Here is a 72,089-nt window from a genome sequence, read left to right as displayed (position 1 = left end):
TATTTATCATGTGTAACTTGAGTCTCATAAAGGTTGAATAACTTGCCCAAAGTCATAAACCTGACATATGGAATCTAAAGAAGCGATGATCTCATTCCATCCTATAGCCTCTCAAATGTAAATCCTCAATAGTCAGGTCAAAGGAAGCCCTTCACCACTTTAGCTACAATTATTTGCCTGTTTTGCCCATACCTTGAGCTCTTCAGCAAAAGGACTGTGAGTATGTGCCTTATTGGTCTCCTTCACTTACACAGACATTCTTGTCATCTCCTGATATCATCCTCGTCATTCTCAAAGTATGAATGACCATCGGAAAAGCAAGGTTGAGTCGAAAACAGGAGATGAACAGAGGTGGTTGTGTTTCTGACAAGAGGCAAGAAAAAAAAAAAATTCCTGAATGTCCATTTGTCTCTGTGTGGTTATCAGGAATAACATTGTGCAAACTCCATACAAAGAAAATGTGTCATAACACGCTAAGGGGAAAAGTGAATTTAGAGGAAATGACAGCGCTTTCTTAGTAGGAAATCTGTCACTCCTAGTTCGTTAATTAAAAGATTTCATGAAAAAGGTGGAATTTCAGGAAGTGTATGCTAATTTCACGTTTCACTGTATGAATCACTGTCTGGCTCCCACAGGATCTGTATGCAAATAATATACTGGCTTTAAAAAGCAAAGTAAGACAAAACATGAAGGCCATCCAGGATTTCTTCAGGGTATTAAGACAACCACTCTGTGGTTTCAACAATGTTTGCCCAAATGAATTACCTGGATTATAATACTACAGAAATATATTAGATGAAATTAAATTTCTCTTGTCAAATATAAAGCATTTAAAGTTGCATATTTGCTAAGTTTTTATTGAACAGTGTGACAGTTTCCTTTGTACCTTATTTAGCAAAGAAAACAGTTTAGATGAAATATATTATCATGGGAAATATTATCCATTAAGATGATTAAAATAGTTAGCTTTTCTTGAAGCCAGTGCTTTTCCTCTAAATTGCTAAAGGAACTTTGCAGATGTTTACCATCTAAAGAACCACGTATGTCATATGTTTAGCTTTATTACTACAAATAAAATGAATTTAAATGTTCATACCAAGTCTAAACTAGCTGTTTCACTTTTCTACCACCATCAGCTTGACATTTTATTTTTAATCTTCAGCAACTTGCTTTGGAATTAATTTGACATAGCTTAGTGAATTTGCCTGAATTAGATTAGGGGGAGAAAACAAAACTGAAAATACAGCCCAAACCAACAAAACATTAAATATTTTGTTGGACTTACATTTAGTTGTTCTGCAACTATAAAATTGTTTCTAATATTATATATGTATATAAATGTAGTTATAGATATGACTATATAATATACTATTTTCACATGGCTCCATAAAAGTACTTTGAGAATTAAGTGATATAAAATGTTAAGCATAACAGTAATAACAGCAATTGTAATCATTATAATTATTTTTATCATCATGATTATGTTTTCTATCTGAAGACAGACTATCAGCAAATGCCTTTTACAGATGAGAAAATGGCAGATTCACTTCTCAAGATAATGTTTATGCGTCTTGGTTCATTGTAATCACCTGTTGGTTTTAACTGAAAGGTTAAATTCATTACCATCCTCAACAATGTGCTTCCATTTCACAAGTGTGAGTGAATTTCATTTGGTGGCAGCACCTAGCAGGAACTCATTCAACATGTTCATACTTAACCACTGTGATCATAGCAAAGGATTTATCTTAAAATTAAGAAATTATTGTCTTCCACAATATATCTACAGCAGGACCCTAATTATTAACAACTCTTTTTCTTTTATGGCATTCATCCTTGTTAGTCATTGCCTTCAAACCACAGATTCAAATATAATGAATAACAAATTTATTAGTCTGTACTAGGATTACTAATATGAAATCACTCACACATATAACTCTTTACAATTTTATTTCTGAATCTCTAAGACTGTTTTCCTATTTCAATTGATTATGCTATGTAATTTCTCAGCAAATTGGTGACAGAATTAGTACTTTGAACTGAATTAATTAACTAATAGATCTGAATTTCTTGGGCAAAATTTCTACTTAGCTATGTTGACTGAAACTTGAAGTGAGAATGGGCTGAATTTTCCAAGGAGTTAAAATTCAACAAGATATGGTCATCTAATAGTTCTTTGGACAACATTTCAAGGCAGAATCTATAGCAATATGTTTTCTCCAGAATGACAGAGGTGATTGCCAGGATATTGTTTTAGACTACAGTACACCAGGGCTTCCCTAGTAGCTGACTATAAAGAATCACCTGCAGTGCAGGAGACCTGGGTTCGATCTTCCCTGGATCAGGAAGAGTCCCTAGAGAAGGGAATGGCTACCCACTCCAGTATTCTTGCCTGGAGAATTCCATGGACAGAAGAAACTGGTGGTCTACAGTCCATGAGGTCACAAAGAGTCGGACACAACTGAGTGACTAACACACACACATGTGCAAAGCAGGGATAAGATCATTCCAATTTATCCAAAATATTTAACTGCAAAGGGCTATTCCGAAAAATTGCAATGACTGAATTCACTCAGCACAAAAGACAGGGAGTGGTACTCTGTCGATGGATCACAAGCCAGTTCTTCCTGGGAAAGTCATCCAGAATTAAAATCAAAGGAAGCAAACCATGTCACAACTTGCATGCACTGTCATCAGAGTTTCCAAGTAAGAATTACTTGTCTTCTTGACAACCGAGCAAGACTGAAGCTTTCAGCGGATGACCTGAATGGTTTCTCCGAAGGTCTACCCAATCACACTCTTTTCACTGCTTTATTAAAATAATTTAAAAAATTAGTGGCAACATGTTTTTGGAATTTAAATAACAGCAGCAACAAAAACCTCTCCACATTTGTTCCTATCAAGTTACATTTTAAGTCTTTGTTAAAAGACTGAATATCTCCATATTTGGTAACGGTAAATGATGGCAGAAATTACATTATTATTTATTGATAATTGATGTTATTCTGAACCAATTTTTGTAAACATGAGTAGTAATTTTTGCAAACATGAACAGTACAGAGAGAGCTATATAAGCATAAAGATTTTGAATTCATAAATTGTCACATTCGAACACTCTCTTGCTCTAACTTCTCTATTAAAATGGTAGAGCAAGACAAAAAAAATTCTTTTGTCCTAAAAAAAACAAGTAATGCAGGGTGTGTTCTCAAAAGAAAAAAGAGCAGGTAATTTAATAATACAAATACACAAAAGAGGAAAATATAATGGAAGTTCAAAATATTGCAGAAAGTTAAAAACCTACAGTCCCCAAAGGCTATCAGACAGATTTTGTAAATGGAGCTACTACTTCTTGAAGCTGAGTGTGCTGATGTTACCAATTCTGTCACTGGAATTTGATTCTATAAAAATATCCTATTACACCAGCTATTTAGCCACGTCCACAACCCACCCTGCCTCCACTAAATCCACCAATTTCTCATGTTTAACTTAAAAAGGCTCTGAAAAATGGTGAGGCTCATTGATATATTGACTTATTGCCCCCAAATCTGCAACTTAGAAAATTATTTACATTTGATGGAAATATATTTTAAATATATTTTTTTTTAAAATGTATTTTTAAGTGCAGAGCCTTTTTCACTCATCCTCTATGTCATACGTAAATTAATGGTTACATGGGTTTGCTTCAATCTTACCTATCTGCCTAATCCACAAGATTCAATATTCAACTTAGATATCAAATCTTTGGGTAATTCTTTTCTAATATCCCCAATTTGGTTAACTATGCCTTCTACTTACTACTTTAAAATAGCACTCTAGTTTGTCTGAGGACTTCCCTGGTTGCTCAGATGGTAAAGAATCTGCCTACAACGCAGGAGACCCAGGTTTGATTCCTGGATTGGGAAGATCCCCTGGAGGAGGAAATAGCAACCCACTCCAGTATTTTTGCCTGGAGAATTCCCCAGACAGAGGAGCCAGGCAGGCTGTAGTCCATGGGATCACAAGAGTTGGGCACGACTGAGTGACTAACACATACACACAGTTTATCTGTATTGCGATTGTAATTCATTGCCTACTTCTATATGTTTACTGGGCTTCCCTGATAGCTCAGTTGGTAAAGAATCCATCTGCAAGGCAGGAGACACCAGTTCGATTCCTGGGTCAGGAAGATCCACTGGAGAAGGGATAGGCTACCCACTCTAGTATTCTGGCCTAGAGAATTCCATGGACTGTACAGTCCGTGGGGTCACAAAGAGTCAGACACGACTGAGTGACTTTCATATGTTTACTGCCTTGGACAGAGAGGAAATCAAACCAGTCAATCCTAAAGGAAATCAACCCTGAATGTTCATTGGAAGGACTGATGCTGAACCTCCAATATTTTGGCCACCTGATGTGAAGAGTCAACTCATTGGAAAAGACTCTGATGCTGGGAAAGATTGAGGGCAGGAGGAGAAGAGGGTGACAGAGGATGAGATGGTTGGATAGCATCACCAACTCAATGGATGTGAGTTTGAGCAAACTCCGGGAAAGAGTGAAGGACAGGGAAGCCGGGCATGCTGCCATCCATAGGGTCACAAAGAGTTGGACATGACTTAATGACTAAACAACAACAACAAATACATTTACTCAGGACAGCAAATTCCACTGTTAATCACTTTCCCTTGCTCCCAAGAGCAAGCTTGGAACTTGGAGGGGGTCTCAAGATATTCAGATGGATGAATTCTGAAAACCATGAAGCTGGGTGTTATCATTTGTTATTAAGGATTTTTTTAAATTAATAACCTTAAACATGATTTTGAATACTGAAAAGTGAGAACAACAACAACACATGACATTATTTTTTAAAAAGCTTGGAAAACCTCAAGGAAAGCAAAGGTTTACCCATATATTTTGTAAGATTCTTTTTATGAAAAAAACAGTGTGAACTCATGTTCTTAGAAGAGATTTGCTCTCTCCATGAGTACACAGAAGGAAGATATGCTTTAAATGGCTGTTTTAGTCCATACAGTGAGCAGAATTTTGCCAAGAAAAGATGAAGTGCTCAATTAGAGGATAGTAAATCAGGGGAAAATCTTCCCTGGGATAGTGTTAAATCTGAATACTAAAAAATCTGCTATTTTCTCATAAACAAACCTTGTAGGAAATAATTCTAAAAGGAAAATGTGCTATGACATGATGTAGAATTACACTACTGGTGATTTGGAGAGGCAGTACTAGTCACTGAAAAAAGATCAGTCTTAGAGGCAAACCATTCTGAGTTCAAATCCTAGCTCCACCCTTTAGTTGCTTGAACTTATGAAAAGGTATTAAATTCTTTATTAAAAATCCCTTAATTTCTTCATCTGTAAAGTGGGGAAAATAATGCCCATCTTACAAAGCAAAAAAACCCCATAAAAACACTCCTGCCAAAATATGTACAGGGCTTGATATGTGGTATATCTTCAACAAGTATTATTTATTGTTATTTTACTTCAGCCTACTTATCCTATTGATTACTTTTAGGGATTCAGGGACATATTTTAAATCCTATTTTGAATCTCAGTATGATAAGTAAAGTTAAAATTACACACATCTAATTAGAAGGACTGTTATAAAACTTGAAGTGAAGAGGGTGTCATATCAGTATAGAGTAATATTAAGGATTAACATGAAAAATATTTTTCAAACTCAAAGAATAGAAGATGATAATTGGCAATGACAGAAGTACAGGGAAGGGACCAAGCTGTTATTATGGGTTTATTTACTATTCATTCTTTTTCTTGGGACATGGATAACTTATCATTACAAGTTAAAGGAAAGCTGCATTTAATAGTGCTTTTCAAAATAATTGAAAAGACAGACTTTAGTTTGCTTGCCACAAAATAATATATATCAGTAACTCCCTTGACATCAAAGTTATATTGTTTGTCCTGTTGGGAATACAACTTGCTTTACTTTAACCAATAATCCTAGGAATTTTTTTTTCTTATTTTAACTAATAAATAGAGGTCATATTGCTACCTCCTGTGTTTCTGGTGGTTCTGAATCTTGGCTCACAAAGGTGCTTAGGTTAAAAAAACAAAAACTTGGTCACTCTGTCTCAGACACATTAAAAGAAACACAAAGACCACATCCGAAGGTCACTTGAGATTCTCAGGAGTTTAAGCTCAAGTTTGTAAAATGTAAAGTCCGAAGACCCCACTCTGGGGTGCCAGATCAAGCACTGACTTGTTTGTGAACCCATTATGTTGTAACAAAAAAGTCACCTATTTTTCTCTTACTTTTTTCTAAAAAAAAAAAAAAAAAAATAACAAGTACTTCACATGCAAATTTACCACTGAAGACATGCTTTCATGCAGATAATTTGACTTCCTTCCCCATCTCCCTCTGAGATAGGGAGAACAAGGATTATTCCAGTCCCAAATGTTCTAGATGAGGTCTTATAATTTGTCCCAGTGAGAGCTGTAAGATTTAAGAGATAAAACTTTAGCTTGAACCCCATCTCAGTTAGAGTTTGAGTCCTTTCCTCTGATGAACAGTAGTTACTGAAGTATGTTCCACCAAGTATTATCTTCATGTGATGACACAGGTAAAGAATTTGCAGGGTCAAAGAAGATAGAAATTGTTGTATTAAAGAAAATTCAACTGTTTATTGCCTGTCAATAATAAAGCAGTGTGTGTTGTCAATAGGAAATATGAAGGTGAATGTACCACATCCCTGAAACATATTTAACCAGGATTGTCTACTAGTCAGACAAGATGAACACATTCATGGGAAAATGCCTTATATTATGCTTATTGGAAAACACAGATGTTTTGGTGGATATTTATTGGTTCAAAATTCTGATTTGGCCCCTGGCTTTCTTCTCTGAAGCCAGTTGCTATATTCTACCCCCAAATCTCCCTGATGGTGGAGAGGGATGGGGCACTGACCTTTTGGTCCAGGCATCCTGAAGGGTTCATACTTTCACAGTCATAGTCTTCCCAAAGTGAAGAAACTTGTTTTACCTTTAAAAATGTTATAATTTGGAGCAAATAAGCTAGAATTTTGAATATATGTATCATTTTGAAAGTTGTCTTGCTTTAGACTTTAGTATAGAAGTTAAAATAAGCCATCTCTTAAGTTTTTGAGTTGTATTGAGTCTGTTTAGGGAGGTTTTAGGGGCATTTTGGAAAAGAGGGATGGATGTCACCATGTGGAAATAATAGTGTTTTTGGAAAAAAAATTAAAGGAATATTATTTTGTGTTATGTGCACTCATCCCCAGGGGACCTATACAGGAAAATTAAAAAGAAAACCTTCCCACCATTGGTGAAACAAATGAAAGATTCTGTTTTCACTGGCTTACAAAATAATCCCCTAAATATTTAGCAACAGTATTTTTATTTCTCTCATTTCAGATGCTTCATGGGGATAAAAGACTTGATTTACAAGTGAGAAATAGCCATATATATAATTTCAATCATCCAAATTGAAAACTGGTAGCATCTCACATTTTTAATTAATAACAGGGCTGCCATTCACATCAACTCATATGGGATTGATGCTAGCCAATGTGTTATAATCTCATTCCAAATAGAGAAAAGGCTGCAGACACAGATGTGGTAGATACATTCCTGTGGTTATGGTGTTTACGTAAAATAACTGAAATCCCTAACTGGTGTAAAGGCACCATGAATATAAGGATACACTTGGATCCTAAAAATGGCTGAACCTAAAGGAATAAGAACCTCAGGAATAGAAATGTTATAGTTACACAACTGGGCACTTAGTCCCGGGTTGGAATCCTCGTCTTGCTAGGACTCACTAGCTATGTGACCTTCTGCAAGTTTTTTAACCTTTCTTGAAGCATCACTTGCTTATTTATAGGATGGAGATAATCATGCCTATTTCTCAGAGGTGTAGTAATGATGAAAAAGGACAATATATGTAAAGGGATAATGTTCTGACATGGTTATAACCAATCACTCAATAACTATTTTCTTTACCTGTAGCAAAAAGGGGATTAGTGTAGAGGGAGTGATAATTTGAGAAAATTTTTGTAAAACTGGTAAGTCTGGCCTGTGTGTTTCTGTCAAATAGCTGCGATCCCTGGAAATGTTCCTCAGAAGCAATGTAGCAATAAAATGTATATTTTATTTTTCTAGACTATGTTCTCCAGGTTCACCACAAGCATTACCTGTTAGGAAGTGAGCAAAGAAAAACCTGTGCCCTACTTCTGAGATTTTTATGTTTATAGTTACTTGATATTTCTAGTGAAATTGCTGAAAACCAAAACAAAATAAAAAATACTTTTTTAGTTTGAAAAAATGAGATCAAAAAGGGATCTATAAAACCTATAAAAAATCATCTAGACTATGGAGGAAAAAATACATATTTGTTTAAAAAATCTGGTTTAACAGAATGTGGAAAATAACCTCTAAAATTCAAGAGACAGAAACTTAGCATTAAACAAGAATGAACTGGTTAACATAGTGAATACTCTATATACTGTATATGATACTTATTACCCTCCAAAGATAGTTTAGACTGAATATAAATCACTTCCAAAATAATTAGCTGTAATTCATGAATGGCAGATCTACAACATACTTCTGAGAGAAATTAGAATGCTTGTGGTTTATCTAGAGTCTTCTGAGGTCACTATGATAGTGTAAACACACCTCCCAGAAAACATCCTGGTTCAGCCTGGTATTGATTTTATTTTAAAATTTTAATGTTTCTTACTTGGAGGAGAGTTTTTGGCTCATTTTCAGTTGTAGTTTTGCTTCTGTCTAGTTGGATATTCTTGTGTTTTGCTAAATTTCTGGGCTACCTAAGGCTTTTCTACATTTCATACACACACTGGATTATCGGAGACAGTTACCCAAGTTCCTGGAGACAGCTAATCTCAGCCAAGAAACCATAACTCAGCTTCTTACTCATCAAGTTAGGACTAAAGAGAACAACGCATGACAGATAGATAGGTTCTTCATTCCGGCTCATAAGTCATGATCAGAGCTTGAGGAATCAATCTGTTTGACATTAGCTGGTTTGTTTACTGACGTTAGCCTAATTTTCAAGACATTTTCTAGAGACTAGAAACACCTGAAGCTTGAAAGAGAGACAATGAACTTGTGTAACAGCAAAGAGGCATGATAATTTACTTTTGTCTTGAAGACATCTGAATTGCTTTAGAGTCTCTGTTTTCTCTGAAAAGCAGGTATTTGCCTTGGACTCACTTTATCTCAATGAATAACAATCCTTCTTTTTTCGGTTGTAATATACTCTTGACTGAACGGTAAATACCAGCTTTTAAGATGGAAACCACCATAGCAATACGCATGAGTGATATTTCTCATGCAATTGATTCTGGAGTCCCATGCCCTTGATGGCTGGCCTGGGAAAGCAGGAGGTCATTGTTAGCTCACTCTATTTGTATACAGCTATTAAAAGTTAGAGGCTTTCTCCTGGGCTTGACCTCTTAAATGCAGTGCAAAATACAATTCCCACTAACATGCCACTTGAAATAAGGAAACCGTATTCATATCCTGTGAGCCGATGTGGATTTTTCCACTTATGCCCATCTAAATGTCTCAGTTCCTGAACGCAAGAAAGGGGGTGTCAGAAGCTTAGCATTTCCAGGATTTGGGATGGGGGAATAATGTGAGTGCTGTCTCATGACTTGAGGAAATTTATCTATTCTGAGAAACTCATAGTTATTTATCCCTATAATAATTACTCATTTCTAATTTGAGAAAGAGTCGTTTGGAAGACAGGAGTCTTGCTGTAGTGATTCATTTCTTTCTTTCATGGGGATTAAGTGCACTACTGGACCAAGTACAATGTGAGTTGCATCATTTTACACTACAAATGAGAGCAATATGAGATATTAAGGGATGGACATTTTCCAAAGTCTAATTCTGCTTTGTGTCAACAGCAGGATTAGCTTTAAGGGTGATCTTTTTTTCTTTCTTTTTCTTAAGTATCTCCAATTCTAATGCCATGTGCGACTCGCTCTCAGAAATAGAACCAGTACAGAAAACATGTGGTAAAACCTCCTGTTTCTAATCCCACAGAGGACACATAAGTGGTGGTCCTTTGAGGTTGGCCTTTGTACGAATTGTGGGAACAAGGCTTAGGGACAGGGACTGTCCCTCAATGAAGAGGCTCAGGCCATCTGTGTGTATGAAAACATACACCACATGGTGACCAGGTAGACCCCAAAAGCTCAACCAGCAGAGGCAAGGACAGCTTTATGAAAAGGGGAGTAAGCTTCTATGACAAAGGATGCATTTCTATGTGGGTAAAATTAGGAAGGAGAACAATTGGAAACTAGATGATAGATGTAGAATAATAATACAGAGAGCAACCAAGAAAATAGAAACAGGAAAATATAAATAATATGAAAATACAAAAAAGTGTAGAATTAGTAGAAGACAAACGCCTTCAATGAATAGTTTATCTTTCTAGAGCTCAATGTACTTTGTAAACCTTTTTGGTTATTGGCAAGAAACCCTTGGGAGTTAAATGGACTGAATTATTATATTCCTTTGATAACCAATAGCTACTTGCTTTGGTTTAGAAAGAAGAAATCTTTTGCAAGTGGTTGGATGGATGTTAAGAGATAAAGATTTTTGTCCTGGTCCTATCATTAGACAAGTCATCTGACCTCTGTGGGCCTTAGATTTCCCATCTGCAAAATGAGTTAATGGATTCTTAAAATTCCTTCTGTTGCTGCAATAATCAACATATGACCACTCTTTAGAATAGCCTTTTGGACCTTTCTTCATATAAACATTACTATTCATTCACTCTTCTGAGTTCCTTTAACATCTGCATATTTTCTTTCAGATCTCCATCTAAGAGACAAAATTTCTCAAAATGAAGTAAACAGAAGCACGTGGATTTGGGATTACAAATTGGTATTATTGCTGTTATCTGATGCTCTGTTGTTAAAATTTTGAACTTATTACTTAATTCCTTTGCATTACTGTATTTCTTCCTACTCATTAAAGATAATTTGTTATCTCTTCTTGGATTATAGAAGAAAGGATTGAAAATTTTAGGATGTCTGTTAGTATTTTCCAGGTCATTATTCTATCACTCTTAAGCTAAATCAACAAAGTAAAGCAAAAGATAGTTTTTCTTTTGGGGTCTGTGTGGGAGTGATGCTACTTTAGTCTAAAACATAAACACATAGACCTGTAAGTTTACTAACCTCTCTTTCTTTTCCTAAAGGCCTCATACAAGTCTGCACTTCTTTATTCTTCCTCGCTTGTAACTCCTCACCCTACCTTCAAGCTGACTTCTGATCCTGCCCTACAATGAAACTGTCCTTGCCAATGGACACACCTCATTCACTCTCTGCAGCAATTAACACCATGTTCCCCTTCCTGAAAACTCTCTCCACCCTAAGATCCCATGACACTAACCTTTCCTGTTTTTTATTTTCTCTACTTCTTGGTCCTCTATTAGAATTCCTCTTTGTCTGTATAGCCCTTAAATGTCTATGTTTACCAGGCTTGTGTCCTTGACCCTTTCCCCCCCCTTATATGCTCTTGCTGGGTGATTTCCCTCTCATAACTTTTATCTCAAGTCTAGATCTCTTCTCTGAAGCTCCAGGCCAATGTTTCCAGCTGCCTTCCAGAATTCTCCACCCACAGGCATCTTATACGCAAACATTTAAAATCCAACTCTTTATCTTCCATCCAAATCTACTTCTCTTCCCATAATTTCTGTCTCAGTAAATGCCCCACCATCCACCCCATCATCCAACCTAATCTGGAAGCATCCTCTCATCCCTCACTTCTGATCAATTACCCAGCCTATCCGTTTCTGTTTCCATTAGCAGGGTTCAAGACTTGGTCATTTCTCACTTGAATTACTGCAAGGACCTATTCCAGCCTTTTCTTTCTGTGATCAATTTTCCAAAATGCAACCAGAAAGATTTAAAAAAAAATTATCTAACTCTGTCATCCTACCTACTTCTTCCAAGTGCTGGAAAGCTTTCTGCTTAAAGCTTTCTGTTTCATGTTAAAATCTGAACTCTTTGTAATGATTTCCTAGTACTTCTTGCCCTCCCTCTTATCCATCTCTCCAATTTGTCTTCCAGCACACACCCTCTGCTCCTCCAACTTGTATTTATTGCAGCCTCATGAATCAGCCATGCCCTTTCAACAAGTGTAACAAATATTCTTGACTGACTGTGGGGCATCTTCTCTCCAACTTGGCAGGGTGTATTGGGGTTACCTACTTGTCCTCTACCTACCTGAGATGGACCTGATGAAGATGAGGCCTTGGTCTTCCTCCTTTCACTTCAGTGCTCCTAACAGTTCAGAACTTAATACAAAACTTGATACATGAGCTGAGATCTAGTTTTTCAATTTCACCTTGCTTGTAGAAGTTATTTCAAAATAGCTATTGATTAAAGTATGCTTTATTTCCTTTTCTGCTCTTAGTTTTGCAAATTCTTGACAGAAAGAAATTAACTTTTTTTAAAAAATTCCCAGCCTGATTCCTAGCAAACATGCCTAAATTGTCCCCTTCAAATGATCATCTATAATTTCTTGGAGAAGATCCAAACCAGTGTTCATATATTGTTCAGACTTTTTTCTTTACAATTCTGACCATAGTATAAAAATTTAACTGCTTGCTATCAAAGAGAAAGACAAATTTTAAATTATCAAACATGATGAAAAGTCTTTGTGAAGATTTTATTGCAAGAGAATTCACATTTAGAGTTCTTCTGCCTTTCTTAGTAACTTAATTGCTCCTCGATTTAGCTTACAGATAATGAACAAAACTTATCACACTTGATTGTTTCTGCTCACTGGCTTGCCTGGCTCCCCCTTTATCTGTGAGGTCCATAAGGGAGGGGCCATGTCTATCTTTTTGACACTTATCTACAGCACCAAGCCTTACACCATAGTTGGCCCTTAAAAACATTTTTCAGCAAATGTTGAAACATCTAGCTTTTGTTTTATAAAAGCCTGATTTTTACACACATAAAAGACAATGTTGTCTGCCAAAGATGAGACAAAATGTCACACAAGGTCACAAAAATTGTACTGGATCAACTCTTTATCACGAAATGCCAAAAAGTCATTCTAAGCTTGACTGTCATGCACAGCTTGTTGAAAGTTTTACAATTCAAAGGAAGCTTTTGGTCAATCATAGCCAGCCCTCTAAATGAATCTGGGATAGATTTAGTACTGATTAAACTTGGCAAGTTATCTTTATGGGAAGCTAGGCACAGCAAAGTGGATCTCTATTTCTATTAATCTAAGACAGGGAGGCAAAGACAAACTTTTCAAAAGTCACTCCACCTATAAGAACACAAATGTTGGATTCAGAAGTATCCATTAATCCACATAGATTTTCAATGATAAACTTTCCCGGGATTATAAGTTTTCCTTCTGCAGTTTCTTCATAAGTAATCAATCATCAGGAAGTCATACCACATCAAGGGATGCTCATAATAGACTCAATATTCTCCATTTAATATCAATTAGGCAAGCCATTGTCTTCACATTCATGGTTGTTAAAAAAAGAGGAGAGTCTTTTTCAGTATATGTGTCTGGTTAGGAGAGAACAGGATAAATCCCAAGTTACAAGAAGTGACATTTTGTTTTCTGATTCAGCACAAGGAAAGCCAGAATCAGCAAGACCCGATTCCCTGGCATGAGACCCTAGAGTCAAAGCCCTGATCTAGATATGGGTACTGCAAAAACAGAATGAGATATTCTGCTAAGGTAGCACTGCTTGGAATGATCAGAACAGATTTCATCTTGCTGGGAAATATCAGTTTTGTAATAAAGCTGGAAAGACTTCCTAACCAAGATGATTTCAATGATGAAAAGCTTGGACTTTCTGGTTTTCCAAACGCAGGAAGAAAACAAGTTAGATAGCTGTTTATAAAAACAAATCCAGTGGAAAGGAGGGGGCAGGGAACACTGTCAATAATAAACATTTACATTACTCTGTGTGTTTAATATGGGAAAAGACCATATTGGTCATTCAAAGTTGGCCAAACATGGTCAGTATTAGTCTCTGCAGAGTTTTTGAATCTTGTGTTAAAAATGTTCTTTAACGTTTTTCTGTTCTATTCCCAAATGGATTAATAGCAGGCAGACATAGAAAAAAGTGAGGGCAAACTAGAATAGCCTATATATCTACACAACTTACTGTGTGATTTATGTGGTGCTGTCCCTTTTTCCTAATTCTGTTGTTTAATCTCAAGAGCCATCTCCTCTCTGTCTTAGCTAGTTGTCACTTCCAGCACTTCATATTCCCAGAAACATACCCACATTCTGCCTAGTATCACTGTTACACGTGTACTTATACTTTTGGGTCCATGTAGGCCTTATTTATCTCTGCAGCATCCAGAATCATTCTTTACCACAGTAAAATCTAATGTAAATGTCTGGAATAATCATCCCTTCAATTTTTAAATTTGTGAGCATCTGATCATATTATAAGGTATAAATCACACTAAATTGCTATAAAAAATGAAATTTATGTTGAATAAAGAAACATTTGTGATATCTTTCATGTGAGGTGATTTGCATAAATGAAGATAATTTATTATGAGGCACAATTTTTTCTTTTTTACCTTGCTGATTTCTAGTGTCTATAATAGCACTTATTATAGATGATTTTTCCTGCTACTATGTACTGTTTGACTATAATGGTCATTTTTGTACATCGTTATTCTTATGTAAGCTTAGTATCTTCCCCATAACATCTAGGTGGGGGTCCCTTATTTCAAATCCTTCTGCTGTCACTCCTTTAGGTATTTTATTCAAGCCTCATTTTTTATGTGGTTTGTTCTTTGATTCCAAATACCTAAGGACCCCTGTGCCTTAATTCAGTGGTAAATACCTGGGTTTTAAGGAACTTAAAGCAAAAGAAACTGGGGCCCTTGTATGACAGAGGGGGTGAAGGGACTGCTTGTTCATCATCTTGAAACAGGAGACCCAGATTAGTGTCTACAAAGAAAGGGAAATGGAGATGATTCAATAAAATGAACCCTGGATCTCCAAGATCTGGTAAAATATTGGCTAAAATTATGAGAGTCTTGTTAGCGAAAGAAGTGTCATAATCCGTATGCTTTCAGCTATTAAATTTGCTGGAGTTCTAACTGGAAAAAGAACTAAAGCACAATTACAGGAGCAGGTGCTGGGAGAAAGAGTCTGCCACCTGAGATGGGTGGTCAGCAGACCCTATGGCAGTGGCCACGGGATAAACTCAGATCCTCAGCAGGCTATAGTCAATGGCTGAAAGTCAAGTTTAGAAATGCAGGCACATCTGGGTAGGAACTGTGTTTATTTCCCAGCAGATGATATAGTCAGACTCAAAATCTTTCTGTGTTGAAAAGAAATCCACTGAGTGGCCAAAGGTTTAGAGATCTTTAGTCACAATAAAGGACTGGAGTGCAAATTTAAAACCAGAATGCAACTCTAATCACACAAACTAAGGGATGGTGTTAGGAGATGAGAGAACATTGTGGCTCCATGCACAAGCGTAGCCACAGTAACCATAAACTCCGCCAGGAACAGGAAATGGGTGCCAGCTCCATCCCACTTTGGGCAGATGGAGTCCTGAATTTGATTTTTTGTTCCAGTTCAAGGGCAGGGCTATGATTACAGGACCAATTGTACCTGTGTTTTATGACTCAGGAACAGGTACATATAAACACGGGAAGGGAAGGTAGGAGTTTGATCTAGGCCTAAGACTCTATCGTCCTTGAGAACCAGAAGTGCCTGTCAAACTCCAGTGTATTGTTCAAGTTCCAGGTCCGATGTTTCTGCTTTACAGAAGCTTTCCTCAAATCACCATGCACTTGAGAAGAAATAGCCATCACTACCCACCACCTCTACCACTGTTGTTATCATCATTACTATTATTATTTCCTTTGGGGTTAATCAGCTTAGCAGTTACACGATAACCCTCAGGTCACTTTAAATGCTATTCAACTGCTCACAATGGATGGACTTTGTTTTTAAAGGGGTTTCCACCATAAAATTAAGCACAATTATTTTAAATAGTATATAACTTAGAGGCTTATTGAAATTCTGTGAATAATATTTAAAGTATAAATGGGGTGGGTCAGTTAGCATGTTTTTGTCTAGAGATAGGAGACAAATTTGTCTCCAACTGGCTTAAAAAATAAGGGGAATTGTTTGGCTCCTGGGATGAGAAAGCCATAGGGAGTGCTAACTCCAGGTGTGCCTTGGTCCAGCAGCTCAATGATGTCACCAAGGAATAGGATTTCTTTCTTCCCTTCTTTCTCGCCTTCTGAAGTTGGCTGCCTCTGTGGCAGGCTTGCCAGAGTTGCTAGGCTACAAACATCTTTATTTATGTACAGCAGGGAAGAGAATATCTTTGCCTTAGCATTCTAGAAAATGTCTGGCACTTCATTGTGAGCGGATCATCTTCAGGTCTGGCCCACTCAGGAACCAATCACCTTGTTGACTGGCTAAGAGGTAATATCTGTTTCCCGAGAACCACGTGAATTCTAAAATGAGAATTGGAGCTGTTGGGAAGGAGGAAGCAAAGAATGGATACTGAAAGATAGCAATCGTGGTCTTAAGGCACTGACAAGAAATCAACTCCAGTTAAGGAAAGGAAATGATTAGGGGCTTCCCTGGTGGTTCAGCGGTTAAGAATCTGCCTGCCAATGCAGGTGACATGGGTTGGATCCCTGGTCTAGGAAGATCCCACGTGCTGCGGAGTGACTAAGCCCGTGCGCTACAACTACTGAGCCTGTGCTCTCGAGCCTGGGAGCTGCAACTATTGAGCCCATGCATTGCAACTACTGAAGCCCAGGCACGCTAGAGCCCATGCTCTGCAGCAAAAGAAGCCACCACAATGAGCAGCCTATGCACCACACAAAAGAGTAGCCCTTCTCCCAGCAACTAGAGAAAAACCTGCACCACGATGAAAATTCTGTATGATCAAAAATAGATAAATAAATTATTTTTTAAAAAAGGAAATGATTAAATACACTGAGTAGCTCAACAAACTCTCAGAAAGGCTGGTAAACCAGGTAGGGTAAAAGTCTATGCACTAGTTTAAGGTTGTCTCAACAAAAGACCATAAACTTGGGGCTTAAACAAACACCCTTATTGTCTCAAAGTTCTTAAGGCTAGAAGCCTGAGATGAAGGTGTAAGCAGGGTTTGTTCCTTCTGCAGGCTGAGTGAAAATCTTTTCCTTGCTTCCTTCCTAGCTTCTTGGTAGTTGCCGTCAATCTTTGGAATTCCTCGGCTTGTTAGACACATCATCCAGGCTCTGCCTTCATACTCACAAAAGGTTTTTTTTCTGTGTGCCCATCTGTCTCTGTGTCCAAATCCCCTCTTTTTATAAAGATACAGTCATATTGAACTGTAAAGGCAATAGGGCCCATACTAATGATTTTATCTTAACTCGACCATCTACAAAGACTATTTACTAAGTTCCCATTCACAGGTATGGGGGTTAGGCTTCAACAGCTTTTAGGGGATCTGATTCAACAGATAACAGTGTAAGGATCAACTCACTCCATGGCAATCAAGTGGCAAGGTATCTCCGCCACTGGATACTTGATGCCACTTCTGCTGGCTCTGGCAGCCCCTGAAGCTGGTCTTGCCTCACGGTCCCTGCTTCATGCCAGCTCCTTGACATCGAGGTGCGGGGAGAGAGCATCTGGCTCCTTCTCCTTCCCCTCTCCTCCCCAAGGATTCACAAAATGTGATGTTCTCCCAACACAGCAAAGTCTTTAGTTATTGGGAGGCCAAAAAAGAAAACTGTATACTACAGGCGGCAGCCAGCAAACTGCCGTGTTGGCAAAGATGGATTCTTTTCTGGTTTGTTTAAGGAGAGGGTTGGGGAAAAGGCACACACTGTGTTCTGAAGAGGGGAGGGAATGTGATTCTGACAGAGTGAAAAGGAAGCAGAAATGATAGGTTGGAAAGTCAAAGACAAACTTCTGCATTTTGTCTCTGAGGTGGTTCAGTTCATCTTCCTCTACCTGAGGTCACAGAGAAGCTGTTGGGTGGGTTCTTTTACTCTGAGCAGAGCATGAAAGTCGAGTGATGCTCAGGAGTGCGGACCTCTGCTGGATGGCATCACAGTCCATAGTCAGAGCTGTCCTGGTACCTCCAAACTGGCAAACTCACGGGACATATTGATTAGCCCCAAATCTACAGCTGATCCATGTGCTTTTTTTTTTAAACTGTAACTTTTAAACTGTACATGTGGGATTTTAGTTCCCCAACCAGAAACTGAGCCTGGGCCCCTGCATTGGAAGCACAGAGTCTTAACCACTGGACTACCAAGGAAGTCCCCCGTGTGCTTTTGAAATAATGCCAAGAAGCCTGTATATCTGAGATACACAATGATGGGATAATTTTTTTGTTCTAATACAGCTTTGATTCATCTCCTTGTGATAACTTGTGTGTCTAAGTCCCGCATAGGGTTGTAACTTTCTCGGGGCTAGAGAGGCTCATCTATCATAGTGTTTTGGGGATGGACCTGACACACTTCTGATGCCCAACAAATGTCAGATGTTTTAGTAAATGGATGGATCAGAAAGGCTGTGTGTGTATTGACTTTGAGGATGAGGCAGGGATAGAAGTTATTAAACAATGTTTAAAGGCTCTCAATTTAAGCAAATTTTCTCAGAGCAATTCTACCATGATCCATGACTATGCCTTATTTTCATCACAAGCAGGGTATGTGGTAAAATAATGGGAAACAAACAGAGATGCTAGGATGTATATTTCCTCTCCCAGATATACAAGGTTTGCTTGGCCCTGTGTTTGCCATCTCAGCAGAGGTTTCTAACACTGGGGGCTTAATGCTACTTCTACTCCTCCTCCAGTGAGACACCCTAGATGCCAGCAGAGATTTGTCAACAGATTTTGCCAAATTAAACCTTCAGCAGAAATTCTGCCAACAGATTTTGCCAATTTACACCTTCCTAAGGTGATCTTTAATAACATTTCCATTATATCTTTTCTAGGTTCTTACTTATTGGTATGTGTTTAAAGTTATATCCTGGAAATCATATAAATAATAACCCAAAAAAGAAATAAAATGATTTAAAATCTGAAGTGAGAGGAGAATTTGAAATGTTTTAGCTTATGTTGTATTCAACTCTGAAAATGCCCCTTGTAGTACTAGAAGCAAACAGGAATTAATTTTAAACAAAAATCTGTTTTACTTGTACAATACAAGCTTGAACTTAGAAAAAACATATTTTTTAAATTAAATTTCCTTTGAAAAACAAAGGCTTAGTTAAGGGTAAAATGTTTTGGAAAACTTGAAGTTTCAAAAATAAAACTTGAAGGAAAATAAAAATGGTTTTAGGGCTTTCTGAAAAATCCCTAATACTGCTGAGACCCCCTCCCCTATTTGTAACAGGAACTAGTCTAAACACTTGCTCTTCCAATGTGGAAACTGAACCTCTTTGGAGGTGCTAATAAAGTGTTAAATTACTCTTTTCATTATTACACTGATACTTCTCTTCTATCCTTGTTTATAATTTTTGATTAAGATGTAAGTGACCTGATATCGCAAATTAAGAATTTATAGACACTTCTCAGCACAGAGCAAGTGTATTTGAATCGTCAGTGATAATCAGAAGTATACAAACTGAACTTACCTATCATTTTTTTATCCTAAATCAGGGTACGGATACGGCATTCTATTAGGTACATGCCTTATAAGAAAGATTTTCAAAAGATATTCCTATACATCTCTGGTGTGTAATTTTTATTCATATTTTACCTCAGCCCTAGCTCCTAGGCTTCTAGAATAATTTTCTATTTCATTTTTAGCAAGGTGTTCTGTTTCCCTTGTATAGTATCTGCGATTACTGTCCTATTCTGAAAAACTTTCATTCATCAGTCTCGTTGCACAGACGTCCTGTCTGTGTCACTACGGTGGCCTTTAATCCGTGAACCCATCAGTATCCTCACAAGTGTATGTATACTAATCACTTTCATGTTAATAAGTCTCATGATGCTCTGCGTAGGGGTAATAAACTCAAATGCAATGCAACCTAAATGTCCATCAAAAGAAGAATGGATAAAGAAAATGCAGTACATATATACAATGGAACATTGCTGCTGCTGCTGCTAAGTCACTTCAGTTGTGTCTGACTCTGTGCGACCCCATAGACGGCAGCCCACCAGGCTCCACCGTCCCTAGGATTCTCCAGGCAAGAACACTGGAGTGGGTTGCCATTTCCTTCTCCAGTGCATGAAAGTGAAAAGTGAAAGTGAAGTCGCTCAGTCATGTCCAACTCTTAGTGACCCCATGGACCACAGCCTATCAGGCTCCTCAGTCCATGGGATTTTCCAGAGTGAGTACTGGAGTGGGGTGCCATTGCCTTCTCTGACAATGGAACATTACTCAACTGTAAAAAAAAGAATTAAATAATGTCATTTGTCGCAATGGATGCACCTAGAGATTGTCATACTGAGTGAAATAAAACAGAGAAAGACAAATATTTGATATCACTTATACGTGGTATCTAAAAAAAAAAAGGTTATAAAATGAATTTATTCACAAAATGAAGAGTCACAGATGTAAAAAACAAATCTATGTTTACCAGGGTAGAAAGGTGGGGGGATAAATTGGGAGATTGGGATTGACATATACATACTACTAGTAATGTGTATAAAATAGATAACTAATGTGGACCTCTGTATAGCACAGGGAACTCTACTTAATACTCTGTAATGACCTACGTGGGAGAAGAATTTGAAAAAGAATGGATATATGTATGTGCTCAGTAGTTTCAGCTGTGTCTGACTCTTTGCAACCCCATGGACTATATAGCCCACCAGGCTTCTCTCACCATGGGATTATCCCGACGAGAATACTGGAGTGGGTTGTCATTTCCTCCTCCAGGGGATCTTCCCAACCCAGGGATCAAATCCGCATCTCTACCAGCTCCTGCATTGGCAGGCAGATTCTTTACCACTTGAGACACCTGGATATATGTTTATGCATAACTGAATCACTTTGCTGTATGTATAGCAGAAACTAACACAACAGTATAAATCAACTATTCTCCATAAACATTTAAAAACCCTCAAATATATTTATTGGCCAAGAAGGTAACAGAACATGTGAAATTAAAAAGTAACATGGAGTGGTAAACCTTTGGCAAATTGGGGAATACATGTTCTGTCTAAAGACACTTAAACTTGTTTAAGAACACAATGCTAGCCCAATAGAGCACAGCTGTTGAGTTTTTTGGGTCTGTGGAATTTTGATTTTCTCTCTTACCATTTAGACAATAATAAGACAATACAGAATCTCTCCCTTTTAAAACACCAGTACAAAGATTTGTGGTCAGTTGTTTACTCTTGACTATGGCAAAAATAAGTACTCTAAAATGTTTTCTGATGAGAGTGCTGTTAGCTAAAATAATAAAATTACTATTAACTGAGAAGCAATTTTCATTACCAGACTGATCTACCAGAGCCATATGGCATGTTGAATTCCTAAGAACTCTTATGATTATATTGCTATTTATTTTTAATTACAAACTAATTGTTCTAGGGCTCTTGTGTGCAGATTCTTGCTCTGTGTACTTACTAGCAATCATCAGAAATGGTGTTTGTTTTCTATAGTGTTGACTCCAAATTCAACCCAATGCTCTTCAAATTGTTTTCCCCCAATTCAGCCCAAATTCAGAAGGAATATTCAATTTACCACCACAGAGAAGGAGCTGATCTCGAAAGAATAATGGGAAAGAACAACAGCTGCTTTAAACAAATCTTACAAACACAATTTAGTACAGACACTGAACAGGAAGAGAAAATAAAGACTGACTAATCGCCAGTGGACCAGCATATGCCCTGGAGCCTTGAATCTGGAAATTATTAATTTCTATTTTTCTCTCACCTCCCCAAAGGTTCAGTGAGTACATTGATGTCTGGAGCAAAATCCATACAAGATGCATTTTCATCACAGCAACTGGTTCTCTGGGAACTCTGTGGCTTACTTTCTCACTGCATTTAACCTTTCGTCTGAAGTATTGTTTTGGCAGCCAAAGATATGTCTGCATTACTGTGTGTTTTTAAGAATCCCACTTTCTCTTTGCTCATAAAATCTGCAACCTGGTGTGGGGATGTTTGAAATGTTTCCCGAGTCCATACATTTGGGAGAGAGTAATGGAACAATTCACTTTAGATCCACGCATATTTCAGTCCTCATCCCACCCAGGTATAAGGTTTCCTTTTGCCATAATGTCTGTAGCTAAAACCACAGACCCTCTGGTGATCAGTGAAATCATGTCTTTGTCGTCTTTATCCTATAAATGAGGTAGCTATCAGACCTTGGATCTTTTGTGAAAATAATCCAAAATGAAGTGAATATAAAAAGGAAAACCTCTAGAGTTTTTGAAGTGCAAAAGTACTCAAGTTTGACAAATACTTTAGATTTATGACATTATTATTGGCATCAAATCTACACGCTTTATTACATTAAAAACATCTTTTAAAAAGCAATCATTTTTAAAAAAGTGTGAAGAGAGATACAAAATATGTATCTCTTGAATAAACTTGTTCTTTTGCTGAACCAGAACCAACATGCTACATAACATGAATAAGATAAAACCACAATCAGCAGTCTTCCTCTTCCAAACGGAGGTGACTTCTCAAACTGGCATGGCCTAGTTATACTATTTTCAGTGTTAAAAATCATGGGGAGGATCATAGCCACAATGATTAAAGTTTTCCAAAGAATGTTCTATAAATCTTTGTAACAACAATTTCACTATTTCAATTCTAGGCTGTGGGAAGGTTTCAAAGGGTTTAGTATTTTTTTTTCCATTCTTAAATTGTTCATTCTGTTTTTTCAAACAGAGCATTTAGGAAATGATCCTGTAGCAATTTAATGAAAATAGCAAGATCCATTAACTTCACACTGAATAATATATAAACCTCGATGTTTAATTAGTCTTTGACTCTGTAAATTACAAAATACTCTTCTAGTCATTTGCTGCTGCTGCTGCTAAGTTGATTTAGTCGTGTCTGACTCTTTGCAACTCTATGGACTGTAGCCCGCCAGGCTCCTGTGTCCATGTGATTCTCCAGGCAAAAATACTGGAGTGGGTAGCCATTCCTTTCTCCAGAGGATCTTCCCAACCCAGGGATTGAACCTGTGTCTCCTGCAGCTTCTGCATTGCAGGCAGATTCTTTACCACTGAGCCACTTGGGAATGTCCATCAACCGAGGAATGGATAATGAAGATGTGGTACATATATACAACAGAGTATTATTCAGCCATTGAAAGGAATGAAATAATGCCATTTGCAGCAATTTGGATGGACCTGGAGATTGTCACATGTTTTTGGAAGAGGGTTTTGCTATGATCAGTGGGTTCTCTTGGCAAAACTCTGTTAGTCTTTACCCTGCTTCATTTTGTGCTCCAAGGTCAAACTTGCTGGTTACTACAGATATCTTTTGACTTCCTACTTTTGCATTCCAATCCCTTATGATGAAAAGGACAACTTTTTTTTGGTGTTAATTCTAGACGGTGTTGTAGGTCTTCACAAGACTGTTCAACTTCAGCTTCTTTGGCATTACTGGTTGGGCAGAGACTTGAATTATTGTGATGTTGAATGGTTTGCCTTAGAAATGAACCGAGATCATTCTGGCATTTTTGAGACTACAAGCAAGTACTGCCTTTTGGAGTCTTGTTGACTATGAGGTCAACTCTGTCTCTTCCAAGGGATTCTTGCCCATGAGTAGATAAAATGGTCATCTGAATTAAATTTGCCCATTCTCACCCATTTTAGTTCACTGATTCCTAAAATGTCAATGTTCACTCTTGCCATCTCCTGCTTGACCACATCCATTGGACCTAACATTCCAGGTTCCTATGTAATATTGTTATTTATCGCACTGGACTTTACTTTCGCCACCAGACACAGCCAAAACTGCGTGTTGTTTCCACTTTGGTCCAGCCTCTTCTTTCTTTCTGGAGCTATTTCTCCACTCTTCCCCAATAAAATACTGGACAACTACTGACCTCATCTTCCAGTGTCATACCTTTCTGCCTTTTCATACTGTTCATGGGGTTCTCGAGGCAGAATACTGGAGTGTTTTGCAATTCCCTTCTCCAGTGAACCACATGTTGTCAAAACTACCCACCATGACCTGACCATCTTGTCCTTTTCATCATATGGGATTAGAATGCAAAAGAAGGAAGTCAAGAGATACCTAGTATAACAGGCAAGTTTGACTTTGGAGTACAAAATGAAGCAGGGTGAAGGTTTACAGAGTTTTGCTAAGAAAATACACTGGTCATAGCACACACCCTCCTCCAACAATGCAAGAGATGACTCTACAGAAGGACATCACCAGATGGTCAATACTGAAATCAGATTGAGTATATTTTTTCAGTCAAAGATGGAAAAGCTCTATACAATCAGCAAAAACAAGAACTGGAGCTGACTGTGGCTCAGATGACATCCACATCTGCTTCACTGACTACGTGAAAGCCTTTGACTATGTGGATCACAACAAACTGGGAAGTTGTTAAGAGATAGGAATACCAGACCACCTGATCTGTCTTCTGAGAAACCTGTATGCAGGACAAGCAGCAACAGTTAGAGTTAGACATGGAACAATGGACTGGTTCCAAATTGGGAAAGGAGTACATCAAAGCTGTCTACTGTCCCTGGTATTTAATTTATGTACAGAGTAAATCATGGGAAATGCTGGACTGGATGAGCACATGCTGGAATCAAGACTGCCAGGAGAAATATCAACAACTTCAGATATGCTGATGATACCACTTTAACAACAGAAAGGGAAGAAGAACTAAAGAGCCTCTTGATAAAGGTGAAAGAGGAGAGTGGAAAACCTGGCTTAAAACTCAACATTCAAAAAACTAAGATCATGGCATTCAGTCCCATCATTTCATGGCAAATAGAGGGGCAAACAATGGAAACAGTGACAGACTTTTATCTTCTTGGGCTCCAAAATTATTGCAGATGGTGACTGCAGCCATGAAATTCAGACACTTGCTATTTGGAAGAAATGCTATGACAATCCTAGATAGCATATTAAAAAGCAGAGACATCACTTTGCCAACAAAGGTCCATACAGTCAAAGTTGTGGTTTTCCCAGTAGTCATGTACAGATGTGAGAGTTAGACCATAAAGAAAGCTGAGCATCAAGAACAGATGCTTTTGAACTGTGGTACTGGAGAAGACTCTTGAGAGTCTCTTGGACTGCAGGGAGACCAAACCAGTCAATCCGAAGGGAAAATCAACCTGAATATCATTGGAAGGATTGATGCCAAAGCACCAATACTTTGACTACCTGATGCAGGCCGACTCATTGGATACAATCCTGATGCTGGGAAAGATTGAGGGCTGGAGGAGAAGGGGGCAACAGAGGATGTGATGATTGGATGGCATCACTGACTCAATGGATGTGAGTTTGAGCAAACTCTGGAAGACAGTGAAGGACAGGGAAGCCTGACCTGTTGCAATTCATGGTGTCGCCAAGTCAAACATGACTTAATGACTGAACAACAACAACAAGAGATTGTCATATTGAGTGCAATAAGTAAGACCGAAGAGGAGAAATATTATATGACATCTGTTATATGTGGGATCTAAAAAGAAATGATACAAATGAACTCATTTACAAAATAGCAAGAGACTCACAGACTCAGAGAATGAAGTTATACTTTCTGTGTGTCGGGGGTGGGAGAATGGGGGAAGGCATAGTTAGGGAGTTTGGGATGGACATGTACACACTGCTATATTTCAAATGGATAACCAACAAGGACTTACTGTATGGCACAGGGAACTCTGCTCAATGTTATATGGCTGCCTGGATGGAAGGGGAGAGTGGGGGAGTGAATAGATACCTGCATATGTATGACTGAATCCCTTTGCTGAAACTATCACAACACTATTAATTGGCTACACCCAATACAAAATGGCTCAGATCATGAACTCCTTATTGGCAAATTCAAACTTAAATTTAAGAAAGTGGGGAAAACCACTTACCATTCAGGTAAGACCTAAATCAAATCCCTTATGATTATACAGTAGAAATGACAAATTGATTCAAGGGGTTAGATCTGATAGACAGAGTGCCTGAGATAGACAGAGTGCCTGAAAAAATATGGATGGAGATTCATAACACTTTACAGGAGGTGGTGATCAAGATCATCCCCAAGAAAAAGAAATGCAAAAGGGCAAAATGGTTGTCTGAGGAGGCCTTACAAATAGCTTAGAAAAGAAGAGAAGCTAAAGACAAAGGAGAAAAGAAAAGGTATACCCATCTGAATGCAGAGTTCCAAACAACAGCAAGGAGAGATAAGAAAGCTTTCTTCAGGGATCAATGCAAAGAACTAGAGGAAAACAATAGAACGGGAAAGACTGGAGATCTCTTCAAGAAAATCAGAGATACCAAGGGAATATTTCATGCAGAGATGATCACAATAAAGGACAGAAACAATATGAACCTAGCAGAAGCAGAATATATTAAGAAGAGGTGGCAAGAATACATAGAAGAACTATATAAAAAAGATCTTCATGACCCAGATAACCATGATGGTGTGATCACTCACTTAGAGCTAGACATCTGGGAGTGTGAAGTCAAGTGGGCCTTAGGAAGCATCACTACAGAAAAAGCTAGTGGAGGTGATGAATTCCAGCTGAGCTATTTCAAATCCTAAAAGATGATGCTGTTCAAGATGCTGTTCAATATGCCAGCAAATTTGGAAAACTCAGCAGTGGCCACAGGACTGGAAAAGGTCAGTTGCATTTCAATCCCAAAGAAAGGCAATGCCAAAGAATGTTCAAACTACTGCACAATTGCACTCATCTCACACACTAGCAAAGTAATGCTTAAATTCTCCAAGCTAGGCTTCAACAGTGTGTGAACCAATAACTTCCAGATATTCAAGTTGGATTTAGAAAAGGCAGAGGAACCAGAGATCAAATTGCCAACATCCACTGGATCACAGAAAAAGTAAGAGAATTTCAGAAAAACATCTACTTCGCCTTTATTGACTATGCCAAAGCCTTTGACTGTGTGGATCACAACAAACTGTGGAAAATTCTAAAAGAGATGGGAATACCAGACCACCTGACCTGCCTCCTGAGAAATCTGTATGCAGGTCAGGTAGCAACAGTTCAAACCATACATGGAACAATGAACTGGTTCCAAATTGGGAAAGGAATACATCAAGGCTGTATGTATATTGTCACCCTGCTTATTTAAGCTACATACAGAGTACATCTCACAAAATGCCAGGCTGGATGAAGCACATGCTAGAATCAAGATTGCCGGGAGAAATATCAATTACCTCAGATATGCAGATGACACCACCCTTATGGCAGAAAGCGAAGAACTAAAAAGCCTCTTGATGAAAGTGAAAGAAGAGAGTGAAAAAGCTGGCTTAAACTCCACATTCAAAAAAATGAAGATCGTGGCATCTGGTCCCATCACTTCATGGCAAATAGAGGAGGAAACAATGGAAACAGTGACAGACTTTATTTTCTTGGGCTCCAAAGTCATTGCAGATGGTGACTGCAGCCATGAAATTAAAAGATGCTTGCTCCTTGAAAGAAAAGTTATGACCAACCTAGACAGCATATTAAAAAGCAAAGACATTACTTTGCTGACAAAGGTCCATCTAGTCAAAGCTATGGTTTTTCCAGTAGTCATGTATGGTTCTGAGAGTTGGACTATAAAAAAAGTGAGCCCCAAAGAATTGATGCTTTTGAACTGCACTGTTGGAGAAGAATCTTGGGAGTCCCTTGCCTGCAAGAAAATCAAACCAGTCAATCCTAAAGGAAATCAATTCTGAATATTCATTGGAAAGACTGATCTGAAGAACTGACTTCTTAGAAAAGACCCTAATGCTGGGAAAGATTGAAGGCAGGAGGAGAAGGGGACAACAGAGGATGAGATAGTTTGATAGCATCACTGACTCAATGGACTTGAGTTTGAGCAAGCTCTGGGAGTTGGTGATTGGCAGGGAAGCCTGGCATACTGCAGTCCAGGGGATCACAAAGAGTTGGACATGACTGACGGACTGAACTGAATACAAAGTAAAAAATTGTTTTAAAAAACACTATGCATCATGTGGATATGAAGATATTTGTGAGTGGTGCATATTATCATAGATAAATATTAAGCTATAATTTACCTTTGGAAGGCTTGTATGTTAACCAGCTATCCAAGGTAAACAATTGCATTTACTGTAAGTGAAAAACTTACAGTGAAAACTCATAAAGTGCTCTTAAAGAAACTATGAAATAATGCTTTATTAAAAGTTTTAAAAGTTTATTCCATCTTTGTTGGTAAGGTTAGAATATTCAAGTGTCAATTTTATTCAGTCATTTGTATGAAATTATTAAAGAATTAGTCTAGGCTTAATTTCATTTATAATTAATGTTTATCTAGCCCTGGTGGCTCAGATGGTAAAGAATTTGCCTGCAATTCTGGAGACCTGGGTTCAATCCCTGGGTCGGGAAGCTGCCCTGGAGAAGTCAATGGCTACCAACTCTTGCCTAGAGAATTCCTTTAACAGAGGAGCCTGGCGGGCTACAGCCCATGAAGTTGCAAAGAGTCGGACATGACTGAGCAACTAACCCTAAACACTAGCACTTTCACTTATCCTATTTGAACCTCACTCAAATAAAGAAATGTGGGCTCAAAAAATTTAATTGATATCCCTTATGGTCTTTGGGAGAAATAGTTGGAAATGGGGTTAAAATCCCTATGTTCTGACTTCAGAGCCCACAAAGCTGCCCCTCCTAACAGTGGTTTCAAAGACCCATAGAAGGAAATACATACATATATATCCATATTTAAGATAAAAGTTTAACAAATTAACACTTAATATATATATATAAATGACTTCTATTTTGAGTTGTGTGTGTGTATTAAAGCTGGTTATGACCCACATCTAAATTGATTTTCACAAATGGGCTATGACCACACTTTGAAAAGCTGTACCACAGGGTCTCTCATTACAAGGTCATCATGCAATAGTCTGCGTAGGTGCCCAGGGCGTCATTCTCAGGGGGCTCTTGCTTTCAGATTCTCATGCTGTCATCTGAAACTCTTCATACTTATTTTATCTTTGAACTTGCGTTTTGGAAGTGATGGCCAACAGGACAATGGAGCATGAAACTTGAGCAGAAAGAGGTGCAATCTGTATGTCCGCTGCTCCTTGCCCTCATTCATACACAGCACTCACGATGCCCCATGGGCACAGAACGCTGGTGAATCAACACTGGATGGGAATTCAGTAAGACTCCAAGTGAGGATGTGGTCAAGTATGCTTTGTCTATGCCTGAGTAAGTGGGGACCCTGACACCCTGGAGAGGCCATGCTTGCAATTTAAACCTGAATTTGCTTCAACTTGTGAAGAAATGTGATGACATTCTAAGAAACACAAATTACCGAGTAGCCTTATCATATCCTTTCTTACTCATGTCACTTCCCTGTATTAGCCAACCACTTATGCTGAAAATGATGACATAGAAGGAAAGGGAGAGATAGGGCAATCCGGAGTGCCTTTTCCTTTCGGCCTGTCCTTGATCATCAGTGGGACAGAGAGAATGAGTGTTGGTAGAGAGTATGTGTGTGTGTCAAGAAATGTACTCAAAACAGTTTATTTAATTTTGTGTAGTATATCTGATGTTCTGGTAAGAATGAAATATATAAACATGTATTAATTATGAAATACAAATTGTGCAATTGTGGTGATTCTGCAGATGAGTTAAATATTATTATATTTTAATTTTAAACTGTCATTACATAGAATAAAGATGAATAATAAAATTCATGCAAATAATTTTAAAATTTCTCTTCTTAGAATGACATTAAATAATAAATAAAAAACCATGATAAGTCAGTGAGGGAGCGAGACCATCAAAGAAAATGAAAAGCTTTGTAGTATCTCTAATGGCACAGTTTTCCTGGTTTTTAAATTTGGGGGTCTATCATTTTCATTTTCCTCTGAGATCTACAAATTATGCAGCTGCCAGGAGTTGGGTTTACCACCCTCCCCAATAGTATGTCCATGGCCTAATCTGTGGAACCTGTGAATATTACTTATATGGCAAAAGAGTGAATATTACCTTATTTGGCAAAAGAGTAAACAATAACTTTTATGGCAAAAGATGTGGTTAAGTTTAGGATCTTAAAAACAGGAGCTCCTCTTGGATTATCTAGGTGGATCCTAAGTCCCTAAATACAATCAATGTATCCTTATAAGATGGATATACAGAGACAAGGAGACAATGGGACTATGGCTTGGGATGATGTAACCAAAGCCAAGGAAGGCCTGGGGCCCCTAGAAGCTGGAAGACACAGAACAGAAACAACTGTAGGGCCTCTTGTTAGAGAACAGTCCAGCAGACACCTGGATTTTAGACATCTAGTTTCCAGAAGTGACAGATAAAAAAATAATGTTGTAAGCCATCCAGCTTGCAGTAATTTATTTTAGAGCCCTAGTAAACTAACACCCTGACTCTTCACTGAACTTTTCTCAAACTAGATGTGTGGACCTTAGCATGGAGGTCCATCCCTTCTCTGGATGTGGTTGCTCTGTATCACCCTGCATCACCCAGATGCTAACTTCTGATCATTTTACATGCTAGTTTTGTCCGTTTCTCTTGTCTCTGGGATCTAAATTCCTTGGGAATAAAGAACATGTCTCAAAGACTGTGCCCTCTAGACTGTCTTGGACAATACTAGTTTTATAGAAAATTGTCACTGGATTTCTATTGACTGAACATAGGCTTGAAATACTGATGAGGTTTTTATTTTATTCTTATATTTTTCTCTTTAACATTTAGATGACTCATGTGCGTACTGTTGCCTCGGCCGTGTCTGACTCTGTGCAACCCTATGGACTGTAGCTCCCCAGGCTCCTCTGTTCATGGGGTTCTCCAGGCAAGGATACTGGAGTGGGTTGCTATGTTCTCTTCCAGGGGATCTTCCCAATCCAGGGACTGAACCTGGATCTCTTAAGTCTCTTGCATTGGCAGGAGGATTCTAATCTCTTTTCCCTATGTGAACAGCAAAACCTTTAAAACTGAATCTCAGACAGATTTATTTTAACAAAGTGACCATTTTACAAAAGCCTAAAAGTGATTTAAATACAAACTGTTTAATAACCTTACATTTCTATTAAAGAACGTAAGTCTCAGGTAGCATGTATACTAGAGGCCTTTCTGCTGTTGTGTCAGATACTGTTGCTTTGATTACATTTAGTAGAATTTAAGGCTAACAGGGAGGTATTTGGGGGCAAGGACTTTTCTATATTCTTTGAATCACAACTTGGAATGGAGCACATAGTGGACACAGTGTACATGCCTTATTTAAAGCATATGTGGATTTTAACTTTCTTTTAATTGTGTGGAATTTTTTTAGACAAACTTAGTTCAGCAAATATGTATTATCTTTTTTGGGGAGGCACCCTTACTAGTTAGCTGTGGGGTACACAAAAATGAGTAAGACACAGTTCCTGTCCTGAAGTGACTGACTTTCTAGGAGGGTTCAGCAACTAGATAAATAATTTCAACCTGGTAACTAACACACACACACACATACATACACATATATGCTATAGGCATGCTAAGGAAGAAAATAATTCAGAAAGGAATGATTGGGGAAGAGTCATCAGAGACTGTGATATTTGGCCCACATCTCAAAGAATGGTAGTTTTGTCACTAGCCAAACAATTTTAGAGGAAGGATATTCTAGGAAGAGACCTCACACAAGCCAGGAGAATGTAAGTAAAGTGAAGTCGCTCAGACATGTCCAACTCTTTGTGACCCCATGGACTGTAGTCTACCAGGTTCCTCTGTCCATGGGATTTTCCAGGCAAGAATACTGGAGTGGGTTGCCATTTCCTTCTCCAGGAGATCTTCCCAACCTAGGGATTGAACCTGTGTCTCCTGCATTGTAGGCAGATGCTTTAGCATCTGAGCTGAGTATAAGTACTATGGTATCTACGGGGCCCTGATAATAGACTGATAAATTTCTAGAGGCTGTGTGTGGGTAAGATGTGGTAGGAGATGTGACTTTAAAAGGTGTTTGAATTCAATCACTCAGAGCCTTGAACTCTGAGCTCAGAAAATCATACTTTAACCTGTAGGATGTAAGAAATTTTGCAGGGTTTTGAGCAGAGGAAACATGTCACCTAATCTTTGTGCCATATTACTGAGGTGTGGGTTGAAGAGATAAGGATTTAATTGTAAAGGAAGCTATTACATAGGTTTAATGAAGAGATTACAACAGCATAGATTTGGAAAGTAGCTTGAAAGATATAATGAAAGAGATAAAGTTGTCCAAGAGATAATTAACAAGTGGAATCAACAGGTCTTAATGACTGATGAGATATGAGCATAGACTTGAGTGAGAGATAAGTCCAATAAAAGTGTCCTGAGAACAGTGTGATTAGATGAAGCACGTAGGAAACATAGGAGAAGGTACAGTTCTGGAAAGAAACTCTTCCAGAGCGTAAGGTCAGGAGTAATTTTGAATTACCGGTAAATATTTTGAATTGGAGCTCAGTAGATATAAAATTTGCAGTCATCAGTGTGAAGAATGTGTTTGAAGCCACCAGAGAGAGTGAGAACTCAGGAAGAAAGTACAGAGTGAGAGGAAATGAAGGAAAGAAGGGGAGGATTTCATTGTAGTCAATTTACCTTGGCATCCCTGAATGCTCCCGAAATTCAGAGCCCCTCCCACACCAAAATTTTTAGTCAGGTTTTTAGAGTATAAATTTATACAGTAAAATTCATCCTTGAACACGTACAGTTCTATGAGTTTGATGGCTATGTACAGTTGTATAACCATGACCAGAATCAAGACCTAGAGCATTCCTATTTCTGTCCAAAAATTCCTGTATGCCTTCTAGTAGTTAATTATCTCCTCACACTAGCCACTGGGTAACAACTAGTTATTTTTCTAATCCAACATTTTTGTTTTTTCAGAATGTCTTATGAATGGCATCATAATAGCATTTAATTTTTGAGTTTGGCTTCCTATATTTCACTGAAGGCAGGAGGAGAAGGGGACAACAGAGGATGATATGGTTGGATGGCATCACTGACTCAATGGACATGAATTTGAGCAAGCTGTGGGAGTTGGTGATGGACAGGGAAGCCTGATGTCCTGCAGGCCATGGGGTTGCAAAGAGATGGACACGACTGAGCAACTGAAATGAACTTGAGATTTATCCAGGTTGTTATGAGTATCAGTCGTTCATCCCTCTTTACGGTGAGCAGTATTCCCTGTGTGGAGACACCACAGTGTGTTTATCCATTCCCCACTTGACATACAATTGGGTTGCTTCCAGTTTTTGCTGATTATAAATAAAGGTCCTATAAACATTTGCATACTGACTTTTGTGGAAACACAGTTTTCATTTTTAGAGGTAAATCTTAAGAGTGGGATTGCTGGACGGTATGGCAGGCCTGTATTTAATTTTATGAGAAACTGCCAAACTGTTTTCCTGAGTAGTTATTCCATTTTGCATTCTTCTTGGCAGTGACTGGGCTTCCCAGATGGTTCCAGTGGTAAAGAACACGCGTGCCAATACAGGAAACATAAGAGACATGGGTTCGATCCCTGGGTTGGGAAGGTCCCCTGAAGGAGGGCATGGCAACCCACTCTAGTATTCTTGCCTGGAATATCCCATGGACATAGGAGCCTGGCAGGCTTCAGTCCACAGGGTCACAAAGAGTCAGACATGACTGAAGTGACTTTGCACACACAGCAGTAACTGAGAATTCCACTACTCTTCATTCTTGTCCGCCCTTTGTGTGTTATTTATCATCCTTTAGGTGTGGGTTGTATCTCATTGCAGTCAATTTTTTTGTGTGTGTTGGAATATGTGCACTCGTTTGGGACAAGGGTCTGTAACTCCATCAGATTCTTACGGTTGGTGAACTTGAAGGTGAAGAATCATCAGATTATGAGCTTGGAGGATGAAGAGAGGTCAGAAAAGCATGCTGAGAAGATTAGAGATGACTTTAAGAACGGAGAGTCTGCAACGCAGAGGGAAAAACAAAGTGTATAACTGAGAAAATGATGCTGTGCTTAGTAAGGGAAGAGTCCTGCTCATCTCTGAGATGCCTTTTCAGTGAAGTGGAGGGAGGAGGTGAAAACCACGAGAGAGCCAGTATAAAGCAGAAATGAAAAGGAAGGAGATGGAGGCAGCACGTGCAGACCATTCCTCTAAATACCAGCATAAAGGATTCCTCTAAATATCCAAGCCTCTCCCTGTTGCTGGAAAAATCACTTCAGGGGAGCCCTAGAGGAGGTAATTTTGATAACAGTGAGCAGTGTTATTGGTATGAACATTATTTTTAAAAATGTGGTTCTTCAGTGTAAACTAGATTTTACTGGCATTGACTTCAAATTTTCCTGAGAAGTAAATCCATTCTACCACTGATGCCACTGACTTGGCTGGAAAGAACTTTCAGGCACACAGAGTGTTATTGTGGCTGAAAAAGCTTTCCCTAAGTTCACGTCCAAGAGTTTTACAACATGCAATAGTGTGCTGTCAGGACATTTTATAAGTCAGCTGACGCGAGCTGCAGGGCCACAATCATTATGCTTTCCCAACGGCCTGCTGCTGGGCGCAACCTCAGCTAATCTATCTGGACATTTCCCCAAACACAGAAAAAATGAGTGCACTGAAATAGAGGCAATCAGCATGTGGTCAGTCAGGACTCACTGCTATGCTTCCAGACTCTGTGTAGAGTATGAGAAAAGTTGTGGAAGAAGAGACAAAGATTTAGTAAAACTCAGACATCTTCAGAGAACAGTTTTCTTAGTCATGAGGTATAATGTGAATATAAGAGCGATCTGTTCCTGAGTCTGTCTGTCTGCTCTTGGGGCACTCTGAAGAAACGAGGAAGCAGAAAATACGCAAATATACTCTCCCCTACCATTTCCTCTCAATGTTTCTCTCTGTCTCTCTCTTACACAGACACACCCAGCCTACATAGTTTGATTCCTTCTAGCTCCATATTCCACCCTCCTATGTTCTCATTTGGAAATGGGCCAGGCAGATACATAGTATTAGGGCTGTGAGTAGCTTGTCCTCCTCTAGTTCACCTCTAAGGCAGCTAGAATAATAGTATCACACTCATGCTATTACAAGATTGGAAATCTTGTCTAATGTCTACATTCTCTCCTTAACTAGTCTTAGATGTTAGATTCACAATTCCACTTGATTTACACATCAATGCTCTATCTCAGAACAGATCACAAAATAGGTCACTGCAACAAGTGTGGTCCCTTGGGAAAAGCATAGGGCCCAAGAGATGGGTTTGAGACATAGTTCTGTTGTGTAATAGCTATGCTATGAGCCAGTTACTGATTTTTTCTTTCCCCAGATTTTCATCAAGAGGGAAACAAATAGCTTCTATTTCATCCTTCATCTTGTATTGGGTGCTCAAACAATGTTGTAGAAGTTCATATGACCTCTAGAGAGTTTGACAGTAATTGCTATTATCACTAATAATAGTTGCTATTATCACTCTCTACAAATTGGCAGCCTTGGCTTCACTCTGACCCCTCCTCCCTGGGAGCTACCATTGGTGCTTCCTGGCCTAGGAATTCTGCCCTCTTCTCTTCCTTGACATGCCTTCTATCTTCTACAAACAGATTTAAACTCACATTGCAAACTGTACTTCCTAACTTAGACATTCTTACAGCAGACAAGTTACCATACTTGCTGGGATCTGTGGTGCTCTCTCTTTTTTCCCTCCACTTTATCATTAGGAGTCAGGACAATCTTTTCAAAACAACCTCTCCCCTGTACCATTTACCCCCTTTTCTCCATAGCAACAATTTTAGTCAATTGGTGGATGCTCTTGAATGGAGAATTTAGAGAAGCACTAGTATAAGTGAGTTTAAGTCTGCTTGTAGAAGATAGAAGGAGAAGGAAATGGCAACCCACTCCAGTGTTCTTGCCTGGAGAATCCCAGGGACGGGGGAGCCTGGTGGGCTGCCGTCTATGGGGTCACACAGAGTCGGACACGACTGAAGTGACTTAGCAGCAGCAGTATAAGTGAACCCACCCCCACCCCCACACCCAGACCACAAGGTGAATTAGGGTTGCAGCTTCCTGATTTATGTGAGCACAGATAGTTATTTTGCTGAAATGGGTCCTCCACAAACACTCCCAGTCTCTGTTCAATCATTTTCTAACAATGATCCTTCTGGATTTACCTGATATTTCATTAAAGTTTTAAAAAAAGCTTATGTGAATGAAAGCCCTTATCATTGCAGAGTTTTAGACAAAGCCTTACATAGTCAGAGTGGTAGCAACAGAAAACTTGTCAAGGTGTATGATAGATAAGTTAGCTTATGGGAAACTAAGTCCTAAGATGTCAATGCAAATCAGGTTTTTTCTAGCAGAACTGGAGCTACAAATACCATTTGCCTGAAGACATCCCACCCATTCTAATGCGAATGGTGTGCTTGGGCCAAGGATCAATGTGACTCTTTAGGATTTCGAAACTGGGTGAAGACTTTGAAATAATGGTTGAGGAGTTGTTTTATGTTGATCATCACATGACTGAATTATAGACTATGATCTCTTCTTGCTTCAGAGTTCCCTTGAGAATAATTTGTTGTGTTCTCTGCACAATGTCAAAAAATGTTCAAAGTGGAATGATGATAGGGTGATGATACACATCAGAGAAATCCTGTTATTTTTGCCTTTTATTAGACCAAATTGGCTGTTTTTTTTTTTAAACCATGATTTGACAAACTATTTCTATGCAGAGTCCATTAGATAAAAGGTATTGGTAAATATCTGCTGTTCTGTCACTAAGTCATGTTCGATTCTTTGCAACCCCATGGACTACAGCACATAAGGCTTCCTTGTCCTTTACTAGCTCCCGGAGCTTGCTCACATTCATGCCCGTTGAGTTGGTGATGCTATCTAACCATCTCATCTTCTGCTGCCCTCTTCTCCTTTGGCCTTCAATCTTTCCCAGCATCAGGGTCTTTTCCAATGAATGAGTTTCTCACATCAGGTGGCCAAATATTGGAGTTTTAGCATCAGTCCTCTCAATGAATATTCAGGATGGATTTCCTTTAGGACTAACTGGCTTAATTCCCTTACAGTTCAAGGGACCTCAAGAGTCTTCTCAAGCACCACAATTGAAAGCATCAATTCTTTGGTATTCAGCCATATTACATAAGTGAAATTATATAAGATCAGTTTTTATGAATGTCAAGTCAGCTGCATGATACTTGTTTGTTAACATGACCTTTCTCCCCAGCTCTTTATTTAGAAAATGGTTCTTATGCTATTTCAAATCTCAGTTGGAGGGCAAAGAGTAAACAGTCCTCTAAAAGATCTAGAGATGGAATTGAATTTGAACTTCTCAAAACTTTAACAATTTCCCTTTCCCATTTTATCTACTTGTGAGGTCTCCAAATTGCTGTGGGATTAGATTAGCCCTGGAATCAACACTAGCCCCTGGGGCCTCATAGAGATGTCCTGTGCCAGTCCTAAGTTTTACTGAGGCAAGCTCACCTTGGAGAGGTAAGTAAGTTGGCCTTTCTTTGGGTATCTATGCTGGGAAGGCTTTATTTTGCATATTTGGTTATTTTTTAATTAAAGTGGTGATTTACTATATCTGCTGACACTTCTCTTCCAAAAGAAAGCTGCCCAGAATTTTCAATATCACAACTGAACCATTTGTGGCAACTTCATTCACCTGTCAAGCTTACTTTGAGGGATATTTGTCAGCATGGTGATCACCATGGGAGCTGTCCACGAGTACTCTCACTGATATTTCATCCCTACCACTCCAGTAGGCAAACCCTCTCTGACTTTGCCAGAGAACAACAGGTTACTGATTGAGTGAAAAATAAATGTCTTTGTAGAACCTGCTTTCTTAGAAGAAAAGTGTCTTTTGGTATAACATCTAGGACTGAAAACATGATATGTCAGCAATGAAAATGAACAATGTAGGTCATGCATTTTCACCCATGCTTGACTTTTTTGGGATTAGCTTTATTGAAAGTGAGCTAAAGTGTCTTTCAAAGCTCAGCTGAATTTTGAGAGTCAGTATGGCGTGTATAATGTAGAAAATTATTTTCTGAGAAGAGGTGATTCTCGGGGAAACACAGACACAGAGCTATGAAATAGTTAATGCCCAGCTAACTACAATCTGGGCAATCATTTATAGAATGATTCATGAATGTCAAATAGAAGGAAAAAGTTCACTTTTAAAACCATTAGCCCAATGATAAGATCTTTAAGAATTTCATCCAAAGCACCATTCCCTGCCTATTGAGAGTCTTTTAATGTTTGTGGGAGATAACCTCTTGACTTTCTTTTTCTGCAATATGCCTTGTCTGGTGAACCCAGAGTTTGGCACAAAAAGATAACACCTTCCCTCCTGTGGACTTTGACAAATTCAAGTTCTGAGTCTACTGAAACCATGTATTCTTATCCAAAGAAATGTAAGAGTCAGCAAGTTCTTTTTAGTTAAATCACTCACTCTCTAATCTTTGCTTAATTTTTGTCATAGCACTGTGTTATGTGGCCATTGGCAGTTTCAGCAAAGATTGTGGCATTATTAACAAAGTTTAAATTAATAATGATTTTAACCTTGTGTGGTTTTGTGAAATTCAGTAACAGTGAATACCATTGACCCTTGAACAACATGGGAGTTGGAGGGGATTAATGGTGTCAACCATCCGTGCAGTTGAATATCAGGTGTAACTTGTTCAGTTACTAAGTCAAGTCTGAGTATTTGTGACTTCAGGGACTGCAGCAGGTCAGGCTTGCCTGGACACGTACTCACTTCCCTTGTATCTGTAGTTCTGCACCAGCAGATTCAACACACAAGGATAGCATAGTACTATATTTTTAAAAATCCACATATAAGTGGACTTGGGAGGTTCAAATCCATGTTGTTCAAGGGTCAACTGTATAAACAACTTTGAGATCTGGAGGCAGGAGAGGCACTTTTCACACATGCAGCTAATCCTGATGACCGGTGAGTTAATGTATGAAAAACCACATAGCACTTGATACATAGTACATGCTCATTTCAAAGACCTGGTTTTCCAATCTCTCCATCTTGTGTCCTCGAAAGGGGCTTCAACTATTACATGTTCATAGTTATTATACGGTTTCAACTATTCTCTGATGTTGGAGCAAAAGCTACAAGTACAGCATGAAAGTAAAGCTCAAATTTCCATAGCTTCAAAACAGACTAATTGTTTATGTTAGCAATGACTGTGAAAACTTATAATGTCTTTGAAACCAAGTCACTGGTTTCATACCACCTTAGATGACCCTTTCCGGAAGCCTGCTTCTATTGCTGAGAGCATCAGCCTTTCTAGGCCCTTTGTTTTTGTCTAACCAAATAGCTGCGGATATTTGCTTCATAATCTCTTGTATCACAGCAAACCTATAATTGACAGGAGAAATATCAGCTTCCTCAGTCTCTGAACCCTCCCTTTCCTCATTGAAGTGGAATTCATTTGTGTCATGGAGATTGTAGAGAAAAGCAAATGCCCTGAGAAATTCGTGGTATTTCTATCAATTGTGATGAACATGGCTTACATGTATTAAGCTATATGGCAACTACTTTGCAAACATTTCTGTTAATCCCTATAACATTGTTGCTAAGAAATATTATCAGCTTCACTTACAGATGAAAAAACTAAGGCACAAAGAGGTTAACTATTACTAATTTGTCCAAGGCTATCTCTCTCGAAATGCTAAGGAGGGAACTTAAATGTAGGTCATCTGAATGCAGAACTGTGGTCTACGGACCAGCCCCCTGTTGGGAACCTGACAGTGAATCAAGAGAAGGAAGAGCTACAGGAGAGTGCTCACCAACATGCTAATCCAGTGGGCCTTTCCCCAGCAGGGAGGTCCCTATAGTGCTGACGTTCGCTGAGGATCCTCATTGTTCTCTAAGTGAAAACGTCTTCATATTTACATTTATTATTATATAAATAAAGAGTGGAATTTGGGAAGGTGATATTTGTCAATATCTATTTATCCTGGAGAAGGAAATGGCAACCCACTCCAGTGTTCTTGCCTGGAGAATCCCAGGGACGGGGGAGCCTGGTGGGCTGCCGTCTAGGGGGTCGCACAGAGTCGGCCACGACTGAAGCGACTTAGCAGCAGCAGCAGCAGCAGCATTATCCTGGTAAAACTGAAAGGCATTTGGGAATCATTGCACAATATATGTAAATACCAAATCATTATGTTGTATACTTGAAATAAACATGCTATACATCAATTACACCTCAAAAAAGCAAACAGAAAAACAGCATCCCAAATAAATGTATAAAGGTACCATCCTGAATTTCATCTGCTATAACCTGGCCTATTTCCCTCTATTTCAAGCTGAGTAATGGCTAGTATATGGAGAAGTAGGATAGAAATCTAAATGAGAAACTGAAAGGAGACAGAAGAGAAAAAGGGAAATAAACACAGAAGTAGGAAAAGAAGACAGCGGTCACCAGCTGAGTAAAAACTAAATTTCACGAAAACCTTGTCACCCGTCTATGTGCCAGGTATGCCCCCTCTCTGACATATCTTTCTCTGAATCTCTCAGGCCTTCACCCCCTCTTGGCACTGCAGTGCTCAGAGCCCATGCTCATTATTTAGTTAACACTTTCTAGCCCATGTTGTAAAGCTATGATTGCCTCGGACAACACTTTTCGGGTGGGTTGTTGTATAGTCCTTGCTGCAGCACTAGAGAAATATTTTCAGGTTCACACAAGCATTATTTGATGATCATCATCAACATCTCAGCCGTTATGATCTCCATTGGTCACCTGGAAATTTCCAGAGGAGGTGTAGGTCCTTGTTAAGACCCTAGGCTTTGGAGCCAGACTCACAGTTTTCACGGTGAAAACTGGCTGTGCTGTTAGCTGTGTGCCTTCAGCAAGTGACCCAACCTTTCCTCTCTGTCCACTGGGGGTGGCAATATCTCCTACTGCCGGTATGAGTGGCTACAACAATTAAATGGTACTAGGGATTCTTAACTTTTTGTGTCATGGACCCCTTTGACAACCTGGGAAAGCCCTTTGAAACTGTTTTCAGAATAACATATTTTAAATCCATAAAATAAAATATACAATACTATAAAGCAAACCAATCTTAGAGCTTTTCAATATTTTAAAAAATAAATATATGATTAGTAATACATACATTAAATAATATCTAAAAGTAAGTTTAATATCAACAGGAAATTTCAAGCTTATGATAAGTATATGTGTTATTTTGAGACAGCTGTAACAATTGCAATGTTATATGAATATACCTGTGGTTTCTACTTGTGATAAAAACAAAGATGCTGCTAACATCACCAAAGCTTGCTGTTTGCATCTACAGTTGAAAGAAATGCTAAGTTCCAGTTAAAGGTTATGGAAAACAAATATGTCAATTTTTTTTCATCCAAGTTCAAAGATCCTCCTTAATTCTAGTCTGGACTGTTTGGGAGGAGTCTATGGGCCCCAGGTAAAGACCTTGGACTGATGACAGACAGGGCTTAGAACAGTAAGTCACTTGCAGGGAGCGTTCTATAAATTGTGCATTACTCAAAGATTTCTTCTTAAGAATTGAAATAATGTCATGCTATTAGGGTGAACCAAATGAAATTGTCAATTTTGTAGGTAAAAAAATTAAATGTTGGCAATTTCAAATAATTCAATCTAATATAATTCAGGAACTCTGTAAAATATCTTGTGAAACTAATTTAATTCTCTAGTTTATAGTATAAGGTTCCTGCCCTCACTCCCCAAGAAAGTATATATTAGCTTAGTGGGTTTTTTTAAAAGCATAGACTATTTGGAATTACAGTTGATTATTTCTTTTGGTTCTTTCCAGTAATATTTGACAAAGACAAATGGACACACTTGAGGGTTATTCTGAGATTTACAATACATCTTTTACACATACATCTTTACCTTAATTATAAAGCATTTGTTATGTCTATGATTTATTAACTTCTAATGATTCATTTAGATCTTGAATAGCTCTTCCATGTTGCCAAAAAGTTTAGTTTTATTAATTTAGAGGAAGTTTGTGATTTAACTACATTTAGGTGTCACACACTATTTAGAAAGATACTTCAAATATGGTGCCTCAAGCATCCCCAAATGAGTATCTAATATAGTCACAAAAGTAACTTATCACCTCCAGTAACACAACACTGTTCCTGGATTGAAGGAACAGAAGTGACAGGAGATTTCAGGTACTTAAATGCAAGTTCTTACAACAAAGTGTTATCATTGCAGGTTTACTTTTATGTAACCCCAGTTAGATGGTAAAATCTGAGGGTAAGAAATCTCTCCCATCCATTATGGTATCCCCAGCACCTATTTCTGTGGCTGCACAGAGTAGAGAAACAAGAAATGTTTGTTGAATGAAAGAATGAAGAGATTGAAAAAATACTAGCTTCATCAACTGCACCTCTCACCTTCTGTGATAGATGAGTCAGTGGTTATGATTTAAGTTTGGTTTGCTTTCAGAATTCCAACGTTAAGTTTGAATGCTCAGAAATACTGTCAATTCTATAAGATATAATTATATGGGAGGGAAATAATTTTGTGAGCGTTAAGAAAAATATATTGCTTTTGAAGACTGAGCATTCTGTGAAAAAGAGTATGTTAATCAAATTAAGTATATAAACAAGATTGCTAAAAGTCTGACTTATGTAAGAAAATCACCTTTCAAATATTACCAAGCTCTTCAGAGGCATGTTTCCATTCAAACTGCTGATCATATTATGAAAAATTGGTAGTAATGAGAAATACGCTCATAAAAAGTATGTGAAATATACTTAAAAATACTAAAAACACCTGGCATCTAGGAAGTGCTCAAAAATAATGTTAACTGAATTCATGTGATAAGTAAAAATTCCTATCAGTTTGTTGTTAAAATTTTTCTGTTTTAAATTTGTGGCAAAACTTTGGCATCTTTTCACATGGTTTATTAACTGTGTGTATTTCTTTTACCCTGAACTGTCTGCCTCTTGTCCTTCTTATTATAATGTGCTTGTCATATTTTTAATTGATCTATGAAAGCTCAATCTTTTGTCTTAGAAATTGACAATGTTTCCTCCAGTTTAACATTTGACTTCTGGCATTGTTTGTATGTGTGCGTGAGTGTGTGTTTTTGCCAAGTCAATGATGAATACTGTCCTATATTTTAAAAGGTTATGTTTAGTTCTTTTATAGCTTAATTTTTTTTCCATTCACACCTTTGATCCATGTAATTTGGGGTTAAGGAATTATGTAAAAATCTAGCCTTATCATTTCCCAAATGGCTATCTAGGTGTTCCAAACTTCTTACTGTAAATCTATTTTTCCATTGATTGGAAATCCCAGCTTTATCGAAGTCACTCTGTATAAACTTGTGTTTATTTCTGAATTCTTTCCATGGAGCTCTCTATTGTTACAAACCACAATTACAGTTGGTTAATCTGCACTCTTTACTTTCTTTCCCAGAATTTTCTTTGCTATTCTTGGGTGTTTATTTTCCAGATAAACTTTAGTCATTTTGCAAGTTTCCCTGAACTTGTAATTTTGATTAGAATTTAATGAACATTTAAGCCAGTGCTGGACACACAGTAAGCCCTCTGCAAATGTGTAGTATAATTGTAATTTTACTAATAATTAAGTTTAGATCCTGCCCCCCACCCCCCTACCCCACGCCGCCCATCTTGTGGCTCAACTGGTAAAGAATCCGCCTGCAATGTGGGAGACCTGGGTTTGATCCCTGGGTTGATCCCTGGAGAAGGGAAAGGCTACCCACCCCAGTATCCTGGCCAGGAGAATTCCCATAGTCCATGGGGTCACAAAGAGTTGGGCACAGCTGAGTGACTTTCACTTTCACTTTCAAGTTTAGATCAAAAATAATGATAGAGATGAAGAGGTTTAACATCTTTGCAATATTGAGTCTTCTTATCCAATGGAAAATTTGGATAATTTCAACTTAAACTTTAAAAAAAGTTTACCCCAGAACTTGAAATATTTTTCTAGTCTACTCACTGTCTTGCAACAACTTAGACCTTCTTCCTCAAGTCCTTCCCAGTACCTATACTTTTGTAGGAAAAAATCAATATCATGAGGTTTCAGCCACTTTGTTTCCTCTAGGGAAATTTGCAAGGTTCTTCCCTTGGTGTTCCTTCTCCCTTCCTCCACTCCAGTTACAAATGATCCTCATGTTGCTAAATCCAATGGCCAATTTCCATGCCTCATTGACTTGATTTCTCAGCAGAGCATTTAAAACAGGTTTTACCATTTCTTTCTGGAAATATTCTCTTCCCTCTGCTTCCCCCACATTACTCTTGGATTTTCACCATCTCTCCGACCGTATCTTCCAAGCCTCCTGAACTTTTTTTTCTTTAATTTTTTTTTAAATTATGAAAGTATGATAACACATTTATAAGAGACTTGGAAAATACAGAACAAAGTCACACATAGTTCTACTATATGTTACAATTATTTTTTAAGTGAATAAATTAAAAGTTGGAGTTTCAATATCAAAATCTCAAAAATTAATAGAATGAATAGACAGAAAAGTAGGATATAGTAGATCTGAAAAGCACTATGAACCAATTCAACATAACTAAGATATATACAATTTTCACACAAGAGCAGGATAAAATTCTATTCAAGTTCCCATAGATTATAAACCAGGAGACACTGGAATATATCCAGAGACACAAAACTAGGTGCAAAAATTTCATGGTCTAGATATTGAAATCATGCAGTCTATTCTCTTATCTTTGTGGAATTATGTTAGAAATAAATATCAAAAGATATTTGAAAATAACTCACATATTTTCAAATGCATTTACCAAGAGAGATCTTTGACTTAGCCATTGAAAGCCTCAATAAAATTAGAAGACTAAAAACACACACAGGGTGATTGCAGAGAAGAAAGCACTTAAATGAGAAATGAATACTGACCTGAGAAATTAATAAAGATATTTTTAAAATCCCATGTATTTGGAAACTAAGTCCACTTTTAAGTGATGGGTATATCTAAGAAGCCATAATTTTCCTTTCTAAAATGAAAATTCGAAAATATTTGTACCAGAATAAAAATGAAAAGAGAATTTATCAGAATTTGTTGCATCAGCTGAAGGTGCTTAGTATAACTAAATACAATGTAGAATCTTGAATAAGACATGAAGACAAATAATGGACACTAGCACAAAGTTTTGTGAAATTTGAACAAAATCTCTACTTTAGTTACTAATACTGTATCATGTGTGAATTTCCTTTTTTTTTAAAAAAAATAACATAGTATTTCTTTATATTCTCAGAATTGAATTAGAAGTTGCAAGTCTCATTCAATTTTTTTTTTAAAGACACTAATTAGCTTTCTAGACTTTTAGCAACAATATTACTGTGTTAGTTGATCAGTCATGTCTGTTTCTTTGCCACTCCATAGACTACAGCCCGCCAGGATCCTCTGTCCATGGAATTTTCCCAGCAGGAATACTGGAGTTGGCTGACATTTCCTACTCCAGGGGATTTTCCTGACCCAGGGATTGAACCTGTGTCTCTTCTGTCACCTGCATTGACAGGTGCATTCTTTACCACTGTGCCACCTGGCAAGCCCATATATATACAAAAGCTTTTCTACTACACTTGATAAAGTAAGCCTCCTTGATTTTTAAATGTTCAAATTCATCAGGAATTTCCTCTGGGCCACTTTTTCCTTTCTGTTTTCACTCTCTCTGCTCATAACTATCAATATTAACTTTAAATACTATCTATATGCCAAAGACTTAAAAAGCTTTTATCCCTGGTATGTACCTCTTTTCCTATGTTCCAGATGGAAAGATCTACTTGCCTTCTTGAAATTTCCACTTGGAAGTCTTGCTGGCATCTTATTTTAGATGTAAAATTGAACCAAACTATCCCCTACCCCACTTTAGATCTTCACTTCCTCTCACTCAACCTACCTGGGAACATTGCTTCTCTATCACACAATCATATATGTCAAAGTTGGTGTATAATCTATGATGTCAACATCTCACATTCAAATCATTACTAAATCTGTCCAGTTATCTCTTGATCTCTTGAATCCATTTACATACCACCAGCTTCACAGAGCCCTCTCCTCCCCCAATTCCAAAAACCCCATCACTAACCTGGATTTCCACAACCTTCTTTTTCCTGCTTATTTATGAAGATCCTTTCCAACCAAGCTCTTCTCTACCTAAAAGTCAAAATAATAGTTAAAAAATGTAAATTTGAAATGATTACTGCCTTGCTTAAAGCATTTTTATGGCTTTGCATTATTAACATAATAAAATTACTATAATCCACAAGTATAAATGACCTGTCCTAAACTAATCTTCAGCATTACCTTCTGTCAATCTTCCTTATGATCACTATTCTCTGTTGAGACCCCATTCCCTCAAAGGTGAAAATCTTCATTGGTACTCATTCTTTTGTTGTTCAGGCACTAAGTGGTGTCTGATTCCTTGCAACTCCATGGACTGCAGCACACCAGGCTGCTCTGTCCTCCAGTATCTCCCAGTTTGCTCAAATTCATGTCCATTGAGTCAGTGATGCTATCTAACCATCTTATCCTGCTGCCCTCTTATCCTTTTGTCTTCAATCTTTTCTAAGCATTAGGGTCTTTTCCAATGAGTTGGTTCTTTGCATCAGGTGGCCAAAGTATTGGCGCTTCATAATGGGCTTTGAGTGTTACATCTTCAGGGGAGTCTTTCCTGACCCTTGAGTACAGGTTAGACTCCAATATCATATGTACCTATGGGTGCCAATACTTTTTTCTAACCACATCATAGTAGTTATTATATAGCTTTTTGTGTGTGTTTATTTCTTTGTAATCTATTTCTATTAATATTATTAGATTGTATTCTACATATCAGAGATTACATAATTTTTAAATCTTTTCCATTTAAAATAATAAAGTCACATTCTGTTGCAAGAAATAATGTAGAAGAATTCTGTATATATTTCATGTACTTTCCCCCAATGACAACATCTTGAATAACCAGAGTACAATATCACAACCAGAAAACTGACATCAATAGAATCTGTTAACCTGATTCAGAGTTCATCAGTTTTACATGTGTTCATCATGTGTATGTATGTCACTCCATGCAGTTTTATCACATGGAGATTCATGATCAGCACCATAGTCAAGGTGCAGAAAATTTCTATTTTAAGTATCTCTTGTGTTACACTTTTATAGCCACAGCCACCTCCCTTCCCGTGATTTTTTTTTTAATTGCAATATCTCCATGACTTAAGATAGAACTGGTATCGTAAGTATTTAAAGAATATTTGTTACATGAATAAAGTAAATTAAATAATTTGTTAAAGTTGGAACTCATTAAAATAATCTTTCACAACTATAAAGGATTTATCCTAAAAATTTGTGGGAGGAAAACCTAACGAAATAATGTTCCATTACAAAATACAAAAAAAAAAAAGCTAGTAATAACTTACATGCAGAGTACATCATGAGAAATGCTGGGCTGGAGGAAACACAAGCTGGAATCAAGATTGCTGGGGGAAATATCTATAACCTCAGATATGCAGATGACACCACCCTTATGACAGAAAGTGAAGAAGAACTAAAGAGCCTCTTGAGGAAAGTGAAAGAGGAGAGTGAAAAAGTTGGCTTGATCATGGCATCCGGTCCCATCACATCATGGCAAATAGATGGGGAAACGGTGGAAACAGTGGCTGACTTTATTTTTTGGGGGGCTCCAAAATCACTGCAGATGGTGACTGCAGCCATGGAATTAAAAGATGCTTACTCCTTGGAACAAAAGTTATGACCAACCTAGACAGCATAATAAAAAGCAGAGACATTACTTTGTCAACAAAGGTCCATCTAGTCAGATGTGAGAGTTGGACTATAAAGAAAGCTGAGCACCAAAGAATTGATGGTTTTGAACTGTGGTGTTGGAGAAGACTCTTGAGAGTCCTTTGGACTGCTAGGACATCCAACCAGTTCATCCTAAGGGAGATCAGTCCTGGGTGTTCATTGGAAGGACTGATGTTGAAGCTGAAACTCCAATACTTTGGCCACCTGATGTGAAGAGCTGACTCATTTGAAAAGACCCTGATTCTGGGAAAGATTGAGGGTAGGAGGAGAAGGGGACAACAGAGGATGAGATGATTGGATTGTATCACCGACTCAATGGACATGGGTTTGGGTAGACTCTGGCAGTTGGTGATGGACAGGGAGGCCTGGCATGCTGTGGTTCATGGGGTTGCAAAGAGTCAGACACAACTGAGTGACTGAACTGAACTGAGTAATAGACAAATCTTATTAAATTTTTGTGTCAATTTAAAAATAAACTTTCTTTTCAAAGTACAAAACTATTCTTACTTAATAAAGGAATCCATGTTAAAAGAAAAGCAAGTGTTAATTCCACGGTAAAACACATTAGTCCTTTTGTTGTCATCATTATTATTCTATGTTATTTTACAATTTGGTCAATGTAACAAGACATGAAAAAGAAATGTTAAAAAAATCTTGACATGAGAGACTATCACCAACTTAAAAAATAGTCACAACCTAGAAGTTGAGAGTTACTTGTTATTTGGTGGGAATTTTTAGGACTTAAAGCCCAGGAGATAGCATCTCAGCGGACCTTGAAAGAACCATTCTGAGGAGGTGGTAGGGAGGAGTTAGATTATATAGAAACTTACAAGGGATAGGTAGTCTAAAAGTGAAAATATTATTGTCAATTAGGGAAAAACAGATATCTCAAGTAAAGATATTCAGCCATTTTCTATGTATGGAAAAATATAAGCATCTGGGCTTACTGAAATCATTTCTTTCATATGTATCTCAGCTATCTGGGGCCAACATCCTACAGTTTGGATTTTTACATTCTTAGTCCCTTGGCCACCATAAGGAGTGGTGGATGGCTGCTGCCTGAACTTCTCACCCCCCTCCACATCCCACTATGGCTGCTGGAGAGCTAACATTGTTCTTCCTCGGTGCCCCCTGGGCTTAGAAATTCATATTTGGAGGGCCAGAATCATGGACGGCTGTGATACCCTTGTTTATTGATATGATGAAAAGTGTTGTATTTCACACTATCAACGTCCTCCAGACAAAGACCACCAGGAATTCACTTTTAAACAATGTGGGCTTATTACTTCTTGCAGGGAGAGAAGGCTTGCTGGAGAGTTAAGCCAACAGAGCTTTGTTCGGTATCTTTGTAACAAAGTATTGGGAAGGACTTATAATTTGGCTTGTGTTAAGTGATTTTGGAGGGTTTAAGGAAGCAAGGCTTATCTCTGGAGAGGATGCAATCAGGAAGTGAGGATAACTCTGTCAGTGTCTTAATAAATTATTAAAACCTTAATAAATCTTTTCCAAAGGTATGGGAGACTAGACCAAGGCTAAAGCTATAGCTAGTAACAGTGCAACAACACACATATTGGTCAAAACAGGGACATATCTGGTATTTTTGTGGCTTGGCTATTGTTCATGATTTGTATGTGCTCAGACATGATTGCAGAGTGGTCTCATTTTTGTTTGGATACATGATGGTCACCGTGTGGCCTTGTCTGATGTTGATGTTCTGTGAAATTATGTATATTTAGTGCAAAAACCCAAGGCCTGCCTAACATGATCAGGCCAGCTTCTGATGTCAGGGACTGCTTCTCCAAGATAATTTTCATTACTTGCAAACTATATTCATATATGTACAGAAACCATTGTAACAAGAATTACCTTAATATTTATCAAGAGTATATTATTCAGTAATATTTGTATAGAAGATAATGATATATACACATTACATACACATATATACTTAACTATATACATGTATATCAGCAATAAGTCACTTTTAAATAATAAAAAGTAGATTTCTTTCATAATAGAAAACAAATGTATGAACTGGAATTGAAACCAAGCAGGACACTGTGAAGCTTCTGGGCACAAAAGTCTACGTCACACTTTTCCTTGTTAGCAAGAAACAGGTTTCATTCAGTCTACATGACCTTCCCTGAGTTCTAAAGAACAGCTTCCAACAATTGTTAATCAGGGAAGGGAGGGGATGTGGAGACTAGGGGGAGAGCAGTTCAGTTCAGTTCAGTCTCTCAGTCATGTCCGACCCTTTGCAACCCCATGGACTGCAGCACGCCAGGTCTCCCTGTCCATCACCAACTCCTGGAGTTCACTCAAACTCATGTCCATTGAGTCGGTGATGCCATCCAGCCATCTCATCCTCTGTCATCCCTTTCTCCTCCCACCTTCAATCTTTCCCAGCATCAGGGTCTTTTCAAATGAGTTAGTTCTTCACATCAGGAGGCCAAAGTATTGGAGTTTCAGCATCAGCATCAGTCCTTCCAATGAATATTCAGGACTGATTTCTTTTAGGATGGACTGTTTGGATGTCCTAGCAGTCCAAGGGACTCTAAGAGCCTTCTCCAACACCACAGTTCAAAACCATCAATTCTTTGGTGCTCAGCTTTCTTTATAGTCCAACTCTCACATCCATACATGACTACTGGAAAAACTATAGCTTTGACTAGACAGACCTTTGTTGGCAAAGTAATGTCCCTGCTTTTTAACAAGCTGTCTAGGTTGGTCATAACTTTTCTTCCAAGGAGCAAGCGTCCTTTAATTCCATGGCTACATAAACCATATGCAGTGATTTTGGAACCCCACATAATAAAGTCTCTCACTGTTTCCACTGTTTCCCCATCTATTTGCCATGAAGTGATGGGACCAATGCCATGATCTTAGTTTTCTGAATGTTGAGTTTTAAGCCAACTTTTTCACTCTCCTCTTTCACTTTCATCAAGAGGCTCTTTAGTCTTTTTTTGCTTTCTGCCATAAGGGTGGTGTCATCTGCATATCTGAGGTTATTGATATTTCTCCCAGCAAAATTGATTTCAGCTTGTGCTTCATCCAGCCTAGCATTTCTCATGATGTACTCTGCATATAAGTTAAGTAAGCAGGGTGACAATATGCAGCCTTGACATACTCCTTTCCCTATTTGGAACCAGTCTGTTGTTCCATGTCCAGTTCTAACTGTTTCTTCCTGACCTGCATACAGGTTTCTCAAGAGGCAAGTCAGGCAGTCTGGTATTCCCATCACTTGAAGAATTTTCCAGAGTTTGTTGTGGTCCACACAGTCAAAGGCTTTTGCATAGCAAATAAAGCAGAAGTAAATGATATTCTGGAACTCTTTTGTTTTTTCTATGATGCAACAGATGTTGGCATTTTGATCTCTGGTTCCTCTGCCTTTTCTAAATCCAGCTTTAACATCTGGAAGTTCTAGGTTCATGTACTGTTGAAGCCTAGCTTGGAGAATTTTGAGCATTACTTGGCTAGCATGTGAGATGAGTGCAATTGTACAGCTGTTTGAGCATTCTTTGGCGTTGCCTTTCTTTAGGACTGGAATGCAAACTGACCTTTTCAAGTCTTGTGGCCACTGTTGAGTTTTCCACATTTGCATGGCACTTTGAGTGTAGCACTTTCACAGCATCATCATTTAGGATTTGAAATAGCTCAACTGGAATTCCATCACCTCCACTAGCTTTGTTCATCGTGATGCTTCCTAAGGCCCCCTTGACTTTGCATTCCAGGATGTCTGGATTACACAATCGTGATTATCTGAGTCATAAAGATCTTTTCTGTATAGCTCTTCTGTGTGTTCTTGCTGTCTCTTCTTAATATCTTCTGCTTCTGTTTCATCGGAAAAGACCCTGATGCTGGGAAAGATTGAGGGCAGGAGGAGAAAGGGACAACAGAGGATGAGATGGTTGGATGGCATCACCGACTCAATGGACATGAGTTTGGGTAGACGCCAGGAGTTGGTGATGGACAGGGAGGCCTGGCATGCTGTGGTTCATGGGGTCACAAAGAGTTGGACATGACTGAGCGACTGAACTGAACCGAACTGCTTCTGTTAAGTCCATACCATTTCTATCTTTTATTGTGCCCATCTTTGTATGAAATGTTCCCTTGGTATCTCTAATTTTCCTGAAGTCATCTGTAGTCTTTCCCATTCTATTGTTTTCCTCTATTTCTTTGCACTGATCACTGAGGAAGGTTTTCTTATCTCTCCTTGCTGTTCTTTGGAACTCTGCATTCAAACGGGTATATCTTTCCTTTTCTCCTTTGCCTTTCACTTCTCTTCTTTTCACAGCTATTTGTAAGGCCTCCTCAGACAACCATTTTGCCTTTTTGCATTTATTTTCCTTGGGGTTGGTCTTGATCCCTGCCTCCTGTACAATGTCACAAATCTCCGTCCATAGCTCTTTAGGCACTCTATCAGATCTAATCCCTTGAATCTATTTGTCACTTCCACTGCAGAATCATAAAGGATTTGATTTAGGTCATACCCGAATGGTCTAGTGGTTTTCCCTACTTTCTTCAATTTAAGTCTGAATTTGCCAATAAGGAGTTCATGGTCTGAACCACAATCAGCTCCTGGTCTTGCTTTTACTGACCGTATAGAATTTCTCCATCTTTGGCTGCAAAGAATAAAATCAATCTGATTTCAGTATTGACCATCTGGTGATGTCCATGTGTAGAGGGAGGAACAGTTACAAAACCAAGAAACCAATAGTGTAGGCTTGGGGAGGGTCTTGGTTCCTTCTGAAGGGCTACTTAACAGTATCTTTGAGCTGCTTTGCAGATACAGGTACTGAAATCCCCATCAGGTGGTAGAAATGAACTGCATGCTGCCCATAAGCATGTAGACCCCAGACCTGTTGGAACCAGACGTTTGATGATTATGACTCCCAATTACCTCACCAGCAGTCAATCAGAAGATCGTCCACGAGTCAATCACGGCCTCCCTTTCTGAACCATGATACTAAAACTCCTCACACCTTTTCGGTTTGGGACACATTCCAGTTTGGGACACACAGTTTTGAGGGCATTAGTTTTCTGTGACCCTCTTTGCCCCACAAAGAAATAAACTTATTCTTTTCTACTTCACCCAAAACTGTCTCCGAGAATTTGTTTGGTACCAGGTTAGAGATGTTGAATATCAGCTATAGATTACACTTAATAATGTGTCAAGCAATTTTAGATAGAAAAATAATTTGTACTCACACATGAGAGGTCAAACATTTCAGTTCAGTTCAGTTCAGTTCAGTCGCTCAGTTGTGTCTGACTCTTTGCAACCCCATGACTCACAGCACGCCAGGCCTCCCTGTCCATCACCAACTCCTGGAGTCCACTCAAACTCATGTCCATTGAGTCAGTGATGCCATCTAGCCATCTCATCCTCTGTGGTCCCCTTCTCCTGCCCCCAATCCCTCCCAGCATCAGGGTCTTTTTCAATGTGTCAACTCTTCACATGAGGTGGCCAAAGTATTGGAGTTTCAGCTTCAGCATCAGTCCTTCCAATGAACACTCAGGACTGATCTCCTTTAGGATGGACTGGTTGGATCTCCCTGCAGTCCAAGGGACTCTCAAGAATCTTCTCCAACACCACAGTTCAAAAGCATCAATTCTTCGGCACTCAGACTTCTTCATAGTCCAACTCTCACATCCATACATGACCACTGGAAAAACTTTTGCCTTGACTAGATGGACCTTTGTTGGCAAAGTAACGTCTCTGCTTTTTAATATTCTATCTAGGTTGGTCATAACTTTCCTTCCAAGGAGTAAGCGTCTTTTAATTTCATGGCTGCAATCACCATTTGCAGTGATTTTGGAGCCCCCAGAAATAAAGTCTGACACCGTTACCACTGTTTCCCCATCTATTTCCCATGAAGTGATGGGACCAGATGCCATGATCTTAGTTTTCTGAATGTTGAGCTTTTAGCCAACTTTTTCACTCTCCTCTTTCACTTGAGGTTTGTGACATTGTAGAGGAGACAGGGATCAAGACCATCCCCATGGAAAAGAAATGCAAAAAGGCAAAATGGTTGTCTGAGGAGGCCTTACAAATAGCTGTGAAAAGAAAAGAAGTAAAAAGCAAAGGAGAAAAGGAAAGATATTCCCATTTGAATGCAGGGTTCCAAAGAATAGCAAAGAGAGATAAGAAAGCCTTCCTCAGTGATCAATGCAAACAAATAGAGGAAAACAACAGAATGGGAAAGACTAGAGATCTCTTCAAAAAATTAGAGATACCAAGGGAACATTTCATGCAAAGATGGGCTCAATAAAGGACAGAAATGGTATGGACCTAACAGAAGCAGAAGATATTAAGAAGAGGTGGCAAGAATACACAGAAGAACTGTACAAAAAAGATCTTCACAACCCAAATAATCACTATAGTGTGATCACTCACCTAGAGCCAGACATCCTGGAATGTGAAGTCAAGTGGGCCTTAGAAAGCATCACTATGAACAAAGCTAGTGGAGGTGACAGAATTGAGCTATTTCAGTTGATCTCTTTCAAATCCTGAAAGATGATGCTGTGAAAGTGCTGCACTCAATATGACAGCAAATGTGGAAAACTCAGCAGTGGCCATAGGACTGGAAAAGGCCAGTTTTCATCCCAATCCCAAAGAAAGGCAATGCCAAAGAATGCTCAAACTACCGCACAATTGCACTCATCTCACATGCTAGTAAAGTAATGCTCAAAATTCTCCAAGCCAGGCTTCAGCAATACATGAACCGTGAACTTCCAGATGTTCAAGCTGGTTTTAGAAAAGGCAGAGGAACCAGAGATCAAATGGCCAACATCCTCTGGATCATCGAAGAAGCAAGAGAGTTCCAGAAAAACATCTATTTCTGCTTTATTGATTATGCAAAAGCCTTTGACTGTGTGAACCACAACAAACTGGAACAGTCTTCAAGAGATGGGAATACCAGACCACCTGACCTGCCTCTTGAGAAATCTATATGCAGGTCAGGAAGTAACAATTAGAACTGGACATGGAACAACAGACTGGTTCCAAATAGGAAAAGGAGTATGTCAAGGCTGCATATTGTCACCCTGCTTATTTAACTTATATGCAGAGTACATCATGAGAACCGCTGGGCTGGAAGAATCACAAGCTGGAATCAAGATTGCCGGGAGAAATATCAATAACCTCAGATATGCAAATGACACCACACTTATGGCAGAAAGTAAAAAATTTAGAATGTTCTAAATAAATATGGTACATTTTTTAGTTTAAATATAGTTGATTTACAATATTATATTAGCTTTAGATGTACAACATAGTAATTCTATATGTTTATAGGTTATGACTATAATAACTCCAAAGTTATTATTAAAAAATGACTATGACATGGAAGCAACCTCAGCATTCATCAACAGATGAATGGAACATTTAACAAAATATATTTTGCAGTGCCTCAGCTGCTTCAAATACCTTCTCTCCTCTTCTCAGTGCATCAGAATGCCAACTATGAAAGGAAAGCTGTATTTTTTCCAAGTGTATTTTAGGGTCTTATCTACTAAATTGAAACAAATAGGAAAAGCTGGTGAGAGACTAACTCTCCAAGAGTAACTATTTTCTAAGAAATTAGTTCTAAGGTTAACTTAAGAATTCACTTTTTAAATATTTATAGCATGTCATGGACACTGGCATGGGTTATAAATGAAGCACCTAAATCATTGTGTTGTTAAATCATAGTTTGTTAATGATAGGGGAGAGATTTTTTATTTTTACTTATTAATCAAGATGTAAGTCAAAGTCGGCAAAATGAGAAGTGACTCCAAAATGTTTTTCTAAATGAGAACATAGATTTTCTTCAACACAAAGGCTTTTGTTTCTTTTGTTCTATGACAGGCAGCAATTGTGGAGATATGAGTATGATTTATGGACATTAGAGAGATCTGCTACAAATTTCTTCTCTTTAATTTGCTAGGCTATGGAATTTGGACAAATTCTGAGTTTCAGCTTCTTCATCTGAAAATGCGGCACATGCCCACCACGTGGCTCTTTCACAGTGATTTCATGAGCCAATACTTTAAAAACAAGAACTACTTTAGTGACTGACACAAAGCAGTTTCTCAGAAAAGAAAATGCTCATAGCCAATAAACCAGAGATTGATTTAGAAACGAGGAAATTAGATTACAATGCTGAACAAATACCTGACATTAAACATTGTGAATGCATTCTTCTGAATACAGAAGTTCAGAAACTGTGACTTACAGTGGTAAATTAAAAAATAAAAATTAAGAAGACTTTCAGACAACCACCATAAAGAGGTTCTTATCCAATGTTTCTGTGTGTCGGGGGGAGGGGGTTCCCACACACCAGGAAGCAATTATTCTATGATAACAGCTGGGTGTTTACGATTCAACTCAATTCTGACACTACTCAGAGATGGCATTAGACTGCATAGGTTAAGAGCTCAGTCCCACAAGACTGTCCACCCTCTTCTTCTGCTTCAAATGTCAAATAGAAAAACCAGGTTGTTACCTGTGCTTCTTGATCCACTGGTTATAAATCAGAGGTTCCCACAACCCACTCTTTGGGTTCAATTAATTTGCAAGAGTGGCTCATAGAACTTGGGAAAACATTTACTTATGGGATCACTGGTTACTGTAAAAGGATGTGACTCAGGATCCGCCAGATGGAAGAGACGCACATGGGGAGGGTGCAGAGCTTCCATGCCCTCTCCCGGCACGCCACTCTCCTTGTACTCCCACATGTCCACCAGCTCAGAAGTTCTCGGAACACTCACCTCCTTTGGGTTTTATGGAGGCTTCATTACTTAGGCATGGTTGATTAGCTCATAGGCCATTGGTGATTGATTCAACCTCCATTCCCCCTCTCCCCTCCCCAGAAATCAGAGGGTGGTTCTGAAAGTTCCAACCCTCCACTTGTGGTTGGTTCTTCTGGCAACCAGTCTCTATCCTTTGGGCATTTCCAAAAGAAACACAAACCCAAATGTAGTGGAAAGGGTCTTGTTATAAATAACAAGACACCCATTTCACCTCTGTGTCTCTGGAGCATTTTCAGAAACTGATGTCAAAACCAAAGGTTATAATAAAAGATTCTCCCATTGCTCTTATCATTCAGGAAATTCCAGGGGTTTGGGGAGCTGTGAGCCAAGAACCATGGATGAAGATCAAATACACATATTTCTTTTAAATCACATTTTCGCATACCTTTTCTGAGTTCTTTAATATTAGGCTACGATGAGACTTTCTGCTCCTGGTAAAAAGCTGTCTATATCCTGCCCACTAGCAGTATCAATACGGAGCAGGCAATGGCACCCCACTCCAGTACTCTTGCCTGGAAAACCCCATGGACGGAGGAGCCTGGTAGGCTGCAGTCCATGGGGTCGCTAAGAGTCGGACACGACTGAGCAACTTCACTTTCACTTTTCACCTTCCTGCATTGGAGAAGGAAATGGCAACCCACTCCCGTGTTCTTGCCTGGAGAATCCCAGGGACGGCAGAGCCTGGTGGGCTGCTGTCTATAGGGTCGCACAGAGTCGGATACGACTGAAGCGACTTAGCAGCAGCAGCATCAATTAAAACCCCCATTGAGATCACACCCATTGGGAGACTAACCCGCTGGTGTTTCTTCATTGAAATGCTGGAACCCATTTGTGATCCTAATACTTTTTACCTGACTCCCACTGAAGATCTAAACTCCGCCCCCACCAGAGAACTGTTTCCCTTGATTATCATGTAAAACCACTGGGATCTTCCAGCAAGCCCTGGATTTTCCTTGAGCAGTCAGAGAGAGTTCAAAGCATTCTTCGTTAAGGGGTGGCTTCTATAGACCCTTCCTCCTCCTCAACAGCTTAGAATTTGCCTGCAGCTACGCAATATGTTGGGGAAGACTGGCTTGTAGTTGTCATTCAGGCATTCTGACTCTTCTCTATCTGGAGACTTGCTGCCTCTCCTTGAGGCTGATGCCTCCCCCACATCCCTCTCTGGTGCGGACTTAGTGGAGCCTTTCCTTATCTCTGCGCTTCTAAGCTGAACACCAGGGACATTTACAAACTTGACTGGGAATGAACTTGGAGCCACCAAGCTCAAGTCTCTTGTGAGCCAAATCATTATTTAATCAAGTTGGTGGCTGTGGAAGAAAAGAGCAAAACCACTTAAATATGGATGATAATAGTTCCTGGCTTCACCTCTACTTGTGAGAAATAATCACTCTTCCCAGTGGACACATACAGTAAATTGGGAGATTGCCATTTACTGCTCTTGATTTTAGCACATTCCTCATCATTGTATATGGCTTTCCATCTATCAGCAAAAAGTTAGATTTCATTGACATATTGGTTGTAAATTCACCTAGAAAAAAGAAGACTCCTTTTTCTGGCATGGGTATATAATATATGAGTATATACAACTTAGTTCAATCCTTAATTAAAATATGCAGTGTCAAATAACTTATTTGTGTTTTCATCTTATCTACACTTTTTTTAATGTTCAAAAGTCTCTGGTGCATAACTTTATTCCTATTCTATATTTTTAATCGAGAATTTCTAAATTGAGGAATTACTTTTTTCCATTTCTATAATAAATATTGCTGAATTTCCCTAAAATATTAATTATTTTTGAAAGAGATATAAATATACAGAAGGAAAAGGATACTTTTTAACTGTTCACAAAATCTGAATATTATAACTGGTCTACATGAATATTAAGTTTCTTCAGTCCTAAAAAATGTCTGTACTTTAATATATGATAGCCATCATTGCAGTTCCTTTGCTGAACACTTTATAGATACTATCTCAGTTTATTGTCACATCACCCCAACAAGGTGGATATTCTTTTACAAATATATGATGCACCTTAGACTTAAAAAAAGTGAAATAATTTTCTCAAAGTTACACAGCTAATTTAGTGACAGTTAGGATCCAAAATTATATAATACACTCACCTGTAATATAATGAGACATGAACTCTTTTTCCCTTCTAGGATGTGATAGGCAATCATTTTGCCAAATTTATGTAACTAACAATCAACTAAACAAACACATAAGATACAAGGACAAACCCCAGAGATAGTGTAGATTTGGTTCCAGACCACTGCAATTAAACAAGTCACATGGATTTTTGGTTTCTCAGTGCATATAAAACTTATCTTTATAGCACACTTTAGTCTATTAAGTGTGCAATTGCATTATGTCTAAATAATAATCTAAACATATCTTAATTGAAAAACACCTGTTACTAAAAAATGCTAACCATCATTTGAGCCTTCAGCAAGTCATGGTAGTACTATCAAAGATCATGATCACAGATTGCTAGAACAAGTATTACTAATGATGAAAATGTTTGAAATATTGTGAGAATTATCAAAATGTAACACAGAGATAGGAAGTGGCCAAATACTACTGGAAAAATGGCACCAATAGAATTGGTCTTTGCAGGGTTGCCGTAAATGTTTAAATTTTTTTAAAAAACAATTAATTCTTTGCATTTACAAAGAATTTGTACCATAATACAGGAGGTATGCCTGTAAATTCCCACATACCCAGTTGTGTAAGAAAAGCATGTTCTCTATGGATTACAGGACCTTAATTTCTGATTCCAAGCCCCGTGTTTCCGTCTTTCTAGTATCCTCACCCACCTTGTCCCAAAGCCCAAGAAGGCATCACTCATTGATGGGGGACTTAAAATGTTTACCATTGCACTAAATGTACCTTGTATCTATTCCTCTTTGAAAGTTCCTTTCTGGACCCCTAGAACTGTCTCTCTCTCCTCTCCACATTCTCTATCACAATTTTTTTTTTTTTTTAAGCTGGAGGCAGTGAAAGGGGGACCTGACAGGGAGCAGGAGATGGGCATAGGTCCAAACAATTTTCACCATGGTTTGGCAGTTGGTGATCAAATATCACAGTATCATAGGAACTTTTTTGACCTCGATAACTAAGAGGGATTCTGGTCCTTTTTGGGGAGACGAACATTTTTTGAACCTTTTGAAAAGGTAGGTCCTGTGTAATAGACTATAATACTCTGGAGTATATATTTTGCCTGCAACAAAGAAAAACACTAAGACAAGGATCATTACTCAAATTTGAAACATATTTCATATGTCCCATAATCAATCTGGATTTCTCTCTCTGGGGAGTCAGCTGCCACATGAAGATACTCACGCAGCCCTGTGGAGGCCCATGAGGTGAGGAACTGAGACAGTCAACAGCTGTCATTAACTTGCCAGTCATAGGAATGGCCACCTTGGAGACGGATCCTCTAGTCAAGCTTTTAGATAACTACAGCCTTGTCTGACATCTTGATTGCAACCTCCTGAGAGACACCAGTCAGAACCACTTCCAAATTCTTAGCCAAACCACTAGCCAAACCTAGCCAAACCACTCCCAAATTCTTAGTCCACAGAACTCTGTGCAAAAGGAAATAAATGTTTTATATAAGTCATTAAGTTTGGGGCAATGTGTTTTTATAGTGATAGGTAACTAATATGAAGACAGACCATGAGTACAACGATAACTAATATCAAATGGCCTTTGCATTTAATCTGGACACAGATGACTTATCTTTGCCAGTGTCTGTAAGATTAATCCCATATCAGGTTAATTGTTAAGGGCAATGGTTTTAGAAATACCATAACCATTGGACAGGATTGTCTACTAACATTTCAGATTCCTGAACCAGCAAAAAGCCAAAGTACTGCCCTTTACTGAGATTTTATAATATTCCTTCTAGAAGACTCAATTTATTTTCTTTTTTCATTTTTTGAATTTTTAAAAATTAATTAATTTATTTTAATTGGAGGCTAATTACTTTACAATATTGTGGTGGTTTTTGTCATATATCAACATGAATCAGCCATAGGTGCACATGTGTCTCCCCACCCTCAATCCCCCTCCCATCTCTGGGTTGTCCCAGAGCACTGGCTTTGAGTGCCCTGCTTCATGCATCGAACTTGGACGGGTGATCTGTTTCACATATGGTAACATACATGTTTCTATGCTATTCTCTCAAATCATCCCACCCTCGCCTTCTCCCATAGTCCAAAGGTCTGTTCTTTACATATGTGTCCCTTTTGCTGTCTCGCATATAGGGTTGCCATTACCATCTTTCTAAATTCCACATATATACGTTAATACACTGTATTGGTATTTCTCTTTCTGACTTACTTCACTCTGTATAATAGGCTCCAGTTTCATCCACCTCATTAGAACTGACTCAAATGCATTCTTTTTTTATAGCTGAGTAATATTCCATGGTGTATATGTACCACAGCTTCCTTATCCGTTCATCTGCTGATGGACATCTAGGTTGCTTCCATGTCCTGGCTATTATAAACAGTGCTGCGATGAACATTGGGGTGCACGTGTCTCTTTCAGATCTGGTTTCCTCAGTGTGTATGCACAGCAGTGGGATTGCTGGGTCATATGGCAGTTCTGTTTCCAGTTTTTTAAGGAATCTCCACACTGTTCTCTATAGTGGCTATACTAGTTTGCATTCCCACCAAGAGTGTAAGAGGGTTCCCTTTTCTCCACACCCTCTCCAGCATTTATTGTTTGTAGATCTTTTGATGGCAGCCATTCTGACCGGCAGGAGATGGACCCTCACTGTGGTTTTCATTTGTATTTCTCTGATAATGAGTGATGTTGAGCAACTTTTCATGTGTTTATTAGCCATCTGTATGTAGAAGACTCAGTTTCTGTTTATTGCTAGGACCTTTAGGTAATTATAAGGAAGAAGGAATCCCTGTGGATAAGTATGATAGTTGAACTTTAAGATGGCCCCTAATGATCCATGATTCCTGATATTCATGCTATTATGTACTCCCCCCCCCCCCCCCCCTTTGAGCACAGACGGTATCTAGTGAGTTGCTTCTAATAGTTCTCCCTTGTGCTCAGTCATGGCCGACTCTGCAACCACAAGGACGGTAGCCCACTAGTCTATAGAATTTTCCAGGCAAGAATACTGGAGTGGGTTGCCATTTCCTTCTCCAGGGCATCTTCTTGACCCAGGAATCAAACCCGGGTCTCCTAAATTGCAGGCAGATTCTTTACCAACTGAGCTACAAGGGAAGACCTAAGTAATAAACTATGACAAAGTAGATGTGATACTATTTCCAGGATTAGGATACAAAAGCACATGGCTTCCATTTTACTTCCCCTCCCACTCTCTCACTGGCTTGTGCATAGGGAAGCCAGCTGCTATGTTGTATGCTGCCCATTAGAGAGGCCCACATAGCAAGGAAGTGATGTCTCTGGCCAAGAGCCAGCAAGTCCAGCAGCCCACAAAAAGCTGAATTCAGCCAATGAGCAAGCTCAGAGGAGATTCTCTCCTAGTTGGGGACTCCAGGCAACACCTTGATTGTAGCCCTGTGAGAGGCCTTGAGCCAGAGATATTCAGTAAAGCCATGCTAAGCTTTGGGAAACAAAGAAGCTATGTAATAAAAAATGTTTCTTGTTTTAAGTCTTGAAGTTTGGGGGTAACTTGTCACATAGCCTTGCATTACTGTGTAACAGGTAGATAACATAAGATTAAATTATCTTGGTTAATTTTTATAATAAAATTACATAATTTTATATATTTATGTTATATAATATGATACAACAATATTAGAAAGGTGGTTTTTCTCTCCTATTGAGTCTTTATACATAATCAGTTTTATAGGAATTTGGTCACTGATTATCCTGAGAGTAAGGATATACCATGGACAGTGAGGACACTGATAAATTGTTAATTTAACTCATAAAGTATATTATAAATATCACATTGATGAGGACATTTAAACTTCTAGAAGAAAGTATTCTTTCTCTCATTATTCTATCGACAATTTTATACAAGTCAATGCATGACCACAAGTATATCTCTTTTAAACTTGGATCTTATTTACAGGAACACATTTTACTTAAACATAACCCAGGAATGCTAGATTTTGTGTTTGATTTGTCCAGTTTTTGTTTCTTTTATCGTATGTTTGATTAATATAAGGACTACTGCAATCATTTTGTAATCACTAAAATCTGAAGAATTCCAAATCAATCTAATTTTTTTCTTTCATTTTATAAGGCAGAGGAGTAAGTTTTTATGTAAGACATCATAATGATTTTATTCTTTGGAGTTCAAATTTGGCAAAGACAAAATCAAGAAGCACATCTATTTAAAAAGTAGGGTGTGTTATGAGTTAGTTCTCAAAAAGCCACAGGGCTTAGTTTGCTTCCAGAGAGATTGTTTCAAATATTTAAGAAATAGATTTGTACTATTTCTTCTCTTGGGAAACATAGCAAAAGAGAGATTATGCTTCCCTGTATAAATTTATGAAGTTAGAATAACTCAGAGCAAACTGGGCAGAAAGAACGAATACTAGGATATAAGCGGAAATGAAAGGTCAGGAGAGCAGAGCCAGAGAATCTTTCAGAGCAACAGGCTGAAGAGGGACCTCAGGAAAATTTTTGCTTGAGGATCCAAACTCTGATCCATCATCCGCCCAAAGAAGAATTTTGTGCCTGATGAATATAGTTATTGGCAATTGAACAAGTCCTGACACTCCTGGAAATTAAATGTACACACTTTCCACCTGTGACTTACCTGTCTTTCTATTCGTCTTTTTAAAAAATCAACTGTTAAATTCTGGCATCACTTATGGAATCTGATGGTCTAGTTCTTTATTAAAGAACAAAATAAAGGGAGAGATTTCCGTCATCATCATCTTTTCTTATTTCATAGTTTCTCCCCTGGTTTGAGACCACTGATAGTTGATGTTTCCATGGATACCAGCTAAATAACAAGGTAGCAATGTAAAAGTTTCCTTTAGAAAATAGTCAGCTTCTATCACATCTTGGCTTGTGCTTTTAAACAATTCCTAGAGTCTCTGCATCTGCCAGAATAAAACTAAAATGGCATATATACAGAAGAACTGAATACCAGAGACAGAGAGGGTAGGATTTAAAGAGCACATGAATAATCATTTCAGAGGATTGCTAGGTTTTGGAAAGGGGATTATAAGAGACTAACACTGTGGATAAATAAAAGTCTATTTCTGGTTCTGTTTGGTTTTTAACATGTAATCGTCAACGTCCAGCTGACTTGGAAAAAATTCACAAAAAATGATGCATATCAGGTACCAAATTCTATTACACACCTAAAACTCAGCTGTGATCTTTCTTTTCAAAGTTCTATTTCTTACTGCCCCTAAAGCCCCAAGAGGCAAGGAATCCAGGCTTCTAGACACCACTGCATGAGTCAAGGTACCACGGCCCAGACAAGCTAAGCACTGGCTCTGTCACACACAGACACAAAGGCATGCAAAAAACCACAGCCCTCTGGTTTCATGGCTCCTGCCTTCTTAATCAAATTGAAGCAGTGTGTACACAGAGTTCATCCACAATACCAGCAAGCGCCGTGAAACACCTTAGGGTGTTGGCCAGCAGAAGTGTCTATTGGACTGTGATTCACTGATCAAGAGGGAGGCCTCTGAGGCAGCCAATCAGAGTCTAGCTCAGGGAAAAATCACTTGGTTCTTACAGGAAGCCATTTAATTATGTTACCGTAATCCCCGGCCTTGCATTTTTCAGCCACCTCAACACAAACTCACAGACTTCACCGATTATGTAATTACGGAAAACTTCACAACAAACATGAAGATTCCTTCTGGAGGCCACATTGAGGACTGGGATGTGCATTTGAGCACCCGGCCCACAAAGAGAAGAGCAAAGAGATTTATTGAACTTAAAAGGCTGAAGTTTAAAAGGGGCCTCGAGCAGACCTCCCTTTTCGTGTGCACATTTTTTGCACCTGCAACTGTTTGTGGGCTGGAAAGCAATAGCCCTCCCCCTTCTCCCAAGAGACCATGCTTTAATGCCTTGGCCCCAAATGTGTCATTTTCCTGCCAGGGGGGCAGAAATCAAAAGAAACCAAGTTTTTAGAACTTTGCTGTAAAGAAAATAATAGTCCTGAAAAGGATTGGAGCCACATTTTCAGGTTAGACACAGTTGTTGGAGAAATGTCAGAAGGGAAAACATTCCTCTTCACTTTCTTAACTTGCCCAAGTTCTTTGCTGCACTGGGTTCTGGGTGACATCTGTACCATCCCTCTCAGTGGGGGCTGCCGCAAGCTTTCAACTCCACAGCACGGAACTGCGCTCAGACCAGCGTTCAGCGTCTAGAGTCCAAACGGACCCTCCTGATTCTTCCCAGAGGAGATACTGTATGAATTACTTCCACTGAAACCAAGGTTGACCCCAGAAGTGAACTGTGAAATCTTAATTACAGTGCTCACGATTGAAGTGCTGACAAATGGTCCTGCTTTAGATGGTGTTTGTGGGTGGAGCTTGGGTTAGAGCTGGGATCAAAACTTGATTGTAGCCATTGATCCACTTCCTCCCTCCCCCACCACCCACCTCATCTGTGAGATAAAAGTTAAGAGTGAAAAGCCTCTTTTAAACTATTATGAACTGTTTTATTCAAAGAAGCATCTGTGGATTTTTATAAGACTGGCCAAGATTTGCCCAGTTATTTTTTCCATCCTATTCAGGAAATAGGAAGTTTGAAATTAAGGGTCATAATTGAAGCAAAAGTGTTATGTTCATAGGAGATAGAATGCATCACTAGAGGGGAGATGCACTAAAGCCCCTCAATGAGTATAGATAACAGCACACAGATGAACTTGATTGAACAAATGAGACTAGCAGATGCAAATCGAATGAACTTGATTCTTTGGTTTAGCTTGGAAGACATTGAGGATGTAAACCTTGAGGACATAGGGTTCTCACATACCTTGTAAAGTACAAGTGTGCCATGTAGTCAGATGGCTTCAGAGTTTAAAAAAGCAGATATATTTAATCTCCTCAGTGGGCGTGTTGAGGGGAATAACTTGTCTCAGATAGACAGAGTGATCCTTTTTCTTATTCTTTGGTTCAATCTAGTATTAACATTTTTTAGAGAGGTAGTTTGGGATTCCTTGGAGAAGGCAATGGCACCCCACTCCAGTACTCTTGCCTGGAAAATCCCATGGATGGAGGAGCCTGGTGGGCTGCAGTCCATGGGGTCGCTAGGAGTCAGACACGACTGAGTGACTTCACTTTCACTTTTCACTTTCATACATTGGAGAAGGAACTGGCAACCCACTCCAGTGTTCTTGCCTGGAGAATCCCAGGGATGGCGGAGCCTGGTGGGCTGCTGTCTATAGGGTCGCACAGAGTCGGATACGACTGAAGCGACTTAGCAGCAGCAGCAGTTTGGGATTCCTGGTTCTTGTAAAGCAAAGCCTAATGTTCTTCAGTTGTCTCATGGGGAAAATGAGGAGAGAAGGCTTAAGTGGTTCATTATCACTGGCTCCTGAGTTACATTTATACAGAGTTACATTGATGGCATAGAATGGAGAGAGGGTGTTTAGGGTAGAGATGTGAAACCTGTGGTATCAAGAATACAGGTTAAGGGACTGGAGATAATGGAAGAGAGAAGAAAGAAGAGATGAGGCAAATTCAGGAGCAAAACAAAATAGTAAATTACGTTGGGTTCCTTGGTATGGAAATTACAAGATTTCTCTTAGACACATGCTGGCCTGATCTCACTGGGGTCAAAAGAAGTCAGGAAGCCCTCCTAGAAGATGCCAAGAGGGAAGCTTTAGAGCCAAAGAGAGCAAGGTCAGAATTCTAGGAGGCTTCCTTTCTGCAAATGGGTTCCCCAGAAAGTCTTATTTTAGGTCTCAGCTCTTGAGTAAAATAATTCCTCCTTTGATGGAAATTCCTCTCATTTCCACAGGAGGAAAGGGAAAGGATCAGGTGAAAATTCAGTGCCACAGACAGAATAGGGTCCACTAAGAAGATTAGTGGAGGAAGTTTTGGAGAACCTGATATATTTAGGAACTAGAGATCAGTATTCAAAGATCTCGGCATCCCATGCCATTTAGATTCCAAAAGCAGGTTTAGGTGACTGTGGGGAACTTGTAACACATCTTTTTACTCTGTGAAGCTTCTTCTAAGGATGGATTTCTTCCCCCTTGACTTGTACAAATAAAACAGATTGAGGAAAATGACAGTGGCATGAAAACCTGACGCCTCCAAAACAGGTTTTATTGAGGAGAAGAATATTTGGAGAAGAATAAATTTTCCTTTATATTTCATTTTCTTCTCTCCTTCAGAAAGTGCATCATCTGATCATGTCTACTTCAGCATTTTGGTATTTTACTACTACTACTGCTAAGTCACTTCAGTCATGTCCGACTCTGTGCGACCCCGTCCCTGGGATTCTCCAGGCAAGAACACTGGAGTGGGTTGCCATTTCCTTCTCCAGTGCATGAAAGTGAAAAGTGAAAATGAAGTCGCTCAGTCATGTCCGACTCTTTGCGACCCCATGGACTGCAGCCTACCAGGCTCCTCCGTCCATGGGATTTTCCAGGCAAGAGTACTGGAGTGGGGTGTTTGGTATTTTAAACACCCCTCAAAAGCCTATCCCCAGTGGGAGGACTTTCTTCCAGTGAGAGGGCCTCCCACAGGTTTTCTCGAGGTACAGCGGGGTTCCTGGTGTTGGCACTACAGGCAGAAGCCGTGGAGAGCCCCAGCCGCTGGTACCATAGACATTGGGGGCCCTGGAGCACCATCAGCAAGTAAGTTCTCCAAATGCAGTCCCTTCTTCAAGTGTGTGGAATTATTAATAAAAAAAGAACTTAGAGCCTATTTCACTTCCCACTCAACAAATAGAGTGTACCAAGGGGCAAAAATAGAAACACATTCAAAATGGAGTCACTCATGCTAAGTCCCAGGGCAGCAAACCAAAGTACTACTAACTAACCTAGCTGCACTTTCAGCCTCTCCCAGGAGTGGAATTTTAAACCAATCAATCTGGAATTTCCTATTCAACACTGATGAGGTAAAATATGTGATAGACCCTTCCCCTTCTGACAAAGAAAGGTAACTTTGCCTGAAATAATCTTTTTTTTTTTTTTCATTCCCATGTTTCATCCTCTGTCTTAAAAATCTTCTCCATTTTGTTGAGGTCCTCTGAGCACCTTTCTCTTTGCTAGATGGGTTGCTGGCCCATTCATGAATCATTTAATAAAGCCAATTAGATCTCCGAATTTACTCAATTGAATTTTGTTTTTTAACACAAGAGTTTAAGATTTGCTCACCTTCACTACCAAGCCTGAAACGAAGAGACATAAAAAATAGATGGTGGTAAAGACATGCTAGAGGGAACCTTCTCTTCTTCCCATTATCACAAATGCTGTTGACCTGTTTTGGAATTGTATTCTTTGAATCATTTCTTTCTCCATTTATTCCAGCCCTACAGGCTGTGGGTTTTTAAGGATTAAAGTTTCTTTTTAGACTTCTTCAGCCTTATTCAGGAACGTGCATCCCCCATGATGGCCTGCCCCCTTCAGAATAATGGCCTGATTTATGGACACTCTCTGTCATAACCCAGAGGCAATTAGTAACTCTCCGCTTGCCCCACCTAATAGATTATCTGCCTGCAGTTGGGAAATTCCACTAGCCACTTCCTGCAAACAAACCTTCTACTTTACAGTTCAGAGGACAGCTGTGGGGTGCCGGGACCACTCCTCCACTCCAATCAACACTCATCCTTGTGGAGGGACACCTAATCCTCTTTGCCCAACATCATCCCTCACTCCTTCCCTGTCCTAACCTACCATCTGACTTTTTCTTGCATTTTTCAGGGTTTACAAGTTACAGCTATTTCTCCTTAAGAGGGAAAAGTCACCTTGACGATTCCCCCAAATATTGCCAGTAAGGACACACAAAATAAAAAGTAAATCATTGTGGACACACAGTTCAGGTTTTGTCAATCTGTCCACAGTATTTGTTGAGTGACCGGTGTGGGTAGGAAGGGCCTGGTAGGCAATAGTCTTTGGGGATAATAAAACAATAGTAACAAGGGCCAACAGATTGAGTGCCTCTTGTGGGATTCAGAATATTCAGGGAAAGAATCTGTGTAGGTTTCAGAACTTACTCATCAAATACAGCATCTATATGACAGAAGAAATCTTCTTTATAGCACTTCATATTAGTGTATTAACTCAAAATATACAAATCAGTGTATATTCCGGGGTGTAATAGTTCAGAGAAATGTTGTTTTGATTTACTATACACATATCGACATAAAAAGATAAATAACTAAGACTTAGTGTTCATTTGTTACCAAATCTAAGTTCTTAAAAGCTTGGTATACTAGATATATGTATTTTTAGAATATTATGTTTCTCTGTCACATTAATAAACATAATTATACTTGAGGGAACAAATTGCATTAGTTTGAATAATGTTAATGAATTCAATCTAAAGATAATGTAAGACAGCAGCCTAAAACTCTTTTGGGCCAGGGCTAATACCAGCATACAGATCCCATGGGAGGACTTGCAGAATGATAGCTCAGGCAAAAAAGATAAAGGAAAGAAGATTCTGGAACTTGGGTAGAAAGCAATATTGAAACCTGAGAACTTTCTTCTGAGGAAAGAGGCTTTCTGAACACAGCTGTCTTGGAAAAAATTCAAACTGCCCTCTTTCAGTGATTCATTTTACGATAATTCTATGTTTGAGTATTTACCATGTGAGGAAAAGAAGTGGAGCGTTTCATCAGACTTCTTAAGAAAAGGTGCTGTTTCTTAGTGGGCTCCTGGGCTCCCTGGTCTTGAAATCAATCCCGGTCTAAGGTAGGAGGGGCCTAGGGAGCTCAACAGAGAACTCAGCATGGAAGCATCCTCAAGGTTTGTCCTGCCAAGATCTCAACTCTGGAGCTTCTGCTTTGTAAGACCAGGTCCCCACTTGTGGATCCCTGTCTTGGGTTTGGAGCCCATGTCACCCCCAGTAACCTGCTGTTCCCCAAGTTCCTCTCAGCTGGGTGGTATGTCCATATCCTCCAGAGAATGGAGAAACATCTTTATCTGTTTTTAATGACTGCTACTTTATATTGGATGGTGTGCTGCGGTCTGTCTCCCTAAACATCCACATACTCTCTAGATGTCCCTCTTGCATCTACTAATCACAGTTCTCACTTATGGAACATGTACATTATAGCAGTCAGCATGCAGAATCACTCACATGCACTCTCTCACTTAAACCTCACAGCAAGGCCATAAGTTAGATTGTTATTTCCATTTAACAGAAGAGGTGTCTGAGGGTTTGAGAGGTTAACTTGTTAGTAAGTAGTGAAGCTGGGCTTCAAACCTAGATCGGCCTTATTTCTATCTCCCCCATTCCAATCCCCATGACCAGAGGAAAATGGTCCAGTCTACAGAAGGGTCTCTCTCTGCTTTGTGGAAGACAGCTTGGTCTAGATCTTTCTCACTGCATGTGTTTTCTGAAATTTGATGGTCTGCCCTTAAACTTTTCAATGCCTTTTTAAAAATAAATGTGCTTTTGCTCATAAACTATATTCTAACTCTTTTCTATCATGGTTGCCACAATCATATCCTCAGTGACATGAAAAGAATCCAACAAGCATGCTAGGAAATGCACAAAGCAAAATCACAAAGCATCCCTGCCTTTCAGACGTGTAACAGTCCCTCCAAAGACATCATGAAAGGAAAAGGACAGAAAATCTCTGGGAGGAAGTTTTCTGAGAGTGTTTACGTGACAAAGAAGTTGGGAAAATAGGGTATTGTTGTGATTCCCTTCATCATTTCAGGATCTGAAGTGTTTCAGAAAGACACTCTGAAAGGAAGATGGACTTCCAGGGGATGTGACTCATAGGAGGAATATGAAAGACAGAGCTAAGTGACTTGTCAGATGGACAATGGGCTTTTATTTGAAGCATATGGAGCCATATGGAAGAATATGAGAGTTGGAAGTAAGGAAGGGAACAAAGAAGATGTAGGAAGATGTTCCTGGCCTGTGCAGGCTGAGGGGTGGGTGGAAAGGCAGAGGCAAAGGAAACGGGTTGGGGGAAGACTTTTGTGTGTAAAGGAGAAAAACAAGTGCCCTGCTTTTAGTATCTTGAAAAATGCTGCCTATTTACTAACAAGAATGAAAGTAAATTTCTCTGTTTTCTTCCAAAAGACTCGAAAGGCTTCCAAAGCTTTCTACAGATGCCATCCATTAGCCAAGAGAAAATCTTGGCTCTGTCTCTGTCCTCTGATAGACAAAATGCAGGCAGTTTCTAGTCTCATAAAGGGATGGTTTCTGGAAAGAAACATGAAAAGTGCGTTTCCTAAAAGAGTTACCAAAATTTATGCTTTTGAGCTTGGCTATTAACTAGTAAGCCTCTAGGAGAGCAAAGAAAACAGGTCCAGGCAAAGGAAAGGAGTGGGTCTCCTTGGCTGATTTACCCCTCCTTGTCTCCACAAAGCATGGGCACATATGTGTAGCTCCCTTTGGTTCTACTTATCACCCTAAAATAAAAATCTGTGATGACTTTGTTTCTGAGGAAATGCCCATATCAGACATCTCTGTTTATAATACTGAGTACCTCAGAACATGCCATCTGGTGCTCTGGAACTTTACATTCTTGTACGAGTTTATTCTGATGAAATCCTTGGCATTTTCCTGAGGCTTTTTTTGCTTTCCTGCCAAATGTTAATTGGTACCTGTTCCTGTAAGTCTTGACTTCTCCTTTCCCAGCTATAGAGATCAGCCTTAAGGGGACTTTTTTTTTTTTTTTTTTTAAACTCAGAAATCTTTTTCCCCAAAATGTGTCCTGGTTTCTAGATCTGACAGGTGCCCCCTCCCCAGGCTCTGCATCCTTGAAGGCCTTGTGTTGTATTTATTCGTTTTACAGAACAGACCTGCTAAACTGGTTATCTAAAGGTTTGGAAGATATTTTAGAATGTGCCATGTCATATGTCATTTAGGGCTTATTGGTTACCATAAGTTCCAAAGCCTTCTTTCTACAGTATCTCCAGATTACCATCCCACTCTTTTCAGATAAAAAGCCCATACATACTTTAAACATTATTTCCACTGTTTTTTTTTTTTTTTTTTTCCTGGTCTAACAACATAAGCCTGGGAAATAGCATGATGGAGAAGAAAAAAAAAGCATTGACTTTGATGCCAGAGAGATCTAATTTTAAATCCTGGTTTCCTCCTTTTTTTTTTTTTTTTTTCCTCTCTGAACTGGGCAAGTGACCTAACTTCTAATTTCTTTATCTTCAGAGTGGAAGTGGAAGTGATGGTGAGGTTGTAAAGATTAAATCTGATAATCCATTCATGTGACTGGCACATAGGAGGTGCTCAAAAATATCTGTTGGATAAAAGCATAAATTACTGAACAAATAAAAGAGGAGAGCAAAAGAAGAAAAAGGAGACCTAGCTTTGCTTCTCCACTGTGTGCTGGCTTTATGGTGAGT

The sequence above is a fragment of the Dama dama genome, chromosome 28 (assembly GCF_033118175.1).
Source record: "Dama dama isolate Ldn47 chromosome 28, ASM3311817v1, whole genome shotgun sequence".
In the NCBI taxonomy this organism is placed as follows: domain Eukaryota; kingdom Metazoa; phylum Chordata; class Mammalia; order Artiodactyla; family Cervidae; genus Dama; species Dama dama.
Note: the sequence above shows the minus strand (reverse complement) of the source record.